Raw genomic sequence first — 72,089 nt, forward strand, 5'->3', positions numbered from 1 at the left:
GTCACTCAGTCGTGTCAAGACTCTTTGTGACCCCATGGACTGCAGCTCATCCAGCCTCCTATCCATTGCCAGCTCCTGGAGTTTACTCAGACTCATGTCCATTGAGTTGGTGATGCCATTCAGCCATCTCATCCTCTGTCGTCCCCTTCTCCTCCTGCCTTTAACCATTCCCAGCATCAGGGTCTTTTCAAATGAGTCAGTTCTTCGCATGAGGTGGCCAAAGTATTGGAGTTTCAGCTTCAGCATCAGTCCTTCCAATGAATATTCAGGACTGATTTCCTTTGGGATGGACTGGTTGGATCTCCTTGCAGTCTAAGGGACTCTCAAGAGTCTTCTCCAACACCACAGTTCAAAAGCATCAATTATTCAGTGCTCAGCTTTCTTTATAGTCCCACTCTCACATCCATACATGACCACTGGAGAAACCATAGCCTTGACTAGATGGACCTTTGTTTGCAAAGCAATGTCTCTGCTTTTTAATATGCTATCTATGTTGGTCATAACTTTCCTTCCAAGGAGTAAGCGTCTTTTAATTCCATGACTGCAATCACCATCTGCAGTGATTTTGAAGCCCCCAAAATAAAGTCTGCCACTATTTCCCCACATATTTGCCATGAAGTGATGGAACCAGATGCCATGATCTTAGTTTTCTGAATATTGAGTTTTAAGTCAACTTTTTCACTCTCCTCTTTGATTTTCATTAAGAGACTTTTTAGTTCTTCTTCGCTTTCTGCCATAACGGTGGTGTCATCTGTGTATCTGAGGTTATTGATATTTCTCCTGGTAATCCTGATTTCAGTTTGTGCTTCATCCAGCCCAGCGTTTCTCATGATATACTCTGCATATAAGTTAAATAAGCAGCATGACAATATACAGCCTTAACCAGTCTGTTGTTCCATGTCCAGAACTGGAACTAGACATTGAAACAATGACAGACTTTATTTTTGGGGGGCGCCAAAATCACTACAGATGGTGACTGAAGTCATGAAATTAAAAGACACTTGCTCCTTGGAAGAAAAGCTATGACCAACCTAGACAGCACATTAAAAAGCAGAGACATTACTTTCCCAGCAAAGGTCCATCTAGTCAAGGCTATGGTTTCTCCAATAGTCATGTGCGGATGTGAAACTTGGACTATAAAGAAGGCTGAGTGCCGAAGAATTGATGCTTTTGAACTGTGGTGTTGGAGAAGACTCTTGAGAATCCCTTGGATAGCAAGGAGATCCAACCAGTCCATCCCAAAGGAAATCAGTCCTGAATATTAATTGGAAGGACCGATGCTGAAGCTGAAACTCCAATACTTTGGCCACCTGATGTGAAGAACTGACTCATTTGAAATGACCCTCATGCTGGGAATGGTTGAAGGCAGGAAGAGAAGGGTACAATAGAAGATGAGATGGTTGGATGCCATCACTGACTCAATGGGCATGAGTCTGAGTAAGCACTGGGGTTGGTGATGGACAGGGACACCTGACGTGCTGCAGTCCATGGGGCTGCAAAGAGTCGGACACGACTGAGTGACTGAACTGAACTGAACTGAACTGGAGTATTCAGCCAGGATTCCGATTTCTTCTATTGTTCAGTTTTTCAAAAAAGCTTTGTAAGACATGAAAAGAATCAAGAAATGGGCCCGGGGCATATATGGCTCATCATTATTTTGATATTTGAAGCAAAGCAATCATAACAGCAAACTGGCTTTTAATAGTTTCAAAATTAATATCATTTATTTATCAAGCTTAACTCTTGGGCACATAGATAAATATTTTCCTATCATGCTGTTTGAAGGGCAAATCTCGGGGTGTTTAAACCCTTAGAGAGTTATTATGCAAAGTTTCCTTATATGAATGACTTAGAAATAAATATTAATAAAGCTAAGTTCTTTCATTCTAAGGTTTTTTTGTTTTTTTTTGGTGGTGGTGGGGGAAAGACAGTAATCTAATTCTGCCTCTTTCTGATTGTGAAAATTCAGTTATTTCTCAAGTAAGGTAGGTGGACTTGTTGAATGAAGGCCTTTTCTGTTTTATTTGGACAGGGTAGGACGCAGTGTTCACAAGGTCTGTTAGATCTGGAGAACATCCAGATCATGGAGAGAAGGCAGGGTCCAGGTAGCATGTACACCATATATTTGAGCAGGAGGTTCAGGGTGCTCATTTCCTCTCTTTACTTATATTTAATGGTTCGCTTATTCCTTATGATTTCTTGGGCAAGAGAAGAGTGTTTTATCAGTATGACACCTGAGGGGAAGATCTCTGTTTATAATCATTTACACTAGTGGTTATGTAGTACCCTTAGTCCTGGCTAAATTTGGGTCCTTTATCAGCACACCTCTTCCCCTCTAACACATACTTCCCCTCTAACACACTACTGGGTGTTCTGGTCCTCACCCTTTCACAAGGACACTTGTGAAAAAAGGACAATCCACATGATCCCTTATTAAAGATAGAGATCAAGATATTTGGGGCCTAGACTGGTATCTTCTTGCTGGAAGATCGCCAGTGGGTGATGTATTGACCGTAACAGAATGGAGATTCGTCTTGGTGAAGTAGGAAGGAAGCCATGCAGATCTCAGCTCCAGAATATTATATTCTGTCCTAATTAGAGACATGAATGCTGGTTCTAAGTATAAGGTGGGCAGAGATAGAGCTGGGCATATAGCACAGAAAGATTCAGGGACTTAGGTATCTCTAGAACTTTCTTGCTCTGTTAAGGTCACTCTCAGTAGAGACTAGATTTATCCAGAGTGGCAACATGGTTGCTATTAGATCCCAAACTTACATCACACAACTTCTCTCTCAGTAACTTTCAACACTGGTATTGGACCAACTCATCAGTGTCTGTTTAAAAAGTCCTTAGGGAGAAGGTTGTGAATAGTTCATTTCAAGCCTTGTTGATGAACTATGGCCTGGGGATAGAGTTAGGTAGGAAAATGGACATATTCTTTGGTGAGTTGGGAAATCCCCATGGTAAGAGGAGAGGGACATTGTACAGACAATTCCACAGTGTCCTCTATACACATCCATCAACAAGAGTGGCTGCCGTTATGGATGTGATATTTTAGCTGATTTAGTCACATTGTTAAATTTGGAGAGTCTGGCTCTCTGATCGTCATCTCCAATATCCCAGCTCTTCCATTTCCGTTTACATTCATTTTCAGTTTCATCAAAAACAACAGTGGATAATTCAGAGGACTTTTTCTTTCCCCAAATGCAGCCTGCAATATATAAATTTGTTGAATTTCCCCCATACCATTATCTGCTGTTTATCACTTGCTTCCCTTCCTGACATTTAGATTCTTTCTTCCTCTGGTTGGTCTGGATCCGGTGGATCCACCATGGTTCTAGGGACTTAAGCGTCTGTATGCACCTCTCCTGGAGGTTTGCACCTGACTTCTGAGGCAGTTTGTGGCTGCACCCAGGCCTCCGCCACTTCTCAATTTTTTCGTATCTCATCTGCTCTTGATTAATTTTCTTCACTGCTCTCAGGGAAATCATCCTTTACACCAGTGTTTAAAATCCCCTGGGACTCCATTTCTTCACTCATTTCACTTCCCTTTTGTGACCTGTTCGAATCTGTTTTCCCTTCTTTGGAAACTTTCCGTGGACTGGCAGTCAAGCTACGTCTCACTTGGCTTCCTTTCTTACTCCCATAACAGCTGGTTGAAATGTTTACTGTGCATTTTAAGCTGTATGTTACATAACTCTAGTCCCCTATAGACTAGGTAACCATACAAAATTTATTGAATCCATGAATTGATCAATTATTGGCTGAAAAAATGAATTTATCATCGGGGGAACTAGGATTGAAATGTAAATAGGAATATACAAATACATATATTGCACTTGAGTTCCATTAAGCACCTAGATCCTCATGGTGAATATTCCTTTCTTATTAATTTACAGAATATTCTAAGAAATAATGAATCCACCAAACCTCTAAATATGTTTATAAATAATAAACCATGGCACACCATCTTAAGATTTAGGTTAAGTAGTTTCAACTTCAATATTAAGTTGGTCTCACTGAAAAAGCAAGATTAATCATGAAGTTATCAATATCTATTTCACAAAATGGGGTGGGGAAAATCACTGTATAATTTGATGAAATAAAAGTGAAAACAAGACCTGAAACTTATTTACACCAGTTAATCAACACGTGAGATAGAGGGTATCTGAGTACAATTATTAATATGTACCAGAAATCTTATCAGCTACGACTTATAAAATGTTCTAGCAAGTTTGAAGTACTGGTAATCATTTGACTTAAATGACTATTGAATAAAAAATGAACTGTTACACAGCGGATGTGGAGGGAACTCAAATAGGGTAAGTTTATGCTATTATTCGGAGAAGGCAATGGCACCCCACTCCCGTACTCTTGCCTGGAAAATCCCATGGATGGAGGAGCCTGGTGGGCTGTAGTCCATGGGGTCGCGAAGAGTTGGACACAACTGAGCGACTTCACTTTCACTTTTCACTTTCATGCATTGGAGAAGGAACTGGCAACCCACTCCAGTGTTCTTGCCTGGAGAATCCCAGGGACGGGGGAGCCTGGTGGGCTGCCGTCTATGGGGTCGCACAGAGTCGGACACGACTGAAGCGACTTAGCAGCAGCATCAGCATGCTATAATTTGAGACCAGCTAGAATTTAGTTTTTAGAAGTGATTGTGAAAATAGTAGAGGATCTTTGGAGTTAGTGGCTGGTAATATGTATCAGTGATATTTAAAAAATCATATAAAAGGAAAATGAGGCACATGTAACCACATTTATTCACTAAATAACTGTATCCTTGGGAATGTGAACATAATATGATGCTTCATGAATTCTGCCCAACCCCAAGGCTTCTCTAAATGCTCCCCCCACCACACCTCCCATCAGCTCCTTTATTTATCACACTAGTCTTTGGCCACTGTTGATGGAGTCAGATGAGTACCTCCACCTGCTCTCTGCGGATTCTCCAGAACAATGGCCTCTAGGATGAGGCAGCTGCCAAGGGCAGGAGAAGCATTACCGCACTTTCTTCAATGCAGTTGCATCCCTGCTTTTGCACATGGCACTTGCATCCTTCCAGTAAATTTTCCTTTTCTGCTGAACTCTAATAAACATTCCTTGCTGCTGAAGCTATGGTGAGATATGGTAGCATTGAAAACAGTTACGTTTTCTGGAAAATATTTGGCAAAAGGTATGTTAAGAATATTAAAAATGTTTATATCTGTATAATCATTTATACCGCTTCTAGGAGTGTATCAGAAAGGATTTATCAGATTCATGTACGTTAATGTTTATGTACAATACAATTCATGACACTGAAAAATCAGAAAAAATTAAATGCTCAAAAATTTGAATACTAGCAAACTGATGTGTCTGTATTTGTAATGTTATGCAGTTACTTATTTATTTTTGCATTTATTTGTTTGGCAGTACCCAGTCTTAGTTGTGTACACAGAATCTTTAGTTACAGCTTGTGGGATCTAGTTCCCCGACCAGGGGTCAAACCTGGGTCCCCTTCGTTGGGAGCTTGGAGTCTTAGCCACTGGACCACCAGGGAAGTCCCCTACAAAAAGACCCAGCAACTGTTTTTCTGAAACAAGTATTAAATTGTTTTAGAAAAAAAAATTTAATGGTGTAGCAAACTACTATGCTATGTCATTAAATGGAAAATTTGCATACAAAATACATTATGATTTCAGTGTCATGATTTAAACATGTATGTGTGTATAATGAATACAAGAAAAGTAGAACAAGGTACCCAAATGTTAAAATGGTAATTTTTGAGCAGGAGAACTAAATACGACTTTTGTTTTCTTATATATTCTTATATGTTCTATATTTGTTACAATTATCATGCATGTGAATGGAAAAACCCTATTAAAATTTTGTGTAAAATAATGTATTATTTTAGTGTCATAAGGAACGAGTTTTTTCTTTATTGCATGACAAACTTTGGAAAACTCAAAATGGTATATTTATTCCATGTTGTGCAGTGGAAGAAAGTGTGCTCTTTGTATTTTCAATAGCAGGATATTAAATCTAAAACCAACAGTATTAAACTATCAGTTGTATCAAGATTTAATTAAATGGAAATACATTTATACTTATTCACAGTTGTCTTGTTTTTAAAAATAAACCAACATCTACTTTAAGTAATGAAGATTAAATACATTGCAATAACATTATTTTAATGTGACTATAACTTTGCCAAATTTTAATAAGATAATAGCAGTTTAGAGAGATACATGCACAGGTTGAATATATACTTTTTAAAACAGTAAGGCATATTTTATGATATATAATCTTTTCACCACAAAATATATATACTTCTCAGATCTGAAATAAAACTAAAACAACTACCTGGGACTGGAATAACATCTTTACAAGTAATTTAGTTTTTATACATGACTACAGTAACATTATACAAATTAGCCACTCAGCTGGCATATTTTGGCAGTGTGAATCTATAAGACACGGGTTGCATTTCACGAAAGCTTCTGAAACCTGACAACTACCACTTAGCGAGTCTCCGTATGAAATGTGCAGTAGCAGGTACAAGTGGGCGCAGTTGCTAATAGCTAAATAGGCACGAAAGCTTTGCTGCCCTTTGGAAATTGGGCATGGCAGTCTTAAGCTCTTCTCTCCTGTTGCTCCTCTTGAGGTTTAACATATTCTAAGCATTTTCATGTGGAAATAAAAAATAACAGAACAAGAACAGCCTAGGGAGAGGACACTTCTCCCAGTAAAATTTCCAAATCAACACTTTCATCCAGTTTCTGACATCCGTTCTTTGAGTGGGCATCACCTGTCTAATGCAAAACATGGCAGAATGTGGCTTCTCGTTGCTGAGTTGCAAAGGGACAGAACATTTGTTCAGAGCTGTAGACGTTTCAGTCCAGTCCACATGATCTATTTCTCCTTTAATTCTGAAGTGTAACCCATGCTCATTCGGCAGTGAGGTGTTGTACAAGAATGCTTTTCTTGCTCCTTCTTTAAGATGACTTCGCAGACAGGTTTCAAGGGTGTCACTCAACCTCAAGGCATGGGGCAGGCTTCTTGGTAGAAGAGTTTCCATTTTCCGAGGGGCGGTAGGAGAGTGTGCTCATTTTTGTTGATAGGTTTGAGTGGGATTTGGTCTTTGGGGGAATGTATTTCAGAAGCTGTAGAAAATATTTTTTAAATTTTTTCCCTAGAAAGCCATAAAAGAGAGGATTCAGGCAATTGTTAAAATAAGCCAAGCAAATAGTGATGGGCATGGCCGTGTCAACAATATCTTCAATTTTACAGTCACGGATGAGGCCCAACTGAATTAACACATCCATAAAAGTGAATATCTGGTGGGGAACCCAGGAAAAGAAAAAGAAAAGCACAATTGCCAAAATTATCTTGAAAATGTCATCTTTTCTTGGTTTGTTCTTCTGAATTTCATAAGCCTTCTTGAGGGTCTTCCAAATAAGAGTGTAGCTTGTAAGAATGATGAGAAAAGGAAACAAGAATCCCAGTATGTTCTTGGTGAGGCCAAGCCCTACCGGGAGGGTAGAATTTTGGGATTCGTAATGGAAAGCGCAAACTGTGATATTGGTATTCTCGATGAAAAACACGTTGCGGTGGATTATAGTCGGCAAGCTGGCCAAACCTGCCAGCAGCCAAATGACGATGCAGGTGACTTTGGCCACAAGCATTGTGCGCCGCAGGCGGGACTTCACTGGGTGAACGATAGCCAGGTAGCGGTCAGTGCTTAGACATGTGAGCAGGAACACGCTGGCGTAGAGGTTGAAACTGACGCCGGCTGAAGCGATCTTACACAGGTAATTGCCGAAGGGCCAGCGGTATTCCATAGCAGTGTAGACAGCCCACAGCGGCAAAGTCAGTAAAAAGCATAAGTCAGCCAGAGCTAAATTCAAAAGAAAAACACTGGCCACAGTCTTCAGTTTCATGTAAAAGTAAATGACAATCACCACCAAGCTGTTTCCAAATATCCCCACCACAAAGATAATACTATATAAAGTAGGGATCATGATGAATATGTAATTGTGCCTTCCAGCTTTGGGACAATCATCTTGGATTCTTTTAATACCATCTTCAATGGAAGAGTTGAGGATCATTTTGATCTCTTGGGTTAGTCAGTCTCAGACACTATGCCAAATGCACCTAGAAAAAATAAAAATGAAAAAGATGAAAAAAATGAAACTTCCAGTTGTAAACAAATAGTTTTATTTCTTATTCATAAATACAGTACCTTAATTTTAGTTTTAGGAAAAGAAATAAGATCATATTTTCTGGAGAAAAGCTGTGAGCAGATAAAAATCTAAGATTGCACATTTAAATTAAGTTTCAGAACACAATGCTTTTCTAGGGAATGATAAACATCCCCCAGATCAGTGGAAGTGGGTTCTTTAGGTGAATACTCACATAGGTCCTTTGCCTTTTTTTCTAAGAGTAAATCCTAGATTAAAGAACATAATATAAATCTCAGAAAATATTACTGAATTAAATTAGTTATTCAGAAAGACTTGAGATTTTCCTTAGGTAAGCAAAGCTAATTGTCTTAAACCTCAGAAATGTGACGTATCTGTACCTTATTCTTTGAACCCTTCCTTTCATCTCACAATCTTAGGTATAAAGATGGTTAGCATCCTCTCTTAAGTGGTTGGAATTGCTGCCTCTAGGTTACTGAGGAATTAAGAGGGGATAAAAAGGAAGGCTGAAGGCTTTGGGAAACAGCATTCTCTGTATGGTTTTCCAGGTCATTACATGCAGTCACCACTTACTCTTTAACTTCCAACTCAGTGTAGCAAAAGGGCCTAAATCTCCTAACTTTGTGCCCACAAGCCACTTCTGGAGTTTAATCTCAATTAACCATTTGTTTAATAAAGGGTGTGAAATGAATAGATTAGGTCAGGATTAACAATAAAGTGTGTTTTGTCAGGGTTCAAGGCAGCAGCAGCAGTTCTTTAGGATTTTAGGAAGAATCAGATGCTCTGAAATGAGCTCCATAAAGACCTCTGCAAATATTTGCTCCAATATTTTACATAATCAACAATCAAGCTTCTCATTGATGTGATTTAGAGAAGCCTCATATTCTGCCCTAGACAAGAGTCTATCTAAATAAAAACCCTCGGAGGGAAGCTGACGGTGCTGTGAGGGTCTCACGGCAGGGTGGGACACAGGCACGCTCTGAGCTGAAAGGCAGCCCTAGGCATCGGCAAGGCTGGCCAGGCAGGGGGGATGCTGGCTAGAGACCCCAGTGCTCCACCAGGAGTGTGTGCCTAGAAGAGCATGGGTCCCTGGATTTGCTTCCCCTTGTAGCACAGTGTCCAGGGCAAGGAGAGGAACGGGAATAAGACACTTCTAGGCTGCCCAGGTGTTCTTGCCTGGAGAATCCCAGGGGCGGGGGAGCCTGGTGGGCTGCCGTCTATGGGGTCGCACAGAGTCGGACACGACTGAAGCGACTCAGCAGCAGCAGCAGTCTCCCAGGAGAGCTGCATCTAGTGTCTGGGGGAGCTGGCTGCGCACACACACCTAAGGCAGTAGTGAAGCGGTGCTGTGAGAAGTTAGTCAGATTATAAAACGCAACACTGGGAAAAAGAGGGTCTTACGTGGTCTCTTTGCCTCCCCCGGGGGGGCAGTTATTCTCCCTACCTGAGGCTTTTGGCTCTATACCCTCCTTATCTTCTCCTTTTGGAGTCAGAACTGTGTGAACTAAATCCCTTTCTTATCTTTTCGTTCACAGGGGTCTCAGCATCCACCCACAAGCAAACGCCACGTGCTCCGTGGGCCTCCTACCTTGCCTGGGCAATTGGCTGTTCCCTGGCTTTGTGCTCTTTTGGCACTGTGGATGCAGGCTTTGCCCTGTGTGTGATAACGACATGTTGGCTTATCTGTCTTCTCCCCCAGTCTGTCAGCGATTTGAGGTAAGGGCTGTTTGGCATCATCTTCTTCACTAGTGTAAACCCTCATACCTGCCAGAAGGCAGACAGTAAACGTCTGATGAGGAAGAAAACAGGTGGACACACGAGTGGGTGAATATTATATCACTTAAAGCTGTAAGCAGAGAGGATTGAGAATAATTTCTAGGGGGCTAATGAAATCAATTCACATTCTGCTCCCAGAGAATCTGATAGAAAATGCTCGGTGTCAACCTGAGCCTCACCTTTGATAATAAGCTAAAACCTAAACTCAACCCAATTTAAATTGACAAAATAAACCCTTGGCACTTTTAGAAATCTGTAGTTTACAAAACAAAAGAAGATGAAAATAAGGAATAATTTAATAGAAACTAGGGCTAGGTTATCAGGGAGGTTTGACCTATTTCTTTTTCACCCAGAAGGACTTCTCTACACTTTCCTGATTTTTCAGTTTTAAAAAAGTCATAGTTACTAAAATTATGCCAATTTAGAAGTATATATTCATTTAGGTAAACAAATATTCTCTATTAAGAAGTAAATACTTCATAAATGGCTAGCAGTCATTTACACCTTAATGTGGATTAATTATTTGTTCTTCTAATATCTAGTTGAGATAAGTTGGAGTTCGCCTAGGAAAAATTGAAAATGTCAAGGTTATAGAATCTCAAAGATTAAAAGTGTCCTGGGTTGAACTCCATAACTCTGTAACTGAACACAGGGAGAGTTAAATATTTGTTTCACTTTGGGCATAAGGGCACCAAAAGGAAGGGGTAAATTTGGGTGCCCTGAGTTGGGTGCCCAAGAGCAGGGAGGAAATTCTCTTTCTTCTCTTCATCTTACTTCGAGGGCACACAACTCTGGTTGGTTCCATTAATTTTTGTCTAGAGGGGGTAAAATTTTATTGAGTAGGCCTGAACTGTAACCATCATTTATAAAAGAATCCCGGTGGAAAATTTTGTATTTGAAAGGACCAATTTATAAACATGGATTTGTAGTCCAGTTCTTTCACATTGTGAGGTCAGCCTTTTCATAAGTTTCCATCGATCCATATTGACTAATATAAAAGGTTGCTCTGAGCAGCTAGAGCAACATCCCTGGAAATTTAAGTGAGGAGTCTATTGTTTTAATGAGTATATTACTTGGGAAACTCTGAGCATAGCACTGAATATACTAATTGGAAGAACATTTTATATAAATGTTTATGTAAGTAATGACCAAGACTTCCTACCTAGTAAGGAGAGAGGGAGAGGAACTTCAGTGATGAAAACATCAGGGACAAGCACAAGGAAGCAGAAATGCAAACGGTGCATTCATCAGGCCGTTATCCTTTCATCCCATGTTCACTCAACACCTGTTATGTGTTGGGGTAAGGAGTGCAAGGTGAATAAAATCACAGTCCTTCTGCTCCTCCTCATAGTCTAGCTGGGGGATTAGGAGTCTTAAAGCCAGAATTGTCTCTAGTGTGTTGAATCCTTATACCATACTGTAGGCATGTGAAATGTTCTGTATTTATTACCAACCCTGCCTAGTGGTGAGGATTTCTGAGAATGATCAGGGACGCTTCCCAGAGATGGCGCGTAGGCTTTGGAGGATGAATGGAAATCAGAGTGGTTAGCACTTAAAGGCAAGCATCTGGCCAGCTAGGGTAGACTAGAGATGTTGTCATCGCTTGAACTTCTCCTTCTTTATGAATGCCTGCAGCTTCATCTATGGGAAACGGCTCTGGTAAATTTGTAGACACTGCAGAGCCTTCTGGGCATGGATGGTGTATGAATGTGTCCTGGAGGGAAGGGTGCCACAGGTCATGTGGGTGTGTAAAAAATATCGTTCTCTTAGTCTGCACTGTTACCGCTTGTAGCCTTCCCTGGAGAGGGCTGGTTCTGAGAAAGAGAGAAAAATGGAACTCCTATGATTGGAGTCGCCTTTGATTGATAATAAACAAATGGAGAAGACTAGGCTGCTTCTCTTTGAAGCTTGAGAGGATGCTACTTTGGTGAGCAGCTGAAGGAGGAAGAGATGTGGGCCCCAAACTTTTGAGTCTCGGAAAGCAGCTACTTTTTGTTTCATTCTGCTGCTTCTCCCAGGAGGGTCACAGGTGGGTAGGATGCTGAGTGAAAACGGGGGGGGGGGCCCTCTCTCTATTTCTGGGTCTCACTGTAGCTTTTACTCAGGCTCTGCGCTTTACATGAGCGCCACAACATCATCTCCTCTTGGGGGAGGAAGATGGAATTCAGAGTCAAAATGCTTGTCAATGAATCTTCCCTTACCACGCACAGGTATGTGGAGCTCTGAGTAAGTCATCCCATTTCTCTGGATGTAAGCCTCAGTTTCCTTATCTATAAGAAATGGGAGCAATGACTCTCATTGCACTGAATTGTTGTAATTAAATGAGATAACTTAAAAGTACTGGGTCTATCTCTCAAGCAGTAAGTATTTAATAAGTGTGTTTTCTGTGGATCTTTACTATTATTATTTTGAATGCAAAGCAAGGGCTGGTTCAGCCATGAGTCAAAAAAGCATGAGATAAAAAAAAAAAGTTTATCACTGGTAAGCTCTTTTTCTGGCCATTAAAAGACTAAAAACAGCAAGCGGTTGTTCTAACAAAGTATGAGTAAAAACTAATCTTAAGCAGCTGAATACATTTTCCATGAGTCAGGTGGGAACTCTCAGGCTGCTGCAAACACAAAGTTGGCTCATGGTGGCCACACCACGTTTATCTACGGGTTGTTTAGTAGGAATTACCTTGCAATCCTTGACAGCTTCCCTGGTTCTTAAAAACAAACCCAAGAAAGATTTTCTTTTTATCTTTTTTTTTTAAATTCTAAGAATATTTCCCCAAGACGTTCGATTAGAATATTTTTTGACTTTTCAAGAACAGCTTTGTATTTTTTCCTCAATCTTTATTGGAGTATAGTTCCTTCACAGTGTTTTGTTCGCTTCTAGTGTACAGCCCAGTGAGTCAGCTTCACACACTCATGTGCCCCCTCTTTCCCGGGTTCCCCCCATCTCGGTCAGCACAGGGCAGCGCTCAGACCTCCCTGGAGAGTGGGTCCTCGTGAGTTTCCCGTTTCTCCACAGTGTCAATGGCGTGTATGTGTCAACGCCAGCCTCCCCGTTCCCCCACCCCACCCTTCCCCTTTGGTATCCATCCATCCCTGCTTTATGTCCGTGTCTCTACATCTGCCTTGCAAATAATATCATCAGACCCTTTTTCTAGATCCCACATACATGAGTTAATATGTGATATTCACTTTTCTCTTTCTGACTTACTTCACTCTGTATGACAGTCTCTAGGTTCATCCACATTCCTAAAATTTGATTAGAATATTAATACCTCCTTAAGCTTTTATTCAAGCCCAAACCAATCTAATTAAATTGTCCATTAGAAGCTCCTTTTAAATTAATTATTTATTTATTTATTTATATTTTTATTTTATTTATTTATTTTCTTAGAAGCTCCTTTTTAAAATGAGTTTACAATCTTAAGGGAAAAAAAAACACCCTGAAGTTTCCTATGATAATAAAGAGAGAACTAAGAGACCAAGTAATTATATTTTAGTATAATCTATCAAAGTATCTTCTTCAATATCAGAAAGAGTAGGTCAGTTTTTGTAAGTTTCTTGTCGTGATGGAGAGCTCAATAAACCATCCTGTTCAAAAGGCATTCCCTTTATTGAGCCTATGTTATAATTCAGACATTAGAAAGCAACTGATTTTGCTCCTGTGTGTTTTTCCCCCAGTAATGAGTGAGGCATTCTACAGGGAACAACTCTTAAGTCAGTATCTGTTTGTGAATTCATTGAATCATAGAAGCAGGCACTAAAATTTTTAGAGTTTCTACTTGTTTCTTTTTCAAATCCACTTGTTCCTATATCTTAACCTTCTGTTCTTATTTTATGGGATCTATTTCAATCCTTACCTCCTTAAACATATTGAACATCTGTATGTTAAGAGCCCCTATGCAGTTGCTTTACTGTTTGTAGTTCTTCAGATGTAAATTCTATTTGTTTCATCTACAGACATTCTTTCTCGGCATTTGCCTTCATTTTAGGTTTTGTAGTCTTTGACTGTGAGTCCATCTCTAGTGAAGATTAGCTTTTTTAGGAGGTCTGAGCGTCTGGATGGTGGTGGTGGGTGAAACTTCCGCTTGGACATACAACACTCAGTTGATCTGGAAAAGCTCTTGGAGCCAGTCCTCAGCCTGGTTTGCGACCCCTTACTTTGCAGATGCTGCGTGTTAGGCCCTCTGTGCTCTGCTTAGCCACCAGCTGTGTCGTGTCCGACTCTTTGTGACCTCATGGACTGCAGCCCACTAGGCTCCTCTGTCCATGGGGATTCTCCAGGCAAGAATACTAGAGTGGGCTGCCATTCCCTTCTCCAGGGGACCTTCCCAACCCAGGGATCGAATCCAGGTCTCTTCGTTACCATCTGAGTCACCCCCAAATACTGGAGTGGGTAGCCTATCCCTTCTCCAGGGGATCTTTCTGACCCAGGAACCTGGGGTTTCCTGCATTGCACACAGATTCTTTATCAACTCAGCTGCCAGGGAAGCCATTAGGCAGAGGTAGAGGTAAAAATTCTCAAATTTTTACTGGTCTACAAAAGTTATTTTAGTCTTAGATCACAGTGGGCAGTAGTTTTCCAGTTCCTGGCTTTAACCAGGAAAGCCGGTTTCAGTTGCCTTCAGTATATGAATCTATTGGTCTTTACTTCCATTCTGGTAAAGTCATTAGAACTTTATCTCAACTGTCTATCTGGTGTTGGTTTGTCCCTGGCCCATGTGGTCTTAATTCTTATTTGGTGCCCTAATGTGATATTTAATGTAGAGAAAAAAGGTTAATATCCATGATTGCTTAATCCATTGTCCACATCTTGACTGGAAGTTGCTCTGCACATTATTTGGTGATAATAGTTAAGTTGCTTGGCTCCAATAAGCTTTAGACTATAGTCTCATCCTTCTTGCTCCACCCTCTCCATCGTGCCCTTTGATGAAGCATCCAGGTCTTTCTGGATGACACTCTCATTTATGCTGGGACTCCTTGCAGCCATGTAGAAGAAAGCATGGCAGAAAGTCTATATTATAAGGCATGTGACCTACTGTCAAGTCAGATACACAGGAGAATGCCATGCTTTTGGTTGATAATCCCAGCCTGACTCCTTCTCTGTTACTTTCCTTGGAGATGATTTTGTTTGCCCTCTGCAATTCCCTGTTGAATCTTTCTCTTAATACAAAAATATGTAGTAAAAGTATTAATGTCATTTTAATTAAATACTTAAGATTCAATCTTCTCAAACTTAATGAATACAAGTGTGGTATGTCTAAATGGTTAAATAATGGTTTCTGACCCCCTTACAAAATCAGTATCATCCACCGTGGCCTGCCCTCAGAAAAAATGAAAGCAGTGCAAACTACTTTCTTATTTCTATTCATACCAAGTGTAACCAACTCTGATGACAGTTGGTTAAATGTTGTGTCATCCTCAACCCGTCCTGCCCTTTGCTTTGTCCAAAATAGGCCAGGAAGCTGAAGAACTCAGTGTTATGAAAGGAAATTCAGAAGCTCTTTCCAAGTTAGGGTATAAACTTCAAGGAAAGTATAATGTTAATACTAAACTTTTCCTTCTTGGAAATTATTCAGTACTTTAATATCTAATAATGTAACACTGCCGGGAGAAATATCAATAACCTCAGATATGCAGATGACACCACCCTTATGGCAGAAAGTGAAGAGGAACTAAAGAACCTCTTGATGAAAGTGAAAGAGGAGAGTGAAAAGGTTGGCTTAAAGGTCAACATTCAGAAAACTTAGATCATGGCATCCGGTCCCATCACTCCATGACAAATAGATGGGGAAACAGTGGAAACAATGTCAGACTTTATTTTTGGGGGCTCCAAAATCAATGCAGATGGTGATTGCAGCCATGAAATTAAAAGACACTTACTCCTTGGAAGGAAAGTTGTGACCAACCTAGATAGCATGTTAAAAAGCAGAGACATTACTTTGCCAACAAAGGTCCATCTAGTCAAGGCTGTGGTTTTTCCAGTAGTCATGTATGGATGTGAGAGTTGGACTGTGAAGAAAGCTGAGTGCTGAAGAATTGATGCTTTTGAACTGTGGTGTTAGAGAAGACTCTTGAGAGTCCCTTGGACTGCAAGGAGATCCAACCAGTCCATCCTAAAGGAGATCAGTCCTGGGTGTTCATTGGAAGGACTGATGCTGAAGCTGAAATTCCAATACTTTGGCCACCTCATGCAAAGAGTTGACTCGTTGGAAAAGACCCTGATGCTGGGAGGGATTGGGGGCAGGAGGAGAAGGGGACGACAGAGGATGAGATAGTTGGATGGCATCACCGACTCGATGGACACGAGTTTGGGTGGACTCTGGGAGTTTGTGATGGACAGGGAGGCCTGGCGTGCTGCGATTCATGGGGTCACAAAGAGTAAGACACGACTGAGCAACTGAACTGACCTGAACTGAACACTAGTCTACAGTTAAATTTCTCTCCACCTGAGAAGCTCCTGTTTATCAGGAGCTTAAACAAGATGGTTGTGATGAATATCCAATCTCCCCAAACAACTCTCTTCATGCCTATGGTATTTTCTCCCACTCTTGTCTGTCCTAAACTCTTGGGTATTTCTGTTGTATGAGTTTTTTTTATTTTTTTAAGTTCAAAAAGAAAACATAGGGATGAAAGATATGTGATTAAGTCTAATCAGGTGCTTAATAATTTTCCTTTAATATGTTGGTGTTCATGAAAAATATTCTTATGTTAAATATAGAAGGTCATGGAAGGTTTTCTAGTGAGTATAAAAAGAGGAGTACTCCAGAGTCTAGGCTGCTGCTGCTAAGTCGCTTCAGTCGTGTTCGACTCTGTGTGACCCCACAGACGGCAGCCCACCAGGCTGCCCCGTCCCTGGGATTCTCCAGGCAAGAACACTGGAGTGGGTTGCCACTTCCTTCTCCAATGCATGAAAGAAAAAGTGAGAGCGTAGTCGCTCAGTCGTGTCCCACTCTTAGTGACTCCATGGACTGCAGCCAACAGGCTCTTCAAACCATGGGATTTTCCAGGCGAGAGTCCTGGAGTGGGTTGCCATTGCCTTCTCCCCAGAGACTAGGAGAAAAGGAAAACATCTAATTTGGAAGAAATCTTGTACATAAATGAACCCCTGTCCTTTAATACTCCCAAATTCCTCAAACTTATGGACTCACAGAATTTCCCCCCGGGAATCATCACATTTCAGAAGATCAGTATCTCAGCCATCAAGGAGGAGGCAACATCATTTAACGCCATGGCTTTTGGAGACTGTTTACAAGCCTCTTTTTCAACAGAGGAAAGAGGCAGTTCCTAGGAGGGCATCTCAGTCAGCAACAGCTGCTTTATCCAACTTTGTGAACAAAACCCCAGATTTCATATGTGAAGCCATTCCATATTTGCATCTTTGAGACTTTAAATCAGGAGCAGAAACTGTTTACTTCATCTCAAATTCCCCTTTACGAGGCATGAGGAAAGTTATTGGGAAGGAAAGGATGCACTAATTAATTTATACCCCTAAGAAATGATGATAATATTATAGAATTTCCATGTATTATGAATTTTATGCTAGAGATTATTGGCCACATGACAATTCATTGCAGATTAAAGTTTTTAATGTTATGCAAATCACATAGTCATAAATTTTAATGAAGCTAGGAGGATTAAATATTCAGTATATTATACATGTTCCCCCAAAGTGCCCAATTTCCTGATTGCAGCAGGAATATTCTTTGAATGATAGTCTACAAATTGGTCCTGCACAATGTGTAAGGAGTCCTGGATTCTAATTTTGGCTTTTCAGATCATTAGCTAGGTGACCTTGAATGAGTCACTTAACTTCTCCAGACTTCTCTATTGTCATACTTCAAAAAACCTCCTGAAACACTGAAATTTCATAATCTTTCTTCTGAATAGGTATGCATCTTTTGAAAACAAAGGCAAATATGGCTTGACAAGTAGAAATTACCTGATAAATCATAAAATCATCCAACTATTTATCTGTTGATATAGGTATTATTAGTGTCACAATGAGTTAATAACATTGTATAACTAAATCTAAGAACTTTTTTTATTAAAAATGAAATGAAAAGAATTTTACGTTTTACTGAAGATAAATAAGCTCTACTTAAGACCACTAAACAGAGTTAAGCTGACTCACTGGAAAAGACCCTGATGCTGGGAAAGATTGAAGGCAGGAGGAGAAGTGGGTGACAGAGGATGAGAAGGTTGGATGGCATCACTGACTCAATGGGCATGAGTTTGAGCAAACTCTAGGAGACAGTGAAGGATAAGGAAGCCTGGCGGGTTGCAGTCATGGGGTTGCAAAGAGACGGACATGACAGAGTAACTAAATAACATAAGTTCATTATGTTATAGTGATAGTGGGTTTTTCTTCCCATTTTTTTTTTTTTTTTAGATTAATTATCTACCCAAAGAAAGGTTTCCTCAGCAGAGCATTTGGATATCTGGTTGTGACTCTAGCCTGATCAAGTCAAGATTACAGGTTTGGACATGATCTAGACAGAGGATGAGATGGTTGGTAAGCATCTCTGATTAAATGGACATAAACTTGGGGAAACTCTGGGAGATGGTGAGGGGCAGGGAGGCCTGGCACACTCCAGTCCATGGGGTCTCAAAGAGTCAGACACGACTTAGCGACGGAACAACAAGAGCATGATCTAGATTAGCTATTTTTACTCCATTTATGATCAAAGACTGTGAGCCTCTCCTGTACCCCTGCGTTATTCACTGGCAGTTCCAGTTTCGAGGGCAAAGACAGACTGGTTCATGGTTGCAAGACAAAATTAAATGCATGCTTTGCTGTTAGGGAGTCAAGATAACATCAATATGAAAAAAGTGGCACAATGTGTTATTATTAAAATAACTAAAAAAAAAAAAAAGAAAAAAATAAATAAAATAACTCATTTGAAACAAACCTACTCTCAAATTATTTGTGAAGAAAACACAACTTTTTAAAGTTTAGCAAATGCTTACAGTAATTCGGGCCTTCCCTGGTGGCTCGGATGGTATAGAATCTGTCTGCAGTGCAGGAGACCTGAGTTTGATCCCTGGGTTGGTAAGATCCCCTGGAGAAGAGAATGGCAACCCACTCCAGTATTCTTGCCTGGAGAATCCCATGGACAGAGGACTCTGGCAGGCTACCACCCATGGGGCTGCAAAGAGGCGGACAGGACTAAGTAACTAACACTTGCACTTTCTTATAGTGGTTCAGTTGCCTAGGGAAAACACAGAGGTGAGGTCAGAGGATTACAAAGGAACCTCACAGTAATATACTATGTAGTATAGTACTCCAAAGTATTATACTAGTTAATACTTTGAAGAGTTAAATGGACTTCTGTGCTAAGAAAATGAGTCGAAGAATGCATGCTTTTGAACTGTGGTGTTTGAGGAGTTTTGAGAGTCCCTTGGACTGCAAGGAGATCCAACCAGTCCATCCTAAAGGAAATCAGTCCTGAGTGTTCATTGGAAGGACTGATGTTGAAGCTCCAATACTTTGGCCACCTGATGTGAAGAACTGACTCATTAGAAAAGACCCTGCTGCTAGGAGAGATTGAAGGCAGGAAGAGAACGGGATGACAGAAGACGAGATGGTTGGATGGATCACCGACTCAATGGACAATGAGCAAACTCTGGGAGAGGGACGCCTGACGTGCTGAAATCCACGGGGTTGCAAAGAGTCAGACATGACCGAGTGACTAAGCAACAAAGGGTGATGTTCATTACATTTTGATTTTATCACAGTTTTTTTTTCAAATACATTTCAGTTTGCTACTTTTATTTTTACATTAAAATGTTGTAGAGATGGAAAGTAAAGATGCAGAGTGGTTTGGCAGAGAAAGGCCTGGGCTAGAGAATAATCCAAGGGCTGGTTTTGTCCCGAAACTCAGTATTCTCAGCATGAGTCACTCAGTTGTGTCTGACTCTGCAACTCCATGGACTACAGTCCACCAGGACCCACTGTGCATATGGGATTTCTTTAGGCAGGAATACTGGAGCGTGTAGCCATTCCCTTCTCTAGCGGATTTCCTTGACCTAGGCATTGCACCCATGGCTCCTGCAGGCAGATTCTTTACTGTGTGAACCACTTCGTAAGTAATTTAGTTTCTTACTTTATTATCTCTTAAATATTACAAAATATTTTGTATAAGAATACCAACACCAGTTCTCACTGCTGTTTCATAGATTGTTAAAAAGTTATGTCTTTGGAAGAAATGAAGGTACTATGAAAATATAACCTTTCTATAACTCAAGGATAAGTGAAATGAATTTAATGAAAGAAAACTGAGAACTTCAAAAGACTGATGGGTTTTTTCATTCAGAAGTTCAACAGAAATATTTTTCATTATTATAATCTAATGCTTTTACTTCAGTGATTATAACATGGTGCTTGATAAATGCTGAGAGAAAGGTAAAATGATATTGCATAGCACCTGTATTGTAGCAGCAAATGTCTGGGTACAGAGTGAGGCTCTCAGGCTCAGTCTGACCAACAGATGTATTTTCTTTGGCCCCCCCAAGGGGTTTATAACTTTTGGGATTTGAATGTTCTGTAGTCCACTAATCCCCATCATTCTCTACTTTCTGATTCTTCCAGCCAGTGTTGTTCAAAAGAAAAATGTTAGCTACATATGCAATTAAAACTTTTCTAGTAGTCATATTAAAAATAATAAATCTTATTTAACCCAGTATATCAAAAATATTTTCATTTCAACGTGTAATCAATCTAAAAATTATTGAGATATTTTATTTTTCACCAAGTTTTTAAAATCCAGTATAGTTCCCCCCCGCTCCCAGCACAGTCTAGTTCAAATGAGGCTAGCCACACTTCAGGTCTCAGTGGCCACTTGGGCCTGGCCACCGAACTGAGCACAGCGTGGGTGCTTCTCTCACAGAAGTCACTCCCCTGACTCTTCTAGCAATGGTTCTGAAAATGTGGCCCCTGGAACAGCAGCAGCACCACCAGCTGGGAATTTCTTTGGAATGCAAATCTTAGGCTCCATCGCAGATCTACAGAATAAGAAGCTCTGTGGGTGGTGTCCAATTAGCTATTTTAATGAGCCCTCCAGGTGATTCTGGCACACACTTTTAAAAACCCTTAGAAAACTGGAAATAGAACTGCCATAAGACCCAACAATCCCACTGCTGGGCATACACACCGAGGAAGCCAGATCTGAAAGAGACACGTGCACCCCAATGTTCATCGCAGCACTGTTTATAATAGCCAGGACAGGGAAGCAACCCAGATGTCCATCGGCAGATGAATGGATGAGAAAGCTGTGGTAAACATATACACCACGGAATATTACTCAGCCATTAAAAAGAATGCATTTGAATCAGTTCTAATGAGGTGGATGAAACTGGAGCCTATTATACAGAGTGAAGTAAGCCAGAAAGAAAAACACCAATACAGTATAATAACACATATATATGGAATTTAGAAAGATGGTAATGATGACCCTATATGCGAGACAGTAAAAGAGACACAGATGCACAGAACAGACTTTTGGACTCTGTGGGAGAAGGTGAGGGTGGGAAGATTGAGAGAATAGCATTGAAACATGTATATTACCATATGTGAAATAGATCGCTGGTCCAGGTTTGATGCATGAGACAGGGTGCTCGGGCTGGTGCACTGGGATGACCCAGAAGGATGGGATGGGGAGGGAGGTGGGAGGGGAGTTCAGGATGTACATCCATGGCTGATTCATGTCAATGTATGGCAAAAAACACTACAATATTGTAAAGTAATTAGCCTCCAATTAAAATAAATAAATTAATTTACCAAAAAACCCACTGCCGTATTGGCGTCTTTGGCAGCCATTGCTGACAGGCTCTGTGCCTTTCATGACTCAGTGCTGCTGTCTGATCTCACTATGTCGTGCCTCTTTGCGACTCTGAGTCTGTAATCCGCAGCACTCCAGGCTCCTCTGTCCATGGAATTTCCCAGGCAAGAATACTGGATTGGGTTTCCATTTCCTTCTCCAGGGGATCTTCCTGACCCGGGGATTGAACCCGTGTCTTCTGCATCTCCTGCATCCACAGGTGGATTCTTTACCACTGAGCCACCTGGGAAGCCCTTCGTGGTTCACAGGCAAAATCAAATCCAATGCACAACGAAAGCACCGTCAGCTAAAGTATTTTCGTTTGACCCTTTCAAGGTGTTAAAACCTGAAGAAATAGAGCAACTTCCTAAATGCAGCTTGAGAATTACTCTTTAAGCTGAGTATTTCTTTTAAACATTTAGGACTAGCGGAGCTTAAGTGCAGCCCAACAGGAGGTCATCTAGTCAAGTAACTCTCGGACCTACTCCGAGGAATTTCTTTAACTGGATTGGGTGATACCATTTCTGTACTCTCATTAGAACCGAGAGCTTCCTGGGGGAGGAGACACGCTGACTCAGGTGGGAGTCAGAGCTGAGGCTGTAGAGGATCGTGGGGCTGGGAGTCAAAAGTCAGAATCAAGTCCACAATTTTCCTCTTGTGAGCTATGGAGCTTTAGTTTTGTACTTACCCTGTGACTCATCTTATTCATCTGGAAAATGACGATAATGAAGTTCATGATGATAATGATAATAATACATGATAATAATGTTATAATAAATGATAAATAACCATGGTGATAATGAAGCAAAAGATACCTGTCCATTCTGGCTCATAATACCATTGTGAGAATCAGATGAGGTCATATGTGGAGATGCTATGAGATCCTGTAGCTTTAAGACTTTCATTAGCGTTGTTAAAATCACACTGTGGTGTAAGTGGCTAATTTTTCCCCTACAAGCAAATATGGTAAGAAGGACTAGAAAACTGCATGTGATTCTGAAAATAGAAGAAGCTTAAAGGACCGGAAAGAGGTGGAAAGACCCAGAGAGGGGGTCTAAAAAGGCACTGCTGGTAAGCTTCTTGAACAGTTGTTCCAGCTCTCATCATTCTCTTGAATATCTATAAAATTATTTTAATTTTAATTAAATTTATTTATTTTTAATTGAAGGATAATTGCTTTACAGTTTTGTGTTGGTTTCTACCAAACATCAACATGGATCAGCCATAGGTGAATACCTATATAATTTTAAAATATAAATTACAATGATACTACACCACTGATTTTAATCGAAAAGTTTAGACCATTCTATCTCCCATTATTTACCTCTCCATTCATTTCTATGTGGGGCTACTTGTGTTTTCTCATTAATCAGCCTGTGATAAGAGGCATAGATGCTGGGCCAATAAAAGGTAAACACTTTGCCAACTGAAAAATACGATGAGATACCGGTGGCTGCTGCTTCCTGTGAAAACTTCATTAGCCATAAATGAGTTACCAGATGTCACACTTCAGATTTGAAATTAAAATATATTCCCAGTATTTGTGTGCAGTCTGAGCAGGAGGGAAAAATGAACTCTTTCCGAGAGTTGCATAAGATAAAGTACTTCTTCGTTTTGGGTTGTTTGTTTCTCCTATAAATGTAGAATAAATGCATCCCTTGGCTTGTAAAGGGGAATAATAGCATTTTTCCACACAAAAGCTATGCAGTGAGGCTGCACATAACTCATCCAGCAGCAACCCTTTAAGGATACGGTGAATGTTCTCAAACATTCTATGCCACACCATCTTGTTTTTAACTTTGCCATAGCAATTCCTATCTTTTCTTGCCTTCACCTTCAGCAAGCAATTTCTGCTTTTATTACCAACAATAAAACTGTTCAGCTCAGCAAATGTCAACATCAACTCTATTCTTCTTGAACTCGCTATAACAACAACCCTGTTAGTGCTTCCCTTTTTTCATAAGATATAAAACCTCTCCTCTTGTTCTTCTAGCTAGCTAAGCTGACTCGGTTCTTTCTTGAAGCTACAAGCCTCCAACTGGAAAGCACTCGTGGTTAAGGAGAAAACCCCACAGTAGGATACGGGGCGGCATGGGTGCAGTTGAGCCAGCAGAAATTTCATATGATAGGCCAGTGTGGTGGAAATACCTAACCTCTAGTTTTTATAAATAAACATTTTTGGCAGAAGAAAGCCCATGTTCCTTTGCAGTTTCAAAATCTCTATAGTTATTTGGTTCCAACTGAAGACCATGACTGTTTGAAACTGTTTATTTCCTTCCTTTCCTAATTTATTTTTGTTCTTATCTCTTGTAAGACTGGTGAAGCCTATAAATCAAATTAAGGGGGTGAATGTGAATTATCACTCTCAAGCCTCCTCTTGGAGAAATATTTACATAGAATTTCTTTATACACAGAAATTTCCCAAAGCACTTAAACATTTATTTCTGGATCATTTATTACTCATCATATGCTAGAGATGCTGAATCTACTGCCCTTTGACCTTTGCATAAGGGAAGCCAGCACATCTTTGAGATAATTATCTGTCAGTGGGGAAAATATCTGTTTAAACCTTTCAACTGTGTAACTTCAGCACAAAGTGACACCCAAGTGTTCAGATAAACTCATTCAATGTATAACCATTTTATACCCTTCTCCGTTTCCCTGGTATCGGATTCACATAGAGGACTTATGATAATAGTGGCTTAATATTAACAATAGTAATGTTTATGATATTGAATGCTTACTGCATTCCAAGTATTGCGCTACTTGCCTTCATCTCTGTAAGAGTCCTGTTAGGAATGAACTGTGTCTCTCCCGCCCCGCAACAAATTCATGGGTGGTAAAGAATCTGCCTGCCATGCAGGAGACACAAGAGGCGCAGGGTTCAGTCCCTGGGTTGGGAAGGTCTCCTGGAGGAGGGAATGGCAACCCCTCCAGTATCCTTGCCTGCAGAACCCCATGGACAGAGGAGCCTGGCGGGCTACAGCCCATGGGGTCGCCAAGAGTCAGACACAACTCAGCAGCTGAGCAATGCTCACAGCGAATTCACGGGTTGACGTCTGAATCTCCAAAGCGACTGCATTTGGAGACAGGGCCTTTGGAGAGGTCATTGAGGTTAAGGAGGCCATGAGGTCGGAGCCCTAGTCCACTATGCCTGGTGTCCTTGTAAGGGGGGGACACACAGACAGGAACGCGCCTGCACAGGGGAGAAGCCACGTGAACACGGGGAGAAGATGACTGTCTTCAAGTGACGAAGAAAGGTGTCACCAGAAACCAGCCCTGCTGGCATCCTGACTTTGACCTTCCAAACTGTGAGAAGATACATTTCTGGTGTCATTTTGTTGTGGCAGAGCTGGCAAGCTAAGGCAAGGCCTATGAGGGAAGGCACCATTATTCCCACTCTTCAGATGAGGAAACGGAGGCAGATCCTTATATTTTTGACATTTTAAAGTTTCAAAGCTCAGTTCTTCCTGTTTGGCAAAGTCACCTCTTCATACTCTGGTTTGGCGCTTGTTAATCAGGGGTAATTTTGCCCTCCGGAGACAGTTCTCAATGTCTGGAGAATTTTTGGTTCCCATAACCGGGGGACGAGAGCAGGGGGTGTTACTAGCACCCAGAGAGTAGAGACCAAAGATGTTGCTAAGACCCTTACAAGGCCCAGGACAGACCCCACAGCAAAGAGTTATCTGGTCTAAGAGGTCAGTGTGCTGTTGCTGAGAAGCTTTTCTAGTTGGGACTTACTTTTTCCCTTGTCAATTCCTGATAACCTGCAGTTCGCATCTTTCATGGAAGGAGTTAATCATACAGTATATTTTATTGGTGGTTTTTGTTTCATGTATTATATTCATATCTTCCCAGGGAAACTATAGATTCCTCAAAAGATAAAATTCTGTCAGGTGGCCTTCAAAGGTTCAAGGTCATGTTGAATACTTAGTAGAGGGTCCAAAATTGTGAGCTGACTAAATATCTGTTATGTCAGATCTTTCTAGAAATTATCCTCTTTGAGCGTTTTCCAGAATTCTAGGATTCTGTACAAGAACAATGGAAGAGAGAATTTGAACTTAGATTCATCATAAGGTCTTCAAGGGATTTGCTGGTTCCTATCATGACTTCCCTGGTGGCTCAGAGGTTAAAGCGTCTGCCTGCAATGTGGGAGAGCCGGGTTCAATCCCGGGGTCAGGAAGATCTCCTGGAGAAGGAAACGGCACCCCACTCCAGTACTGTTGCCTGGAAAATCCCATGGATGGAGAAGCGTGGTGGGCTACAGTCCATGGGGTCGCAAAGAGTCGGCCAGGACCGCGCAGCTTCACTTTACTTTCAGACAGTGGCCCCAGTTGCCTCTGGAGGGGAGCGATTCCGGAGTCAGGCCCTGCCCCCTGGTGGCATCAGCGCCCTAGGCAACTGCTGTGGCAATCTGAGTCACTGGCGTCCCAGCTGATTTTATAATGTCATCTTCGGATTGGACCTTAGGCTTTCTTGTGATTTTATAATATTTGAATGTCATTTCATCTTCGGATTGGACCTTAGGCTTTTCTATTTCTCTGTGGAGCAATACACTGAATATAGCCTGTCATTAAGGCTCTCAGAATTAAATCAAGTAATAAATTGAAAAAAAAAAAGAATTAAGTAAAGTAAGAGAGGATAAACATCCCTAGTTACAACGATAATCTCACCAAGTCTGTGAACCAGAGTTTCAGTTACTTAGTTTGAGTCTCTGTCACGTGTCTCCTCTGCCCAACTGCTTTTTATGATCCGTAAGGGCAATGCGTAGTTGTTTTTGTAGCTGAAGAACATTTCTGGGAAAAAGAGTTTCTAGAGGAAAGTCCATTAGCCATATTAGTAGAATTCCATGACCAAAATTTTAATTGGCGCATTGGTGCCTGTGGTACTTTCCCTACAGATTTCTTACAGACTAGTTCTGCAAGAAAAGCACCGTTGTGTTTGAAATATCAGCTAAACCTGAGGAAACCATACTTCTCCTTTCCCCATCAAGAAGTCTGTTCTCTCACTACGGAAACACCACTGCACTTCTTATCACAGAATGCAGCCTCTTCTGTATACTGGTGCCAAACGGGTAACATTTTAGTGGGGTGTTTGAAGTTGTGATACGCATCTCCATGGGACACAAGCAAGGTCATTCAGAAGGTCTTTTCATTGAGAACATCAGAGCTTTCAAAAGACGCAGGCAGCCTTTCCTGGATAATTGGGGTAAACTGAAATAAAGCAAAAACCCCATAAAGTACAAAAATAGGCGATCAGATGGAAACACTCAGAATTAGGAGGTAAAGTATACAGTAAGTGCTAATGCTGAATCTTATAAATATATAAATATATAAAACCAATAGCTTCGAGTAAAAAGTGACATAATTCAAGAAGTTGAAGAGCAGAAATCAGTTGATGCAGGGTTTAGCAGAGGGAGAAAAAGGAGAGAGAACTAACACCAGTCTGGAACTGAGAGATGGAGGACTGCGTGGCTTTTTCTTTGCTGTTCTAGAAAGCGAGAGCTTAGGCAAATCATTAAACCATCACTGGACTTTGCTCTGATAAATGGGAACGAGATTTATCTCGTTAAAACTCCTACCTTCCCTTGTAAGAACGTTGTGAGATTCTATATTTAAAGTAGTTTCCTCAAAAGACAGCTTGTTACAACCCATACACATGAATAGACTATATAACATAAAGACAAGTTTAATATGTGGCTGAAGAGGAAAGCTAATCTATTGCAAGAGGTATATAACTCAGCACTGAGAGTCTTGAAGGGAACATTAATGCTAGCGGTGTCTGCCGGCTGGCAGGCCTCATCGCAAGCAAGCCGTAGGCTCTGCACTCACAAAGGTCAGTTACGGTCCTGGCTCAGCCCCTGAGTATACTTGTAACTGGTTAAGTTACTCATCCTCTTTGAGCCTTAGTCTCCTCATCTTTTAAAACAGGATAAAAATTTGCCGTTAACGTGAGGGTTAAATGAAACTTGGAGAGGGGGGAGATTGCTGTATACTAAACATTCAGTAAATGTTATCTGTTATTACTGTCATTTTATATGTTTTCAATATATATTCATATGTCCCCATCAAATACTAGGTGAATTACCCCATAAAATTATACTTCATGTGTATAATTATGCACGTGTATATAATTTGTCACATTATTACACATGGCCAAGAAACAGATTGGAATCGTGTTAGAGCTCTGCCAGTCCAGTCCAGTCTGGTGATACAACTTGTTATTAATCAGTAAAGCAAAGGAAAAGATCCAGGAAGGATCCATTTCTAAAGTAAGTGCAAGTATAAACATCTAAAGTTCGGATAATGTTAAGTTTACTTTAAGCTGGGAGGGGGAAAATATCACACTATAGACCTTTGGTTGGTGAATCATACCTAATTAAATGGCAAAAATTTCCTTCCAAGTGCAGGATTCAGAGAAAAAACTTTCTTTGCCAATAGCTCCCCTAGTATTCATATAAGTCTCTTCCTTGAATTATCTGATTTAACATGTGGTAGTTGTTTTTTTTTAATATGACTTCACAAGATTCACTGTCTAATAATTATGAAACATTATATTCTTTCTGGTAATAACATTTCTGATATTACTTTATTACTGTATAAAATAATGGAAAAACAAATTAGGCTAAATATTTTTGTACTCAGAATAGAGCAGGCAGATTTGTGAAGTTCATTAGAAGTTTGTGAGCATAACATAATATGATAATAATTTTGGATATGAAGAGGTTCTAATCCAGAGAAAATATGTTTAGAAATCAGTCTATTTCAGTAGGCATTGTAATATGCATGCCAACCATCAGCTTAAAGCCATTTTCTAGATAAATTACATGGTTCATGTTATACCAGCAAATTAAGATGTTCTGTGCATAAAAAGTCATTCTGTAACTCTGGACTTTTGATTTAGGTTTGGAGTGTAGCTTTATCTTAGTGTGGATCAGGAAGTCACAGAAATTTGTGCTATAGGAGTAAATATAGGGGTCAAATTTATTGCTTTTCTTCTTGAGAGAAATATAGGGATATATATCTATGCCCTTAGAAACACCAGGGGAGGCAGAGACACAATGGTGGAGGAGAAGGACTGGAGCTTATCTCCTCTTATGAAAACATCAAAATCACAACGAATTGCTAAAGAACCATCAATAAAAATAATAAAAATAATACCAAAAAAGATATTCTACATCCAAAGACAAAGAAGCAGCCATGAGAGAGTAGGAGGGGAGCATTCGTGATACAGTCAAATCCCATACCTGCCAGGTGGGCCACCCATAAACTGTATGTCTGCCCTTTATCCCTGTAAACATACACAACTGCTATATTCTCAATGGGGTCTCCGTTGTCAGACTTCCTAAGGAAGTCTATTTCAACCTATAAAGTAGTTGAACCTGTAACCTATAATGCTCCACCGTCTTGTGCTTCCATTGAAACAACTTGAATTAGAGATTTATAACATTTTATTACTGGAATGGGCCCTGGAAGTTACATGCTCTGGGTTCAAGTTTAAATACTTATAGGGTCTGGGAGTAACAGAGATGGGTAAAGCAGGCCTGGTGGTGGACCTTTCCCCTTTCTCAGAGGATGTGGGGATGGGGAATCTTGATTGTGTCAGTTGTGGTGGGGGAGACACAGGCTGAGTTTTTTTTAAGGCAAGCTGGAAATTTCAAACTTTAAGTGGAATATCCTATTTTGAAATGTTTTCAACTAAAATAAATGGGGGGAAAAAAGCAACACTGTGTGGAACTAAACAGAACTCCTTAGCAGATCAAATTTAGTTCTAGGCGAGCCAGTTTACAACTTAGGATCCAAATTTACAAATAAGAAAACAGATTTCAAGCCCCAGCAACGTGCTGCAGACCCCCATTCCAGTGTTTTTATAATAAACTAAACACTTCAAGTATACCGTCATTAGACAGCTCCCTCCCCAAATTCCATTTTCACATGCGACAAAATCCATGGCTGAGGGTTTTCAGGTAGCAGGAAGACACGGAGACGTGAGGGGGCTGCCTGGGGGCTCAGTGGTAAAGGATCTGCCTGCCCATGCAGCAGGCCCAGGTTTGATCCCTGGGTTGGGAAGGTCCCCTAGAGAAGCGAATGGCAACCCACCCCAGATTTCGTGCCTGGAGAACCTATGGACCAAGAAGCACGAAAAAGCAACTCTCACGGGACTGGTCTGGTGCAGAGGCTGAGAGCTAGTGCAGAGTGACGGCCAGGACTGCATCTCCCTGATTCTTTGATCTTGCTAGCAATTTATCTTTCCTTTTTCCTTTTTATATTTTGGAGAATATACTGCTTTGTTTTCTAGGGCTGTTGTTGCCTTTCACTACAGTGATGTCTCCATGTAGGTGAATACAGCACACAATCTGTGACATTTGGTTACAGCATGCTATTTTAACGTTTATTCAAATATACCATCTAGTGCCCAAAAGATGGTCAGTAGTGAAAGCGCCCGATGCCATTTCATTGAGCCAGAAGGACCGAATGGTCCTCGCTATATAACTGGTGATGAGGTGAAATTTTAAAATATTTTTAGTAAGTACTGAAAGATATTTATTTTGCAAACTTCCTTGACAAATGTTTTTAAAGTGAAATGTGATATTCCAAGCATGAAATTATCTACACATTTGTGTTTCAAGGCTGCATTTGTGTTTCCGATACTATTTTCTAAATTCATTCACCGTGCTTTAGGAACACACACACACAGAAGTACACAGAGAGACTATATGTGCTATTGATTAGGTGGGTACGTTGAGGGTTACACATGATTAATACTGGAGGAATATGGAGTATTTCTGATGAATAGTAACATTTGGCTAGCACATGCATTTCCTGGGATCTTTAAAGTGAAATGTTAGTCACTCAGTCATCTTTGCAGCCCCAAAGACTGTAGCCTTCCAGGCTCCTCTGTCCATGGGATTCTTCAGACAAGAATACTGGCATGGGTTGCCATTCCCTTCTTCAAGAGATCGTCCCAACCCAGGGATTGAACCCGGGTCTCCTGCATCACAGCAGATTCTGAGCCACCAGGGAAGTCCTCGCCCTAATAAAACTTTTCAGACAAGTAAGTTTATTTTTTAGCTTGGTTGGAAAAATAGTTGAATTCTCATGAGCATATTCCAAATTTTGCAAAAAGGCAACAGGTACATTTTGGTTAACTGTTTCGTGATCTGGAAGAACACACTTCATGCTTTTATACGTAGTGCCTTGGGTGGGAAGAGTGGGAGCTACGAAAGTACTAACCTCCATTTTAATTTCATTTTGGGTGAAGAGAACAAATTTCATGCTTTTTCAAGCTGTAGAGTTTTCTCGTGAGAAGGAAAATCAAGACAGGAAATAGTGGACCGATAATGTAAACTCCTATAATTCAGAAAACGCCATGTCAAGGACTTCTAGCTGCTACTTTACTGAGGAATCTGTGCTCGAGTGGAGTGTCAGTCCATCCGACAACGGGGCCCTGTGCCTCAGGAGCCAGAGGCAGGCTGCATGGAGCCACAGTGCGATGGGAAGGGGCCAGCGAGGAGCCCTTCAGGAGGTCTGTTGTCTTCAGACGGTGAGCCCCTCTTAAAGGGAGTGCTCCCCTGGGAATTTCAGCATTAAGCAAGTATGAAGCATGAGGCTGCTCGGATCACACTCGCGATACAGGGAAGAATATGGTGCGGGCAGTGGAAGGAACATGGTCAAACCAAGTTTGAGTTTTCAGCTCCAGAAATTCTATTTCAGACTTTTTAATATTGTCTATGTTGCTTCAATATGTTCAAACATTCCTCTGGCTTCTTGAACATATGAAATGTAGTTATATAGTCATTCGATGTCCTTGTAAATGAATTTTATCATCTGTGTCATTATTAGGTCTGTTTCTATTAACTGACTTTTTATTTTTCTTTTTATGGATTTTTGTTTTCATGCTTCTTTGCATGCCTGGTAACTTTTGAATGGATGCTAAACACTGTGAACTTTGTTTTTACTTTGTTGGATATTGGATGTTCTTGTATTCCTACATAAACTCTCCAACCATGTTCTGGGAAGCAGTTAAATTGTAGTTTGATTCCTTCAGATCTGGCTTTTAAGCTTGTTAGATGGGACCAGAGCAACATCTGTGTGTGTTACTTGCTTTTCAGTCATGTCCGACTCTTTGCGACCCCATGGACTGTAGTTTGCCAGGCTCCTCGGTACATGGGATTCTCCAGGCAAGAATGCTGGAGTGGATTGCCAAGCCCTTCTCCAGGGGATCTCCCCAACCCAGGAATTGGGAAGTCTCCTGCATTGCAGGCAGACTCTTTGCCATCTGAGCCACAAGGGAACCCCAGAGCAGCATTTAGTCTAATTTTTCCCCTATTCCTGAAGCAAAACCCTTCCACGTATGCCCCCTGATGCCCCATGAGTTTTGAGTTCTGCCCCTCTGGCTGGTGGGAATTGCTGGTTCTGGATCATCTCTGGGGTTGTCGCCTCTGATCCTTTTGGGAGATGACTCATTCACAAGCACTGCAGGGCAGGCCTTTCAGATCTCCACGCTCTTTCTCTGTCAGGCTCTCCAGCGTCTGGTTCTTGGCACTGTGAGCTCCAGCTCCTGGCCTCTCTGGACACCAGCTCCATCCCCTCAGCTCAGGGGGACCTGGGAGCTCCTTCTGGACTATCCTTTCCTGAGTTAAGGCCTGGCACTTTCTCCAGGCAGTGATCTAGGCTTACTCCCCGTCTCCCCCCACTCAGAGAACACTGCCCTTTGAAGGCTGATGTCCACTGTCTTGAAAATCATTGTTTCATATATATAGGTAAATAAAGTGCATATCTATGTGACTATATAATATTTCAGTAGCTGTTTAAGGTGATAAAGTAAACCCCTCTCACTCCATCTCGGCTTGAGTTTGACCTACTTTTTATATGTTTTATTTTGGAAGAACTATGCAGCCCCCTCCTTGTCTCTGTCTATTTATGAAATATGGGTAAAAACATAATGACTAATCAGTGTAGTCACATAGGGTAGAACATGTTACAGTCTATAAGATTAGGCAAAGGGGCAGCCATACATTGAGGGTGGACTCTGAAAAAAGGACCCATGTGGGATGACCCTCACAGGATCTCCTGAGCTCTCCTCTCTTGCCTGAACACAGATATGAGCCTTTTTTTTGACCACATGTCAACTAATAACCCCGTCCTTCACCTTGTGGACCTGCTGATGAAGGGTCTCTAGGCCAAAGGCAACTTGTCTGCTCTCAGAACCAATGGGGCAAAAGCAAATTTATCTGAAACACTTTGCAAAAACTATACTGCCACACACCTGTATTACCTCAACAGAGTATATGTGATTTACAGTTTAAAAAAGTAGATTTAAAAAGTAGTTTAAAAAAGTAGTTTTCTTATTTACACCTTCATTTGAAATAGATGACCATATTCACCAAACTCCTGTGAAGCAGAATGCATAATACTATTAGTTGAAAATATTTGCCCCAAATTATTAGCATATAGAATTCATTTAGCTTATAGTTAGCGGACCAACATTTGAAAAGAAACATTTTTTTAAAAGGAAAGGTATCTTTCTTCTGAAATATTACAATTCCAACTTACTAAAGTAGTAATGTGAGTGGCTACTCAAAATTCTCCAAGCCAGGCTTCAACAGTATATGAATTGTGAATTTCCAGATGTTCAAGCTGGATTTAGAAAAGGCAGATAACCAGAGATCAAATTGCCAACATCTGTTGGATCATTGAAAAAGCTAGAGAGTTCCAGAAAAACATCTACTTCTGCTTTATTGACTACCCCGAAGCCTTTGACTCTGTGAATCACAACAAACTGGAAAATTCTTCAAGAGATGGGAATTCCAAACCACCTTACCTGACTCCTGAGAAATCTGTATGCAGTTCAAGAAGCAACAGTTAGAACCGGACATGAAACAGTAGACTGGTTCCAAATCAGGAAAGGAGTATGTCAAGGCTGTATATTGTCACCCTGCTTATTTAACTTATATGCAGAGTACATCATGTGAAATGCCAGGCTAGATGAAGCACAAGCTGGAATCAAGACTGCTGGGAGAAATATCAATAACCTCATATATGCAGATGACACTACTCTTATGGCAGAAAGTGAAGAAGAACTAAAGAACCTCTTGATGAAAGTGAAAGAGGAGAGTGAAAAAGTTGGCTTAAAACTCAACATTCAGAAAACTGAGATCATGACATCCGGTTCCATCACTTCATGGCAAACAGATGGGGAAACAATAGAAACAGTGACAAAAAAAAAAAAAAGAAACAGTGACAGACTTTATTATTTTGGGCTCCAAAATCCCTGCAGATGGTGACTGAAGCCATGAAATTAAAAGATGCTTGCTTCTTAGAGGAAAAACTATGACCAACCTAGAGAGCATATTAAAAAGCAGAGACATTGCTTTGTAAACAAAGGCCCATCTAGTCAAAGCTATGGTTTTTCCAGTGGTCATGTATGGATGTGAGAGTTGGACTACAAAGAAAGCTGAGCACCGAATTGATTCTTTTGAACTGTGGTGTTGGAGAAGGCTCTTGAGAGGCCCTTGGACTGAAAGGAGATCAAACCAGTACACCCTAGAGGAGATCAGTCCTGAATATTCATTGGAAGGATTGATGCTGAAGCTGAAACTCCAATACTTTGGCCACCTCATGGGAAGAACTGACTTATTGGAAAAGACCCTGATGCTGGGAAAGATTGAAGGCAGGAGGAGAAGGGGACGACAGAGGATGAGATGGATGGATGGCATCACTGTCTCAATGGACTTGAGTTTAAGCAAGCTCCAGGAATTGGTGATGGACAGGGAGGCCTGGCATGCTGCAGTCCATGGGGCCCCAAAGAGTCGGACACGACTGAACAACTGAACTGAACTGAACGTGAGTGAAAATATAATAAAATCATATGGCTGTTTTATTGTATGTTTATTTAGGCCAAACCAGTATGAGGCAGCTAGATTAATTACTTTTATACTGTTAAGTACTGTACATAGTTAATTATTTCATCTAAGTCATGTCTGAGCCAAACCTGTGAATTACTGTTCATGCAGGGCAATGATAATTTATGTACTCCCTCCATACTACAGCCTGTTAATATATTATTTTTGATTTGAAATTAGATGTTAAAAGTTTGTAAGAGGCCTTTCAAGATTATTGCATGACTTAAGTTCTAAAATTAAGGATTTCAAAATTAAGGTTGACAACATGCTATGATAGGAACTTACTTAGACGATGGATTTTGTCTGAAAAATATTTTTCCCACATTTTACTCTGGTCTGTTGACTCTTATCGTTTCAGCTTGTGCTTTTTATTCTGCCTGATTTTACGATGTGGATGTTGCTTTGGGCGCTTAGTAGTTTTTCGGCATGCACAAAACGTGATCTCACGCGCCCTCCAAGTGTGGCTAATCAGATTTTTAATGGTAGTTACAAATGCCTAATGACTTGAAGTGCTAGCGAGGTGCTCACAACCACCATGACCTCATCAAACTAAACAGATGACACTGAATCCATTCTTAAAATGTAAGATCAACTTTACATTACTCGAGTAGCAAGTTCCCAGAGATATTTGTACATAGTTGGATGAAAGAGAACTTTAAAAGTCTTATAAAGTAAAAAATTAAATTTTGAGAGTCCAATAAAGTACAAAGAAGAAAAAGATGCAAAAAATCAGTAAAACACAAAGTTTAATACAAAAAAAAAAAAAAAAAGAGATGTTATAGAGTACCCTTGCTGCTCCCCACGTGGGCCCGCAATGCCAGCATTAGCATCGCCTGGGAGCTCTCTAGGAAAGCAGTCTCAGGCCCCACTCCACCTACTGAATTTGGCCAAGATTTTCCAGGTGATTTGTGTACTCATTCATGTTTGAGATGGACTGGTCTAGAGAGACGTTTAGTAATCACCAAAGCTCGTGCAGGGATCCAACAGTTAGCCCCTCATATAGACAAACCACCCCAATCACCGAGCCGCCGCCCAGGGGAGAGAACCTAGGAAGGGACAGCCAGCAGTGGCTGCGTCGGTCTGCTGCATTTTCAGAGGGAGCCCTTGGAGTTTAGAGGAAGAAGAGGCTCATGGAGGCAAAACTGTGTGCCAAGGTAAATAAAATCTATTTTACATAAACCTACTATCTGCTAGCTCCATACCTGTAACAAGCGAATTGGATATTAACCTTTCAGAAGAAAAACAAGATAGATTCAGACTTCTTGCTGGGACTTTGATGGGAGGGTCGTTGCTCGTTTGGGGAGAACTGAGAGCCTCTAAAAGGATGGGAAGCGCTCCGTCTTTCCTGGCTGCACATTATTATCTTTTTTCAATATGTAGGAAATATGTGAATTTTGCAACGTGAGTAGTTTTAACTAGCAACTGTCTTTCCTCTTTAAAATGCAAGCGCTTGATGTACCATTTCCTTTCCCTGCAGAGGTTTTCAAGCTGTTCAACCACTAGAGGTCTGTATTACCTATTTTAAAAAAATCATCCTCAACTGGTTGCCCTTCAGGTGACAATTTCAACACCTATTTCTGTGTTTTAAGATTTAAAATCTTCTAAAAGCATAACAGCAGAGAATAAAAATCACAACACGTTAGGAAATGAAGGAGAAAAGCTAAGAGGAACCCTTCCATTCGGAAGGGTGCCAGGCCTTTCCCCCTCTGACTAGGAGACAGCCGGGTATGCCTTCATACTCACAATCACAGAGTCAACAGCCAGTCACAAATCCGGGGGACAAATTTGTTTTCTGGAAAGCAGTTTTTCCCCCAATATATTTTAAGATCTCTGTCTTCATTTTAAATATAAAGCATTTGTTTTCTTACCAAAAGCAATTCAATTCTCAGTGTAGTTCAAGATGCGCCCCCCCCCCCATAGTTCTTAGAACACCAATTTTACTCCTTTTATGAGGGTTTTTAAACAAGAACTTCTTTTCTTGGTGACCCAGTGTTAGACTAAAATTAATGCTCTTTCACGCTTAATTTATAAGACTTTGCTGCAATTTTATAAACAAATGCATGAGTCTTGGGCTAGCCTGGTTGAAGCTATATTAATGGGATAGCTAGTGGTCTTGACTGCAAGTTGAGTCTCCTGTTTTCGCTGGGTTCCACGTCTGCCAGGGAGTTTTCCCAAGCAAGCCCACTTTGGGTCTGCCTTCTGCCCCAGCAGCGCTGACTGAGCCTTCTGGGAATGTTTACAGGACCCCCGATTAACAGCGGTCAAACCTTTCCGTAGCCTTATGGGGTGGGCCTCCTAAAACACTACACACGCGTATATTCACACACTTAAATGGAACGGTTGAACACTGCAGCGGTAAGGAGCTATACTTTACTGAGGATGTGTTGCACCAAGGGTTTGGGATTTCGGGCTGGATTTTCGTAGATTCTAATTACGCCTGCATTTGGAGTAAGTGGATACATTTGTTGCCAGGCAAGGTGCAACGCTATAAGCCTTGCCATCTTAAAAGGCCTTATTGCATGATGTGCCTGGCCTGGAAAGCCTCCAGAAGCATAAGCCGGTCTTGTGTGGCTTCTCTCTCAGTCTGTCACTTTACTAAAACACCACAATTTGCAAGTGCTACTTAGCAGATCAGCTGGGTTCATTTCAAAGGCTAATATCTAACAGAGGGGACAATAACTTATCCTAATCCTTTTAAAAACTGTTCTCTGTCTTCTCAGGCAGCTTGCCTAGTGTTTTCTACAGATCTCAAAGCTAGGATTTAAGGACAGTTTTGTAATGTCTTCTACTGCGTATCTATGTAATCCAAATGATCAGTTCTACAGCAGAAGGAAACTAATTCACAGTGCAATATGTTATACTAGAGACCACATTATTTAAAGTGGCTAGGCTTTTCATTTCCTGTTGCATTTCTGCGTATGACTGGTGGCATATGAATTAACAATTTTCTCACTGAAATGTGACAGAAAAATATCTGCTTTACCCAATCTTGAACATTACTTTCAGACCTCCTGACTCTTCTATTATGATTCAAAATTATGCTAGCTTGTACTTGCATCTAATGATGTATAAACATATTAATCAAATATTCGCACAGTGTTTACTTGTGCTAATGCTAATTTGCTTCAGTCATGCCTGACTCTTTGCGACCCCATGGGCTGTAGCCCGCCAGGCTCCTCTGTCCATGGGACTCTCCAGGCAGAATACTGGAGTGGGTTGCCGTGCCCTCCTCCAGAGGATCTTCCCCACCCAGGGATCCACCCTGCGTCTCCTGTGTCTCCTGCGTTGGCAGGTGGGTTTTTTTTTAACCTCTGAGCCACTTGGGAAGTTCTCACTTGTATACACACACACATATAAATGCTGAGAGTGTAGCAGTTAATTAAAAACAGAGGAAGGAAGATCTCAGGCTTTGGAGAATTTGATGAGTTACATCTGGGGGAGAAATGAAAACTAGGATGTTGGAGTTGGTCCCAGACTCCAGTTCTTGTCTTGGTATCGGCTAGCAACATGATGGACGCCTTAGAGTCACTGTGAAAAATTGAAACCGGTGAGAAAAACCTAACTTGCAGCTTTGTTTTTGTGAATTAAGTAAGAAAATGGAGACGAAGTGAATGACCCAGTGCCTGACCAAGTAAGCATCCAATTTAATAGATGTTAACTAATGCATTCTCTTTGTGTCTGCATGAAAAACCCAGCAATATAATACAACAGCAATTATCCTAGTTATTTTTAAGTGTTGTAAGAAGGCAATAAGACCCAGTATATGAAACAGTAATCAGGCTCTTCCCAAACTGATCTCCCAAAAGGTTTCACCCATGAAACTAGACTGTAGGTTGGGAGAGTTTTAAAGATGACTCATTCTTGAATTTTTATTTTTTTTGAGTAAGAATATTGTACCATTTTGATTATTTTATAAATCTCACTTATTTTTTTTCTGCTCAGGATGATGACTTAAGTTTGCAACTCTACTAGACTGAGAAGATATAAAGTTACCCTGAAATAAGAGTTAACTACAAACTATTTGAAGGGCAATTAAAAAGATGAAGTTAAGGATAGGTTCTACCTCAGGGAATTGAAAGAAAAAAAATGTGATGCTTAAAATACTATTTTCAACCCTTATATTACCTTACCCCCCAGGACTGAGATAAGTTTGTTTTGCCTAAAATGCTGAGTAGTGTCTCCTTTCAGGAGAAAAATCTGAGGGAGAGGAATTTGAAGGAAGCTGTGACCAGCTAGCTTTTTATTAGGGACAGAATGCTGATTAAGTTTCAGGCATTATTTTAACTCAACTTGTCTTCCCAGTACTATTTGGGTTTAGTGTGAACATTGAGGCATTTTGCAACAACCGCTGGTGAGCGCCAAGACCAACTCCTAACATAGAACTGAAAAGTTTTACTCAGAGGAGAAGGACTAGACTTTGGCAGTTTGGCCTTTATGCAGCAATTTCCAAGGACACACTTGAGTTTCAAAAGAGATACGTGCTTCCTGAAATCGCAGGCCCTCGCCTGGACAAGTCCGTGTCAATTCAAGCCAACTTTCATGTTTCTGTGTGAAAAAAGGAAAGCTCCTCATTTGAAGTTGCATGTTTAAAAAAAAAAAGTTGCATGTTGTATGTTCCCAGAATGTTCTAGTTCTTTGGCAAGGGCTGATTTTGTGAGATGTCAATGATATGAGGGGTCCTGGGAAATAAATTCCTACATCATTGTAAATAATTGTTTATCCCATCAGCAGCCCTGGGACTTGGAATTGTATCAGAAGCTCTTCTGGGGTTATATTTCAGTTTAGAGAGCCGGTCACATATTAACACTTAAGGACCGAGTCCCTTATCTCCTGTCAACTCAGCACAGCCTTGTTTCCTGAAGCCTCCTTCCATCACCACCACTTTGGAAATCAGATCTGCATTGCCACTTCAAACTGCATGCCCTATAACTCTCCTCATGCACAGGAGAAAGGTACAAAAATATTTGACCATAGCATTGTGAACTATAGCTCTTGGGTATTGTTTTTCTAGAATAAAGGAAATCACATTTTGCCCCCTCATTCTGTCCACACTCACTTCTCATTTCTCACTTGGGGGACGTCTCTAATGGACGCCTGTGAGGCACAGGCCTATTTGGGGGAAGCATGACATCACAGATGATTCTGTCCTTGACCCTATCAGCTGGAAATAGTAACTAAGTCCTTTGTCTAAGCTGGTAGGAGAGGAGCTGCAGAAAATCAAATTAGCAGGAGAGAAACTATTCGTCTTCATTTTCTTGTTTCCAGCCTGCAAATACAGATTGTTAAATATGCCTGTTCTCTAATCCTCATTAGGAAATCTTGAAGAATAGCAGGACAGGAAAAAAGGCATGGGGGTTATGAGAAAACACCACCACTAAAAAATAATACAAAGTCAGAATCGTTCCTTCTCATTCAGAGTATCTTACGTGTTTAGAGGTGGTAGAATTTAAAGTTTTCCATTAAATTATTTTATTTCAGTTATATGTGAATGGATGCCATGTATACAATCCCAAACATATCATTTTATTTAGAATTTTCTTTTTCTTGGACTTGAAGAGAAAATAATTTAAATGGAATACCCAGTGTATGAAATCATTTTGCATTCAGTGGTAGCCCCAGGAATTGTTAAGTTCACCGGTATATTAGTGTCAGAAGGCAAAACCTTCACTAACAATAATCTAATGGTGATGCCATGTGCCACTAAATCTTTGTTATGGGGGGTTTTATTTTCAGGCCCACAGACATGGGATTACAGGTCAGTGATAGCGAAGTATTCTTGAGGTATACCAAAGGCACCAAACATATCAGTGGGTGGTCCAGGAGGAACTGACATCAATTGTAGGTTTTTAATGATTCGAGTTCTAGTCGTAGACACTGATGATGATGGCTACTGAACCAGTCATTGGGGATTGAATCATGTACCCGACTTCTCGTCAAAAATCTCTCCTGTGAAAATATTTCACTACATTTCAAAGCAGCTTCAATCATGAAACCATTTCAGTTTAAAAATTTCATTTGTTCCCTTCTCTAGCATCCATCCTGAATTATGTCTCTAGTCTACCTGTCAGTTTAATACCCTTCAATTTTTGCTTTCTGGATACTGGCCTGTTTGCTGTGTCTTACGTCTGCCGATGCACTGCTGCCTCAGGGCCTTTGCACTTGCGCTGCTCTCTGCATAGGTCCATCTTCCTCCACACAGTTCCTTTGTTCTTACTAAGGAGGCTCTCCCTAAACTCCTTTTAGAACTGCACCCTTCTCCCTCACTGCTTCTACACTCTATTTCCATTCTTCATGTCATCCAACATATTTTAGCTTTTTTTCCTGTCCAAATGTGCTGGAATGTTCTATGAGGGTCAGTATTTCTGTCTGCTTCGCTCACACTTTGTCATCCATGTTGGGAATAGTAACTGGCATGCAGGTATCCAAAGAAAATACTTACTGAGTAAATAACAGCAGAATCTGTTGTAAACTGCAGCCCTAAATAGGAATACCTTGTGTTTAATATAATTTTCATTTAGAAGACTGTACTCTCATGACATTTCTTTGATTTTCGTATTTTTGGAGTCAGAAGAAAGAAACTTTAGGGTTACGCCGCACCAGCTCAGTAATAAACTGCTGGGTCACAGCAGTTGCAAGCTGAAACGCCATCAGGATTTAGACAGTTAAACATAGGTGTGAAGCATCACTAAGGAGTGCTGGGGCTGTGACAAATAGTTGAGTTCATGTACTGTTCTCCCTAAAGGCATTTAGATTTGAAAAAAAAAAAGCATAGCCCTGTCAGAAGAGAACCTGTCTACCTGTGGTTTTAGCGGTCAATAGGGCCATGAAGACATTTCTAAGTCATGCTGTTTTTTCTACCTCTTTCCAGCTATTCACTCAGGCTTGGGCATGTGCCTGATTCCACTTTAGGACAGGAATACTCAACTGATCAAATCTAATTACATTTGCTTCTCAACTAAATTGCATGTCACCTTCCCCTCTTGTGACGGAAATGGCCCCTCTTGGGTCCTCAGCGTCTGATTATTGCAAACGTAATTGATTTGCGACATTTCATTAATAAAGTTAACTAAAACTAATTATACATATTGAAAAGAAGTTTCCTGTGAAATGAATTATTCTATTTAGCTTAAGGGTTCTTAATTGTTAGAATGAATTGTTGAGGAGGATTGAAGCATTATTTTCTCTTGTGATCTTTATATATATATATAAAATACATACACATGTACATATAATATAAATATGGATTGATGGATCTTTATACCATAGTAACGGAAAAAAAGAAGAAAATGGTTAAAAATGAAGGCTAAAGATAACAAACATCCTCCTCAGAAGATAAAAATTACAAAATAGGTTGTGCATAGATCTCTTCATTTTAAGATGTCAAATTAGGCTCTGTTACATTTACCATACAAAAGAAGCTAAAATCAGTTTTTAAATTGTTTGACATGTATTATTTTATTCACAGCATAAATTTCTCTTCACTGAACTGGTTCATGTTGTATTTCTCATTCTTTAGTTCAGATGCTGTGTGTCTAATTCACCAATCTAATTAAATCAGAATTCTAGCATAAATCCAGAGGGAGCCTATACTAACTATTTCAATTGCCCCAAACCAAGCAGATGCATTGTGGGTCAGTACTTTTCACAGGGTCATTTTCAACATTCCCTATTTGTCCAGTTACATGTAGATAAATGTGTTCTACATAAAATGAAGATGAGCATCATTAATGGTTTAGAGTTGAATAAACGATGGCTGGGCCATTACTGCTACAGAATAACCTTCTGTATCACATAAGAAGCTGTTCTCATCAATGACTTGAATCTGCATTGCTTTCACATTGCCAAAGCAGGTGCCAGGGAATTTCCTTCTTTGCACTGAGTAAGACACAGTTGTTCTATCCTTTCTCTGCATCCTGACTGCACTGGACAGACCATGAGGCAGCAAAATGCCCAACCTGTTCCCCCCTTGGCCTGGAGCATCACCGAGGGGTCAAGGTCCAGACACTAGGTCAAAAGACAGCCTTTACCCACCGCCTGCTTTTATCCACAGTGGCTTTGTTTGCTTTCTATGGCGGCCAGCGCTGTGTGCAGAAGTATTTTGGCCTTGCCTGGGTAAAAGGAGAAGGAAGGCTGCTTCCGATGGGGCTTTGGGCTTGCGATGTGACATTGCTCTTCTTGTCCCTGGGACGCCCTGGGAGAGTCCAATATTTTGTTTCAAATCTGGAAAAGTGCCAAAGACCTAATTCTAGATAACTGGTTATCATCTGCCAAGTTTGTACTGTACTATTACATTTCTGAGATATTTTAGATATTCCCTGAATTTTAAAAAAAATGACTCATATATCTAAATCGTTTTAAGAGCCTTAAAAGGAATGACTAGCTAGTTGAAGGGAGAGGATGACAGCACTTCTAGTACTGGTGAAAAGTGCTTCCTGCCAGCAAAACCAAACCATGAAGTTTAGAGGCTAACTCTCTGAGCTTTTTTAATTATTAAAAATATTAATGGTAATCCAGTTTAAATTAGAATCTCCTATATAGTTGTATGCTGTGCATATCTAGCTATATTATCTAAACCTAGGATGAATGTTACTGTGAATAAACTATATGGATAATAGGCTATTTACAGTAAACCTGTTATTCTATAAAGAAAAGCTATTTTTTGGTTTATTAAAAAAAACCAAAAACTCCACAGTCGGCTAACCGTTACTCTGCCTTTTTTTCATTGGTAAGATTTGGATTCATATTTAACAATTCAAAACTGGACCTACCCTCTATTACTTATGCTTTCACTGAAAAATGATGCTATTAAATGTGTAGAGGAATATTGGCTGAGTAGTTATGTCTTTTTCATAGTTTTTTGTATAGCTATTTCAAATCCTTGATGCTTCAATGACTCAAAGATAAATTTGTTTTTAATTTCTTACCTTATGTAACATATAACCATTAGTCCAGGAGCCAAATTTAATTGAACTACTAGATATAAGTGACTGGAAAATAATTGAAACTGATTTTAAATGATGGGATCACAGTAGAGGAACAATGGTGAATAAGAAGTTTAAGTCTACGCTGTAGAGGGGGTGATTATATTAACTAAAATTATAAACAAGCTATTATTCTTTGTTATACAATTAGCTGGAAATCCAGAGACTGTTAATATATTACACATTTCCATAAATGATATGGAAATAAATGATCTAATAGTTATTTTGTTTGATTCTTCAGTTGCTTAAAAAAATGAAGCTTTAGTAAAGTCGGTATGATTGAGACCCATCTATCATTGTAGGAAAAATAAAATCTTACAGAATATAAAGAACAAAGAAAAAATACTGGCCTTTAAAAATGATCCGACATCTTTTCTAGTTTTGCTTACTTGGAGATGTCAGTGATTCAGTAAAAAAGCTAACAGCCATATATTAGGTCAACATAACTACGTGTACAACTTTTCACAATTTTTAAGGAAACAAAGCCCTCTAATTTTGTAAGAATACATAAAATATTTAAATAAACATTTAAGCAAAACATTTAATTCCACATATCTTAATATGCAAATAAATAGGAAAGAGAAAAGGGGCTTGTGAGAGCCATACACCAGATAACCTACATCTAAGAAAATTAGCATTTAAAAAATATTTTAAAATTTCCAAAGACATATAAAAGAGCCCAAAACTTTCTTACCAAGTAGCAATGAAAGTCTGCTGCATTATTAATAATTTTGTTATAATAGCACTGTCTAGTAGAACTTTCCATAATGATAGAAAGGTTCTATATCTGTGCTATTCAGCGCAGTAGCCACTACCTACATGGGTCTATTGAGAACTTGAAATGTGGCTAGGATCACTGAGGATCTCAGTTTTTAAACGCATTTATAATTAATGTAAACAGCTACATGGGGCAGATGATTACCATCGATTTTAAGCCCCTGAATATTTTTATTCTTTTATATGTATTACCCACGTTTTCCCATTTATCATAAGTAGGTTTCAGTATTTTTGTTTCTACAATATAAAGCAAGCTCTGAAATGCTGTTTACACATTACTGGTTGAAATCAATAAAAGATCAAAGTTCTGTAGTTGTAAGTTGATGAAAGTTTTAAAGTGACAATACAAAGTTCAGAAGGCCCTCGGAAAACACTTTTTGTATTTCAGTATAATGACCATGGTTGGGACCGGGCTTGGAGATTCTTCCAAAGGCAAAGTTGCTACTTAGTGAAAGAATTGTATGATGTTAGTTCTTCAGTGGAAAGTAACTTATTAGAATTAAGCATGTTTTTGCTCATTCATCTGAAACTTAAAGGTCTAAAACCGTTTAACATTGTACAGGATGTTTTTGTTCAGTGTTTTCTTATTTGTAAGCAAAATGTCATAGTTATTTGGAAAGTTTTACTACAGACGTGTGAATGTTAATCAGAAACTTAGGGGCTTCCAAAGTACAGGAGGAGAGGCTGATCTAAGGACCATTTCCAGGAGGAACCCCCCTGCGTTATTATCCTGATTCTTCTGCTTTAAGGCTGAGGGGGTGAATATGTAAAGAGCTACTTCTCTCCAGTACTCTTAGGATGTAAAAGAAAGCTTCTAGTTTTTGTATCTTCCTAACTGGAACATATATTTTAATATATTTTCCCAGAGCTGGATTTTTGCTAAAAATGTGCATAGCCCAGCTTCTGAAATTTCAACTACACCTAATAAAAAAAACCCCGAAAGATTTCCAGCGGCAGAACTCTGCAGAACGTTTCTATTTTTGTCTTCCAAGATTAAAGCAGTCCTAAATAGTTTTCTAACACCACTGCGACTGCCTTCCAGCAAGTGTTTCCTACTTGTCAATCAAAAAGACTAGTTACCTCTAACATATGTCTGCCTACCCACCACCCATCTTATCTACCTTCTACTTTGATAAAATCCAGCCATGACACATTCAGAAAGGGACAAACTACTCTTTTCATTTTCCTTGGAGGAACTAGGGAACGTCTCTCCTGTTAATTTGGGAAGCTGAGGATTTGTTCTTTGAGCTGAGTTTATGTCAGGAGGAAAAAATCCTGCCAGCTGGGTAAATCAAGGAGCCTTTCTATGAAAACCATCGTACGGCCTGTTGATAGGAGCCGACAGAGCACCCCCAGCTGCTCTCTGAGGTTCTGGGGGGAATGCCCGCGGTGTGACTCCACGGGGCAGACGTCTACCAGGGCTTAAACTGCTCGGGAGTTAAAGGGTGCCGCTGCGCCCAGTTTCAGAGACCCTTCCCCTATTCCTTATAGGAGTAAGGGAGACTTTTGTAAGAAGGAAGCTCTGAGACATTCGGGTTTTCCGAACGTGAACGGGTGGTTTCAGGGTTTATAGTCTTTAGACATATGCCTCGGGAAGTGAGATCTTGGGATCACAGAGCCCCGGGGGCCCATGTGGTGGCTGATGAGAGAGCACGGTCATTTCCCTCCTAAAGCCCGACATCGCACAGAAAGCGCTGCTCAGAACAGCCACCTAGACCGCGAGGAGACCCCTGCCAAGGGGCTGCGAATCTGTCACATGGCTTACCATCAGTACAGGAACATCTTGGTGATTCCGACACTGCTGCTGCTGCTGCTAGGTCACCTCAGTCCTGTCTGACTCTGTGACCCCTTAGACGGCAGCCCACCAGGCTCCCCCGTCCCTGGGATTCTCCAGGCAAGAGCACTGGAGTGGGGTGCCGTTGCCTTCTCCGATTCTGACACTGTTTATACTTAAAATCATGTTGGGGGGACTTCCCTGGTGGTCCAGTGGTTAAGACCTCCCCTTCCGTTGCAGAGGATACAGGCTCAATCCCTGGTCGGGGAGAGGAGATCCCACATCCCTTGGAAAAGCCAAAACATGAAATGGAAGCAATCTTGTAACAAATTCAATGAAGACTTTAAAAATGGTCCACATGAAAAAGATCTTAAAAAAATAAATTTATATTATTAACAATATGTATGCTCTTTATATATTGGAAGGCATGGGCTAAGAATGCCATTCTTGTCTACGGCCTCTGTTTCCACCACCTGACAGTAGTCTGTGTGGCTTTCTGGGCTACCTTCACTGCTGCCACATTAGAGAAAATTACTGAGATCCAATGTTACAGGTGCAAGACGTTTACCTGGATGCGGACCTTCTGGGATGACTTCAGTGCCTTAGTCAGATAAAACCTCAGTCATTGTAGATCAGCTTATCATGTGTCAAATCTGGAAAGAAAGAAAAAAAGAAAGATTAAGTGATTCACTATCAAAGGTCAGATTTTTATTTTCTAATTTATAAAATGAACATTAACACTACATCTTAAGAATGTTTTTGAATGGAATGAAGCCATCTGTCAACATCAAGAACATATTTTTCCTTATACAGACTTAGCTCTGCTGGGTGACTATCTGTCAAGGGACCTCGTCCTTGTCCTGATTATAGTCAGCATCTTCCCTCACACCCTGGTAGATGAAGGCTAGAGAAGGAGAAAAAGAGTTTTGGGGTCAACAATAATGCAATTTCTTAGGCATTTCTGTAGGTATAACTACTAAATATAAGAAACATCCTTATAGATTAGATTTTTACTTGTGAGTTAGCAAACTTTGATATATGATTATTAGAGTATAATTACTATACAATGTCCTGTTAGTTTCTGCTGTACAATGGAGTGAGTAATTTATTTGTACACATATATCCCCCTCACTCTTGGACCTCCTCCTCACCACCCCCGGCTCCATCCGACCCATCCAGGTCACCACAGAACAATGAGCTGAGTGCCCCATGCTTTATAGCATGGTGGTGTGATTCTGTTTTACACATGGTAGGTAGTGTGATGTATAATTCTTTGCATATAAAGCTTATACAAGTGTTGTTGTGTCATAATTTTGAAAAGAAATCTCTTTAAAAGTTTTTTTTTCTGTTTTAATTTTTCATAGAAGTAATATATATACAGGGTACAAGTGCCTAGTTATGGAAATGTATAAAGTAAAGGTACACATCTCTTAATTCTCTAATTGTCTCTCCAGATCTACTTCCCAGAGATACATACTGCTAATAGTTTTTTATGTACCTTTTAGAACTTTTAAAAAAGTGCACCCATGCATATAAATGTGTATATCCATAGTTTCTCATTTTATGCATTATATGTTCTGTACTTTGCTTTCCTTTAAAAAAAAGAACAGTCATATCGCTCGCAGAACTTTCTACATCAGATACACAAATCTATCTCACTCATTTTGATAGCTACATAGTATTCTATTCACTGCACTTAAATATGATAATTGATATAATCAGCCCCTATCGTGGGCTTTGGGGGCTTTCCAGGTGGCTCAGAGGTAAAGAATTTGCTTGCCAATGCAGAAGACGCAGGAAACACAGGTTCAGTCTCTGGGTCAGGAAGATCCCCTGGAGGAGGAAATGGCAACCCACTCCAGTATTCTTGCCTGGGAAATCCCATGGACAGAGGAGCCTGGTTGGCTACAGTCCATGAGGTTGCCGAGTCAGACATGACTAAGTGACTCAGCACACATCATGGGCCTTAAGGTTTTTTTTTTTTTCTATTTCCCTTTTCTGGATGTAAAAAAAGTCTCAATGATCATATTTATACATATGCATTTTTATACTTATATGATTATACTGGTAGAATAAATTCCAAACATAATTGTTGATACAGATTGTTTATACACTCTAGGTTTTTGGAAGATACTTACAAAATGTCCTCTATAATGGCTATATGTATTTAAGATACCAAAAATCTGACTTGTATAAGATTTTACATTTTTTTCTCAGTCTGATAAGTGAAAAATAAATATTTGTTTTGGCTTACAATTTTTTGGTTATGAATGAGGTTGAGCTTCTTTTTGTTTTTTATCTTTTGCAGTTATTTTTCTACTAGTTTGCCTATTTATGGCCTTCACTCATTTTTTCACTGGGTTCATTGTTTCTCATTTTAAAAAGTTCATGTTGAAAATTGGCATTTTACATGTAATGTGTGGCAAATACCTTTCCTAAGTTCCTGTTTATCTTTTGTGTTTGTTTCTGCTGCTTTTTACTACACAACCATTTAATTTTTTTTATGTAGCCAAATTCATCAACATTTTTCATTATGGTTTGGGGATTTTTTTAAGTAAGTTAATGAATTATTCAAAAAGACTGTGTAGAGGTTTCTTTTTTTTTTTCCCTAGCAAGAACGTACACAAGTTTTACTATCACATTGTGGTACAGGAGAATTTTGGCATTAGAAGAATATATTTTTAACTTATTTTTTGGTGGTTTTGTTGTCATAGCAAAAATTTTCCCATGAGATGTTTTTTCCTATAAAATGCCACTCTTGTGTAAAATCTGTGAACTCTTATAGGGCTCTAGTGTACCTTAGGGGGAAAAATGGAGACAGGGTTGACTTGCCAGGATCATTCTCCAGAGGGTTAATAGTGGTCATCTATGATCTGAAATCTAGAGTGAGTTGGAAGGAAAGGAAAAGAAAGTCCAAGATAAACAGAAGTATGAGCAGAGGCTCATGATAGGAAAGTCCGAAAGTACATGCCGAAAAAGGGGAAGAAAAGTCACCTTTGATCTTAGCCTTGATCTTAATAATCCTCAAAGCTTTAACGATTTGTTATATATTTTGCCTAGTGTTTCTTATCTGTTCTGCAAATATGTAGGCATTTAAAAAACCTCTAAGTGAGTCTGCTCTCAAATCAGTGCTAGTGTAACTAAACTATTTTCATTAGAACACCAATGACCCAAATAAGAAATTAATGGCACCTTGACAAGAATCTATCAAAGACACACACACACACACACACACACACACTCTCTCATTGGATTTATGTTTTACACACTAATGTATTCACTTGTGATTATCTTCCCTTGTCACTAGGTATTTTAAAATATATACATATAAAATACACAATGACTGTATAATATTTCATCATATGGCTTAATGTAATGGGAATTTAAAAGAATAGATTTGTATTTCTTGCAAAAATCCACTCTGTTAACCCAGTAGATCAAATGCTAGAACACAGTCAGGAAATTATTACATAGGAATCACATCAGATTATTTTCCATTCCTGATAAAGTGGCAGCAATTAACTGTGTGAAGGTTAAGTGCTGGAAGACATCATGGTACAATGTATTTTATGTGACATGACATCATGTGAATGAATGGAAGGAGAAATAGATGATGAAAGCTGGGTTAATGGAACGTTCTTGTTCTAGCAGCATACCACATAATTTACAAGTATGTAAGATGCATCTGAACTGTATAGCAAGAAGAGTTTGGGTCCAAAAGTGAAGAAAAGCACATATGATGATAAAATTATAAATGGATGAAGTTTAGAAGAAATGCTGTGAGTTTTTATTTTTTTCCCCCAGTTTATTTAGGAAAAAAACCCTAGTGTTGATTAAATTCAGCCACACTCACAACTATTTGGGGCTAGTGAGGCGAGCAGGACGGCAGAGAGTCACGGGAGGATCCCCGGCGCTTTGTCACTGATGAGCACCGAGAGGCTGCCTGCTAGTACGCAGGATGGCTCCTGGGCACAAGTTCCCTTCTGAGCCCGCGCCGCGAGGTTTCATGGCATCCCTGCGTTGATTTTTGCCCCCATCTGTAACTTACAAGTTAGACACTGTACTGTTAGTGCTGCCGAAAGTTCTAGATCTAAGCAGCTGGTGACATCCTGTCTCCCAAGGATGTCCCTTTATCACGGGGAAAATCGTGGCTGCTCAGTTCTGTTGACACACCCCTCCTCTGAAAAAGCACGATCACAGGGAGCCCAGACTCACCTCGGTCTTTTGACCCCCATCAATGAGCCCCTGTCAAAACAACAGACGTTTGACCCAATCCAACTGACAGCTCTCAGAGAGTCTATGTGCACTGGGAAAAATGTTTCAGAGACTCATCATTTGAGGAGTCACTGCCTTAAAATCAGGCACCCTTGTTTGCAGACTGACTGATTAGTATTGTATTCAACTAAAGTTTTAGAAATTCTGCTTATAGATAAATGTGTTTATATTAAAACTATGCTTATAGATAAATATGTGTTTATATTAAAAGCTGAAAAGTGATATATAATTTGAGTTGGAAAGATAAACAGCTTATATATGTAGGATATGGGTTGCTCAACTCAAGAACTTTTTTAAAAAGTTCATCAGAACACAAAGATAAAAAAGATAAATTTCAGGTAAGTTTTGGGAAAAGAGAGGTATCAAATCTTAAGTTTTAAATTATGAACTATCATGGTTTTCTTACTTGTTTCCCAACTAAAGAAGGAATTCCTAGAATTCCTCATTGTTAAAGTTAAAGGTAAGATGACAGGAAAATGTTATAGATCTTGCTTTTTTCTATGAGGAAAACAGAACTTGATTTCCAATTATAACTTTCCAATAATTATCCAATAATTAATAGATAATTAATTGGTCCAACAATTAATTGGTCTTAAAAAGCAGACAGCCTGATGCAGAGCAGACAGTGGGGGTGGCCACAAAGAGCACAGAATGAAAACTGTTCAAGTCCTGACTCTAGCAGTCGGCAAATCTGGGTAAGCTACTTACTGCATTATTACCCAGCATCCCGATCTATAAAATGCGGATGAGGCAGTGACTATTATATAGCGATGTTGTGAGGATTAAATAAAACACAGTATTGAAAGGCTGAATGTTGTTTGGCATGTTATATATGCTCAATAAATGTTAGTTTTGTTAAAAATGTTATTTTATTAAAAAGCCAAGAAAATAGCCTCTGGGTAATCATTTGAGCAAGCCAGAGGTATGGTCACTTGTGGTTTTCTAGCTTTAAAGTCTTTTGAATCATGTGAAGATCTTGCTAAAATGCAGATTCTGATTCAGTCGGTCCAGGTGAGGTCTGAGAGTCTGAATTTCTACTAAGCCGCCAAGTGATACTCATGATGCTAGTCTGGGGACCTTGACACCTGAGGTAATGTGGCGGTTCTCAGCAGGGAAGAAATGGGGAAAGGAGTAAAAGGGGAAGTGCAGACAAAAGGTACAGATTTAAAACACTTCCCAGGTGATTTTCATATGCTTGCCTTGCCTGCTCTTTGAAGCCTGAAGAACCACTGCTTTGATATTTCAACCTTTTATTCTTTTCATAGCTCTTTTTCTTATTCTTTACCTTTCCCTTGTCTTATTTTTTTTAATTTATTTATTTTAATTGGAGGTTCCTTGCTTTAGACTTAAAGCTTTAGATGTAAAGCAACTGTATTAATGCTTAGTTATTCCATTAGTAAGACTAAAGCAACATTTTTAAGTCATTTATTGTAATAGGAAAGGTTTCTAACATTTCTACAATATAAGGATCTGAAAATGTATTTAACGTTTTCCACCAATTAAGCCAAAATCAGACAAACAGGCAAGAAAGTGACTTTAATAACAGAATACAAGGTGGCAGTTGGGTGTGGTGCATACTATAGAAGGAGTTAAAACCCCACGGGGAAAGGCAAGTTGTGGTGGTTATTACGGAAGGGGCCAGAATCAAACATGTAACCGCATTAGACATTCCACTCGGTCTGAAAGGTAGAAAGAAGAGACGGTTGTTTTTAAATGACTTCCTACCCCAGAGGCACTGAGATGACAGGCGAGACCTATATCTAAATAGCTTGACCAACATCTCTCTAGGACAAAGACCATTTTAATACTCTGGTGTGTCCTCAGGGCCCAAGATCTGTCAGATCCATTGCATTCCCTCAGTAAATATCTTCTACTATTGTTGATATATTTTATACATATAATTCTTCCTTTTCCAAGTCAGATAAGAGGAGCTTTGATTAAAATAAGAAATAACTAAAGAAAACTTACAGAGGAAATGAGCAATCATTAACTTTCTTTAAAAGTACGGAATCATATCCATATAACTTTCATCATAGTATATTGTTACAATTATTCTATTAAAAAAGTACAGAACCAAATGTGTATTCTTCAGTATTCTTACTCTGAAGTTAATTTAACTATGTAGCCAAAGTACTTTAATTCATTGATCTAAATGAGATTTTAACATCATCTGATGAAGAACAAAGCAGCTTTGATTATATGAAGAGAACAAGAAATCCCATAAAACTTGACCCAAACTGAATGGCTATTAATGCTATGATTTTAAATATTAAGGACATGTAGAATTGGGACTTAGACTATGAAAAATAAAGCATACCTATTTCTTACCCATTTTTCCAATTTGTGTTAGAAAAGTAAATGGGCAACACAATTTAAAATATTCTTGACTATAGGAAGGAAAATCAAATGATAACTGGCAGATTCTAGACACTTACTTCATATATATATATATATGTGTGTGTATATATATATATATGTATATATATATATATACACACATACATTCTTTGTTAGTTAAATATTTTGAAAGAAATTTTGGTTTTCATCGTCAAGAAAATTTTTTCCCACAGTGATCATCTGCTATGAAGAGAAAGGATCAAAATCAGATAGGAAACTTTTAATGTTAATACAACCACAGCTAAGATTCACTTGTCACATTATGATTGTTCTAAACATATATTTTGTTTTCTAATTGTCAAGTTTGTCATTAAAGTAACCACCAAAAAAGCATCTGGCAAATGTATAACTCTTTAGAATTTTTTTTTTTTTTTGCTGTGATGTATTTTAGATATATTTTAGAGCTTTAATAGGATAATAGTAGTAATTTGCCAAATCATTTGCCTATTACCTTAAATCCGTACAGATACTTTTAGATAAGATGGCTTTGTATATTAAGCCGTTGAAAAGTTGATTTTTCGTAGCTGAAATTCATATTGTGATTAAAAATAAAAAATGTAAAGTGACAGCTAAATTTAGGTGGGAAATGGAACAAAATTTACTTTTGCTGGGGAAGCTTTAGTGTACTGTTTTAATAGACACTAAACTGTGTTATCCAGTGACTTCAGACAATTTTTTGAAAGAGAAAATTTATAATCATTTTGAAGAAAATGATAGTACTTCCCAGTAGTGATGGGTTAAGAAGCTGACTTTTCCAATCTGCTGGATAACACGGGTGGAAAGTGTTTGGTTACTTTTTTACATTTGGACACTTCATTATATTTTGTTGCTCTGCCTCTGTATTTGTTTATTGCCACAGTCTGTCTTCAAAACAGCTTTTTAATTTTTATAACACTTGGATGCACTTCAAACTTCTAAATAAAATTTTTAGCTTTTCAGCCTGCTCTTGAGAGACGCTGGCACTGCTCAGTCATGACTGAGCAGGAAAAGGAAGAAGTAAACTAGTGAGCTTGGGGCAGAAGCCCAGGAGCCCGCGTCAGGCAGCCAAAGCATCTAAGCGTGATGGGTCTGGATCTTGGTCCCTGTATCAAATTTGAAAACTTGAAAACAAAACACAGCAACTGTCAGTGGCATAAGAAGGACACTGTGACAGACAGATAAAACCACAGGAGGCGTGAATCGTGCATTTGAACTGTGAGTTTCAAACTCCTGTTTGAACGTGTGGATGTGTAACTCACTCGGTCGTGTCCAACTCTTTGAGACCCCTGGACTGTATGTAGCCCGCCAGGCTCCTCTGTCCACGGACTTCTCTATGCAAGAATACTGGAGTGAGTTGCCATGCCCTTCTCCAGGGGATCTACCCGACCCAGGGATCGAACCTAGGTCCCCTGCATAGCAGGCCGATTTTTTACTATTTCAGCTACCCGAGAAGCTCTCAACTATTTTACCTGGGCTTTGGGTAAGCAGCAAATTTTCTTTCATTATTTTTCATCTAGCACAGGACAAGAATTAGTCATAGTAACCACAGCAACAGTAATAAGCAGCAGCAGCCCCCAAATAACCCCAAATTATATACCAGCACACACACACAACTCTCACTCAAAGTAGGAAAAGAAAGAACAGAGACGAAACCTGAACAATTCACAAAGTCAGAGTCTGAGCACTACAGCAGGTAAAGGGGGGATAGCAGAGATTTCAGCTCCGAGCTTTTGGGATGCAGACCACTTCCAAAGCAAGAGCGACTGGAAGACACTTTATAAAACTTGTCTCCCTTTGGCTTCAGAGGAAGAAAACCAGCTTTCTTTCGGGTTGGATGATGGGACAGTTGATTCAGTTTAAGATCAAAGAAGAACTGAGCCAGAAATCGAGGCCTCATGATGGACACAAAAAACAAGGAAATTAGGAAGAAAAAAGGAGGGGGTGCAATAGAGTAGATAATGGACTAGATACTACTAATCATGAAAACTTTAGCAAAGTGTTGAGATCCAGCAACTTGGGGCCACTCCCTGGGCCTTAAGCCAGGGTGTAGAAACTGCCAACTGTGATCTAGGGGTGGACACTTGGACCTAATGATTTTCCAGAGCAGATAATCTACCAGGAGAGCTCTTTAGACAGTTTTGAGGAGCAGAAACAGGAGCTAAAAGGGTAATTATTTTAGACTTTATTTTTCAAAGCAATAGCTAGGAAACAAAAGGAATCAGGAGTTTTGTCACTAGAGGGACCTGAGGTACGAGCTGTGAGAAAACTCTAACAGCACATGGTCAGTTATGTGGAAGTCTCCATTCCCAGCTCTCTGCTTCCTCGGCCCTGCACTATCTTCCAGATGGGTGTTGGAACCCATCACAGTCTCCAGAGAGCTTATCCCTGTGGTGGGGCCTTGAGAGCTAGGAAGACCCGAGCCGGCAACAAGGGAAACAGGCAGTTTCCTCTTTAAAGAAAACGTATAAAGGTGTTACAGCTTATGCCAAGGAGACTAAACCTTGGAGACCCAAGGTGGTGTAACTACCAAGAGAATCATATTGGGGATGACAGCAACTTGAAGAGGAGACAGAGGTTGCTCAAAAAAGTCATAAAACAGAGCAGCAGGGGGCCAGATTTCCTCCCTGCCTCATTGTTACTCTCTTCCAGGAAAGAAACTAGAAGTACCCAGGTGGGAAATGTGATCCCAAGGGAAAGTGAACACCCAAACTTTCACCGAGAAGAGAGGGCTCCAGAGGGCCACTCTTGGGTGTGTGATTATTAATCAAACCATCAGCAAAGAAAGATCAGGTTAAGAGGCCCGCGATGTGCTCAGTAACTCAGGGCAGGAGACTCTTCTGCAAGGAGACAAAGCGAATGGCACTGTGGATAGATCGGGCTGGACATTTAGGAGAACTGGAGAATGGGGTGCTAGGTAGAGGGGTGTATGAAGGGAAGGCGTCAGCAAGAGGCTCTGCTCGGTCTTGGAAGCAGAAGAATTTCTCCTAAAATCCCCCTCAGTGACAAACGTGCTCTGGCCAGGGTTGTGGGGATTGGCGTGTGTGAGAAGCCCCGTTTTCCTGCTCCCCAGTTAATTCGAGGAGGACTCAGCATCCCAGGCCGAGGACCCAGCGTTATCATTTGTAAAGACGGGTGGTGGGGAGGTGCGCCTTGCTGGTGCCTGGCCGGCCTGGTTAGCAGAACGTGGGGACAATCAAGTGCGCCTTTAAACTTTTAAAGGGACCCCCGCCTCGGAGTCACACGCTCAGATCACAGTCTAAAGACGTGAGTTAGCCAAAAGCCTCGGGAAGAAAGTTTGCTTGGTTGCATCCCATCTCTGCAGATTGCTCACTTGAGCTCGGCAGAGTGGTCAGATCAGAAGGAAACGCCTGGGGCATGCGGGAAACAAGATCAGCTGGCGTCTTCCCACGCCTGATTTGGGGCAGGTCCCCCACCGCCCAGGGGCGCCGGCGGGAGCTTAGCTCGCCCTCGGCACCGTCCCGGAGCCTCCCGGCCCCGCGCCCGCAGCTGACACCGCGCCCCGGCCCCCAGGCTGCGGGCGGCCCGCGCACTCACCGCGCTCACTGGGGCGCTGGGCCGGCGTCGGGCGGGCCGGCGGCGCCGCTCCAGGGTGTGCGCGCCCGCCGGGGTCCGCTTGGGGGCCTCCGCCTGGATCGCCGCCGCGGTGGGCAGAGCTGCTGGGCGCGCAGTCGCCTCGGGCCCTGGGCTGCCCGGCGCTGGAACCGTCCTCGCGGAGGCAGCTCCACATTTATAGCGAGGGGCGTTGCTGCTTCCAGGGCTCCAGGGGCGAGGCTGTGTTTGCACGCTCGCCTCCTCCGCCCCGCCCGGGAGACCCTCGCGGCCCAACCCCCTTTCCGCTCCAGATGCTGCCGGAAGCGGGATGATGCCACAGTCATCCCCGATGTCACTTAACTAGATCTGCGAGTACCTGGCGCTGGACCCGCATCGGCGAGGGAGCGGAGGACGGGGAGAGAGCCGAGGGTGCGGGACCAGCCATTTACACCGAGATCCGGCTACTCCACCTTCTTCTTTTTGAACTTGCCCGGTGTTCATCGCAGCAATAGCCAGGGCATGCAAGCAGCCTAGATGCCCATCAGCAGACAATGGATAAACTTGGGAAACTTTTAAGGATGAGTTAGGGAACTTCTTTCTCTTCCCTGGATGTAGCTCGAACTTTGATAATACCACTGTTGATCAAAGATCGCTGCCACAGACTGTAATCTCAGAGTTGCTGCAAAGTGCAAGGGTGGACATTCGTTTCCTTCTATTGGGGTATGCTGTTGGAGTTACATTTTTTAAAATGTAAAAACTTAAAAGAACAAAATATGACTAAATATTTAAGGAATAATTAATATAAATTCTTTCTCAATTCTTCCGAAGAAGATGGTCACTTTGCAACTCACACTGAGGTCAGTATCACCCTTATACCAAAACAAGACGAGACATGAGGAGAAAATCGCCCTGATGAATGTGGATAAAAATCCTCAGTGAAATATTAGCAAATAGATCTAGTAACATATTAAAAGGATTATACACCATGACCAAGTGAGATTTATCCCAGAAATGCAAGGTTAATTTATCAAAAATCAATTATTGTAATATGCCATGCCAACAGAATAAAGGACAAAAACCACAAGATAATCTTAGTAAGTTAGAAAGCATTTGACAAAATAACACTTTTTATGATAAAATCATTCAGCAAACTACAATAGAAAGGAATTTCTTCAAACTATGGAATCTATCTGTGGAAACTCACTAACATCATACTCGATGTTGAAAAATAATGTTTTTGCATCCAAGATCAGGAAAAAGACAAAGTTCTTTGCTTTCCAGATATCTATCAAACATTGTTCTAGAGGTTCTAGCTAGGGCAATTAGGCAAGATAAACAAATGGAAGGCATCCAGATTAGAAAGGAAATGAAACAATTTTTATGTGAAGATAGCATGGTCTTGTATTTAGAAAATCCTAAGGAATCAATTAAAAAACTGTTAGTGCTAATAAACAAGTTCAGAAAGGCTTCATGATACAAGAGCAGTATACAAGATCAGTTGTATTTCTGTATGTCAGCAATAAGCAATCAAAAAATACAGTTAAGGAAAAACTGCATTCACCATAGATCAAAAATACTAAACTTTTTAGGAATAAATTTAATAAAAGGATGCAAAAGTTGTACTCTTAAAACAGAAAATGTTGTTGAAAGAAATTAAATTAGACCTAAATAAATGAAATGACATTCCAGGTTCATGGGTTGGAAGACTTAGTATTGTTAAAATAGCAATAACCTCCAAGTGATGTACAGAGTAAACACTACTGTATCAAAATCTGAACAAGTTGTCTTTGAAGAGATTAACAGGGTGATCCTAAAATTTTGGAAAGCATAAGGGACTCAGAATAGTCAAAATAATCTTGAGAATGCACAAAGTTGGAGGACTATAACTTGTCTCATAATATCAGACATTTGGAATCATTTATCCTAAGACTTTTTGTAGAAAAGTCAATAGTATGTGACAAATTCCAGAGTTTGTGAGTGATATCAGGAAATGTTCCTGTGATTATTATTTTAAGAATCAGGGGAGCTTTATGTTTTTCAAATGTATTTAGTGTTATAAATCATTAACCATAGTCACACCTATACTAAATTCCACCTTGATTTTAGAAATGATCATAGTTTTGAGAACTGGAAGTTTGTTACAGAGTCAGTTGTTTTGGGTGAAACTTCTCAAAAGGGTGGGGTTGACTCGCTGGAATGTTATATCATCAGACACAAGCAGATGAAAAGGAGAAGATGCCAAGAAATTAATGGGATCATTATTACTGTGCTGAATCAGCTGGGAAATAGCACGGGTTAAACACCCAACACTCGAGCCGAACCCAGCTTTGCTGCTTGTTAACCTCGTACACAAGTTTACGCTCTGATGTGGATTTTTAAACTATATAGAGTAAGAATGTTCTTGAAACTCTGGTTAGGATTAAGAGAAAGTGTGCATATAAAAGCTTCAGATTCTGTGCCTGGTGCCCAGTAAAGTGCTTAATAAGCTGGCGTCATTTTCAGTGAGTAACCGGCTGTTGTCCATGCCCGTCAGGACTGTACTGATGCATTTTTGATGCTCTGAAAAAGAGAGAAACCTCTTGATATCCTTCTGATGATTAAATTTGTTTCTGGTATTTAAAATTTGAAATTTTGCATAAATGAAATCTTCTCATACAGTGGACGAAGGAGTAGGCTTTTTCCCTCTTTCTTCTCTGTCTATGCCATGTGAGGCAGAATCAGTGAATCAGCGTGAGGCTGGAAGTGGGAACACAGAAGGAAAGGGCGGTGGGCTGTTGAAATGCGAGGTGAGAAGAAGCAGAATGCAGAGCCTCACTGCTGCTGAGGCCAGAGCTGGCTCATGGCAGATGACAGGTCTTTCAAGGAAGGCTCCGTTTGGAGTAAAAACGCAACAGGACATGGAAAAAGTGCTGTGCCCAATAAACATGAAAAGGGTTTGCTCTTCAAAGTAATAAAAGTGAAATTTAAAGCAAGACGCTGCAGTTTTTCACCTATAAAAACATGAGAGATTAAAGAAAAAAGATAACACCAGAATTCAATTTTTACAAGGTAGTAGCTTAGTTGGTACTCTCAGAAGTATAATGTATATTACATATATATATTATATATATACACACACACACACATATATACATCTGTGTACATATGTGTATATATATATATACACACATATACATGTGTGTATGTATGTATATATATGTACACACATATACATGTGTGTATGTACGTGTATATACACACACATATATACATGTGTGTACGTATGTGCATATACACACACACACACACACATATATATACAATGCTGTAGGATTGTTGCATGGGCTTCCCTAGTGGCTCAGACAGTAAAGAATCTGCCTGCAATGCAAGAGACTGGGTTCTATCCCCCGGTTTGATCCCTGGTTTGGGAAGATCCCCTGGAGAAGGAAATGGCAACCCACTCCAGTATTGTTGCCTGGAGAATCCCATGGATAGAGGAGCCTGGCGGGCTACAGCCCATGGGTTTGCAAAGAGTTGGGCATGAATGAAGTGACTTTGCATGCTTGCATGCATCCAAATTAAGTAAAACACACACCCACACATATACACACATATACATATACACATGCATATGCATGGGAAAAAAATCAACGTATAGTCACTAAAATATGTACAGTGGTTTATTCTGAATGAAGAATGCAGTAATTATGGATGCTTTAAAATTGTATTTTCTTTGTATGTTTGTCTATATTGCTCAAATTTTATATTACAATTAAATTACCATAAAAAAGTTAGTAGAATGAACAATAAGGCAGGGAGCTTAGCACAGGGACTGTTTGGAGATTGAGAATCATTGAGGGGCACCTCTCTTGGGGACAGTTCTTGCTGACACTAAACTTGAAGGCCCCATGGCTTCAATCTGTGAGTATGCTGTACCTGTACTGTTTATGAATATATAAAGTTGCATGACTTTATGGGATGGTATGTTAACTTGGAATTCAGAGACCTGGAGCCCACCCTCCATCATCTCTAGAGACATCAGTGGAGCTAGGCTAAGCGAGTTGACATCTACAGCTCTCCTTAAAAAAAAGGTTTTCCAATATCCTATTTACTAGCTGTGTGGACTTGGGCAAGTTATTTAAGTTCCTATCTTTTAACTTACTTACCAGTAAAATGTATTAATAGCATCTAATTCAGTTAGATGATGATTAAATTAATTAATGTAAAACAAATAGAACAGTACCTGCTCTGTTGTTAGTACTCAATACATATTAGCTCAAAAAAAAGTTAGCAGTAATAATTCTACATATGCATTTTGTCCAAATATTCAAATACAGTCACTAGTCTAAGAAATCCTTTTAATAAGACAGGGATTTATCTTACTCAATATACTTTACCAAAATTGATATCCCTGATTTAGTTTTACAGGAATATAAGAAGATGACTATGACAACCAAATAGCATTTTTAGCATTCTTGACTGGGGGATGTCAATAGCCTCATTAAAAATAACAAAATTTTACATACCATGTATTTTAATGAGGGTCTGTGTCTCAGGAGGTTTATTTCAGTTGTCCATATAGTATACTGCAGAAACTGATGTGTGGAGTGAATAAACAACTGCTTTACCCCTCTTACTTTCTAAGTTTTATAAATCTCAGTGCTTTAAAAACGTAGTTCCAAACTTCATAGATCATGTCTATGGATTCCATAGATCATAGACAGGCTTTCTGTTTTCTTACCACCCCATTTATAAACATGGATAATGAATATTTTCAAGGTTCTGTAACTCACCAGAACTTAAGGATATTATTCAGTGAATATTATCTGATAATACTGGAAAATGTGATACCATTTGTAGAGGCTTGGAAGACTCTAAAAGAAAAAAATATGTTTAGTAAAGTTAATTTTGCTCTAAGTATGAATTAAATTTTAAAAATTATTTAAATGCTTATGAGGAAAGAGGAGAAAGGTAGTAGGCACAAAGCTATTCTTAATGCTAGAAATGAAGTAAGAGGTAGTAAATGAAGATGGATCAATTTTGCATAGAATTAATTTCTAAAAAAGCAAGGTTGCTATATTCACCAATTAAGTGTTGCTAGATAATAGGAAAGAATGAAACATTTTATTTGCTACACAAATATAATTCCCAACTGGATAGTTGTAATATATGACTTTCTTGTATATGAACATCATTGTTAATAAACATTGAATAAATCCATCATACTCTGTATAGAGGGACTGACATACTAAGAGTTGAATCAACTTCCTAGAATTTAACTTTAAGAGAAGGAAGTTTTATATAGTAAATGCTAAAAAATGGAGATACTTAAAAATGAAGTATCTGGGAAAAGCAAGGTTGGTATTTAGGATGGCAAGCAGGATATATTAATGTTTTGACCCACATAAAAGCTCAACAGACTTTCAGATATAAAAATTCTAGAAAAATGTATGACATTTGCAAAACTGTGTGTGAATTTAACTTTCTGAGGAAAGATACAGAGAGGAAGCTGTCCCAATTTAATTTAAATTCCCATTGTCTTCAGAATACAGCCCAAATGTTTTCCACTGTATTTTTTATTTTGTTCAATTCTGGTGAGTGGTTCCTTCTTTCCTGTCACATAGTTTGTTCACACAATCGTGTTGTCAGTTCTGTACTCACAGCAGAGGTCACGATCACAGACTGTCCGCTGTGGCTGGCGCTTCTCTGGCACACGGCCGCCTTGAGGACACCCTGCTGGCTCACGGCACACTTCTGCCCCGCTGTTGGGCTGCGTAATGCCTGGTCCAAGCAGAAGTTTCCGCCCTAGTCAGTGAAAGGCTTGTGTTTGACAGAGGGAGATCCTTATAGCTGATCTGAGCTCCACTGATCAGAGAGAACTCCTAATGAATAAAGCTCTTCCTGGCCCAGTTAGAGTTTTCAGTTTGACCCTGCAGTCCGAATACTTCCTAACACATAGGCAAATTATGTTCAAGAAATAAAACTTGATGCACTCACCTGGATTGCTAGCTGCTCTCATCTTGTCAGGATTCCGTCTCCACTAGTTTTCATGCTGGAGTCCTTCTCAAAGAAGCCCATATTTAGCTGACTTGAAAGCCACTTATTACCAGGGTTTGGACGAATTGTTTTTTGGGAGATGAAGTGTGAATATTGAAGTAATGCCATTGGCACTCATATGCATTACTTGGAGTTTGGTGGTGGAGGCGTGGTTGGGTTGAAGATATCTTCTGATAGCAAGTTTTTAAAATAAGTACTGTCTTTTCCAGGATAGCAGTCAAATGTTAATTTATACTTTTCCTTATAGGTTTATTTTAATTGAAAACACTTTTCCACCTGACTGTTGGTATAATTTTATAGACAAATTCCGGTTTTTCTTGGCTGACTCTGCTTACACTAACACTTTTTGTTTGCTTTGTATGACACCATCTTTCTGCCTGGACTCATGCTGGTAGTTGCTCATTAAATTGTTCTTGCCTAAGTACTTCCTGATCAATTCCATTATTATTTGTTCTTTTCTTTCCTCCTATTGATGTTAACTGCTTGGTAATTTCCTGGATCTCCCCTTTGGCACATCTTAAAGATGAGAGTAGTTTTAATTATTTTCTTGACTCTTTCTGCAGCCCATCCATCCTTCTCTATTTTCTGTATTGTTTATGACTTAAAGGTCTAGAGAATATAGATGTATTATTCATATAAAGCAAATATCTTATTGTAAGAATAATATTCTCAAATATTTCTTAGCAAAGATATTTGTATTTCACTAAAATATGCTTTGAAGATAATAAAAGAAGGAACAATTTAATGAAGATAATAAAAGAAGGAACAATTTAGAGATTAAGCATTAACAGCTACATATGTCTGTATTGGCAGGTCATTTAGCTTTTCCTGAATGAACAAAGTATAAAAGTAAAATTTTAAAAGTTTATAATTTAAATATGCAAATAACATATGATTTTGTTCATATTATTTATACATGAGCAATATATGTTGTCTCTAAGTATATTTTACTGTGTAATTTTTCCCGATATTGCTTGTTACAGTTAACTGTAAAACCAGTTAAACCAGCTTTCGGCCTTTAGTCACAGAAGAGATGTAACTAATTAATCAAAGCACCAGTAATGCCGCTGAATTAGGCGTGGGGACCTCAGAAAGACACAGCCCCTGAATATAAGATGTCCACACCCGGTGAAGTAAGAGCAGCAGAGGTGTGTAAATTACAGAGATAAGCTCAGAGAGCAGAGAGAAGGCCAGCGTTAATTCTGATATCCGCAGCAGAGGAGGTATTTTAGCCATCCCGAGAAAGTTAAGGTATTCTCAAGAGAGATTGCAGCACGTGCAGATGGCACTACGGCAGTGTGCTTTTCCTAAAATGGGTCGGGGGAGAGGCGATGGGACTTAGCTTAACCTTGATCTCGTCTGCTGGATTGGAATGCCTCAACAAGCTGAGACTGTTCTGGTCTTATTCACTGCTATGCCCATGGTCTGGCATAACACTTGGCACATAGTATATGCTCGATAAATATTTGTTGACGGAATGAATGGAGGATTGTGAAAGTTCAGGTGCAAGTGTTCGGATTCATCCTGTGGGTAGTAAGAGTTGAAGGGGTCATTGAGCAGGCAGTCCCTATAATTGAGTTAGTTGTGTAAGAAGATGAAAAGTGATTCTGGTGGAAATATAGAGGATAAATCCAAATGGGGCCAGCCTACACACTCACTGATTTTGAAATTCCAGAAAAGAAATAAAGAAGACTTAGCATGATGACTTTGTGGATGGTGGGATAAGCTTCTGAGATGCAGCGGAAAGGATTCGTTGGCTAGTTGAAAATGAAGGGTGACATCTTTGTCTGGTTTTGGAATTAGGGTGATGGTGGCCTCATAGAATGAGTTTGGAAGTTTACCTTCTTCTGCAATTTTCTGGAAGAGTTTGAGTAATATAGGTGTTAGCTCTTCTCTAAATTTTTGGTAGAATTCAGCTGTGAAGCCATCTGGTCCTGGGCTTTTGTTTCCTGGAAGATTTTTGATTACAGTTTCGATTTCCTTGCTTGTGATGGTTCTGTTAAGATCTTCTAGTTCTTCCTGGTTCAGTTTTGGAAAGTTATACTTTTCTAAGAATTTGTCCATTTCATCCAAGTTGTCCAATTTATTGGCATAGAGCTGCTGGTAGTAGTCTCTTATGATCCTTTGTATTTCAGTGTTGTCTGTTGTGATCTCACCCTTTTCATTTCTGATTTTGTTAATTTGGTTCTTCTCTCTTTGTTTCTTAATGAGTCTTGCTAGTGGTTTGTCAATTTTGTTTATTTTTTCAAAAAACCAGCTTTTAGCTTTGTTGATTTTTGCTATGGGATGAACATAGATGCAAAAATCCTTAACAAAATTCTAGCAAACAGAATCCAGCAACATATTAAAAAAATCATACACCATGACCAAGTAGGCTTTATCCCAGGAATGCAAGGATTCTTTAATATCCGCAAGTCAATCAATGTAATACACCACATTAACAAATTGAAAGATAAAAACCATATGATTATCTCAATAGATGCAGAGAAAGCCTTTGACAAAATTCAGCACTCATTTATGATTAAAACTCTCCAGAAAGCAGGAATAGAGGGAACATACCTCAAGATAATAAAAGCTATATATGACAAACCCACAGCAAGCATCACCCTCAATGGTGAAAAATTGAAAGCATTTCCCCTGAAATCAGGAACAAGACAAGGGTGCCCACTCTCACCACTACTATTCAACATAGTCTTGGAAGTTTTGGCCACAGCAATCAGAGAAGAAAAAGAAGTAAAAGGAATCCAGATAGGAAAAGAAGAAGTGAAACTCTCACTGTTTGCAGATGACATGATCCTCTACATAGAAAACCCTAAAGACTCTTCCAGAAAATTACTAGAGCTAATCAATGAATATAGTAAAGTTGCAGGATATAAAATTAACACACAGAAATCCCTTGTATTCCTATATACTAACAATGAAAAAACAGAAAGAGAAATTAAGGAAACAATACCATTCACCATTGCAACAAAAAGAATAAAATACTTAGGAGTATATCTACCTAAAGAAACAAAAGACCTATACATAGAAAACTATAAAACACTGATGAAAGAAATCAAAGAGGACACAAACAGATGGAGAAACATACCGTGTTCATGGGTTGGAAGAATCAATATTGTCAAAATGGCTATTCTACCCAAAGCAATCTATAGATTCAATGCAATCCCTATCAAGCTACCAACGGTATTTTTCACAGAACTAGAACAAATAATTTCACAATTTGTATGGAAAAACAAGAAACCTCGAATAGCCAAAGTAATCTTGAGAAAGAAGAATGGAACTGGAGGAATCAACCTGCCTGACTTCAGACTCTACTACAAAGTCACAGTCATCAAGACAGTATGGTACTGGCACAAAGACAGAAATATAGATCAATGGAACAGAATAGAAAGCCCAGAGATAAATCCATGAACCTATGGACAACTTATCTTTGACAAAGGAGGCAAGGATATACAATGGAAAAAAGACAACCTCTTTAACAAGTGGTGCTGGGAAAACTGGTCAACCACTTGTAAAAGAATGAAACTAGATCACTTTCTAACACCATACACAAAAATAAACTCAAAATGGATTAAAGATCTAAATGTAAGACCAGAAACTATAAAACTCCTAGAGGAGAACATAGGCAAAACACTCTCCGACATAAATCACAGCAAGATCTTCTATGACCCACCTCCCAGAATATTGGAAATAAAAGCAAAACTAAACAAATGGGACCTAATGAAACTTAAAAGCTTCTGCACTACAAAGGAAACTATAAGTAAGGTGAAAAGACAGCCCTCAGATTGGGAGAAAATAATAGCAAATGAAGAAACAGACAAAGGATTAATCTCAAAAATATACAAGCAACTCCTGAAGCTCAATTCCAGAAAAATAAATGACCCAATCAAAAAATGGGCCAAAGAGCTAAACAGACATTTCTCCAAAGAAGACATACAGATGGCTAACAAACACATGAAAAGATGCTCAACATCACTCATTATCAGAGAAATGCAAATCAAAACCACAATGAGGTACCATTACACGCCAGTCAGGATGGCTGCTATCCAAAAGTCTACAAGCAATAAATGCTGGAGAGGGTGTGGAGAAAAGGGAACCCTCTTACACTGTTGGTGGGAATGCAAACTAGTACAGCCACTATGGAAAACAGTGTGGAGATTTCTTAAAAAACTGGAAATAGAACTGCCATATGACCCAGCAATACCACTTCTGGGCATACACACCGAGGAAACCAGATCTGAAAGAGACACATGCACCCCAATGTTCATCGCAGCACTGTTTTAATAGCCAGGACATGGAAGCAACCTAGATGCCCATCAGCAGACGAATGGATAAGGAAGCTGTGGTACATATACACCATGGAATATTACTCAGCCGTTAAAAAGAATGCATTTGAATCAGTTCTAATGAGATGGACGAAACTGGAACCCATTATACAGAGTGAAGTAAGCCAGAAAGATAAAGAACATTACAGCATACTAACACATATATATGGAATTTAGAAAGATGGTAATGATAACCCTATATGCAAAACAAAAAGAGACACAGAAGTACAGAACAGACTTTTGAACTCTGTGGGAGAAGGTGAGGGTGGGATGTTTCAAAAGAACAGCATGTATATTATCTATGGTGAAACAGATCACTAGCCCAGGTGAGATGCAGGAGACGAGTGCTCAGGCCTGGTGCACTGGGAGGACTCAGAGGAGTCAGGTGGAGAGGGAGGTGGGAGGGGGGATCGGGATGGGGAATACGTGTAACTCTATGGCTGATTCATGTCAATATATGACAAAACCCACTGAAATGTTGTGAAGTAATTGGCCTCCAACTAATAAAATAAAATTAAAAAAAAAAGAAAGAAAATGAAGGGTGAGAGACAGGTGGAAAGGAAAGGATGAGATGTCTGGTTGGGAGAGTGAGTGGCTGGCTGCGCTATTAACTGAGATCAGGGGTATGAAAAGGCAACATGTTTTCAGAGGAGGAATGAGTTCAGTTTTGGGTGTCCTCAGCTTGCTGTCTTGAAGGGCATCCAAGTAAAGCAAGACGTGGCCTGGGATTTGTAGTTTTGGTAGTCATGAGTATGGAGAAGATGCCCAAGGCCGTGGGAGGAAATGAGGTTTATGAGAACGGAGGTGAAGAGAAAAGAGGCGCAGAATGAAGATGAACCTTGAGGAACACACATCTAGGGGATAGATGGAGGGGGAGGAGTTAGCAGACAAGAGTGTTCACATTGACTGAGACCCAAATTGTGGGACAGGTGCTGTATTAGGCGCCCTGAGTACGTTGTTGTGTGATCTTCACAACAGCTCTGGGGGCCCTTATTGGAGAAGGAGTTTTACCAGGAAAGGCATCCTGACATATTGTCTGGAGGGAGTTTAAGTAATGTATATGCAAACTTTTTCTCTAAAGGGCCAGATGGTAAATATTTTAGGTTTTTTGAACTGTACTGCCTCAGCAATAACTACCCAACTCTGCCTGTGAGGCTGAAAGAAGCCACTGTTGTTTCCTTGCCAAGGAGTGTCTGACTTTTTGTGACTTCATGGACTGCAGCACGCCAGGCTTCCCTGTCCTTCACTATCTCCTGAAATTTCCTCAGATTCACGTCCATGGAGTTGGTGATGCCATCCAACCATCTCATCCTCTGTTGCCGCCTTCTGCTGAGATCCTCAGTCTTTTTCCAGTGACCCGGCTCTTTGCATCAGGTGGCCAAAATATTGGAGCTTCAGCTACAGCATCAGTCCTTTCAATGAAAATTCAAGGTTGATTTCCTTTAGGATTGACTGGTTTGATCTCCTTGCCGTCCAGGGCACTCTTAAGAGTCTTCTTCAGCACCACAGTTTGAAAGCATCAGTTCTTCAGTATTTAGCCTTCTTCATGGTCCAGCTCTCACATCTATACTTGACTACTGGAGAAACTATAGCTTTGACTGTACCTTTGTTGGCAAAGTGATGTCTCTGCTTTTTTAATATGCTGTCTAGGTTTGTCATAGCTTTCCTTCTAAGGAGCAAGCATCTTTAAATTTCATGACTGCATTAAAAAAAGTAGCTAAAGATAAGCAAATAGAGATGAGTATGTGCTAATAAAACGTTACGGACACCACCATTCAAATTTCATGTAACTTTTCTGTGTCAGAAATATTCTTTTTTGACTTTTTAAACTGTTTGAAAATGTGAAAACTAATTCTAAGCTCATGGGCTTTATTAGAAACAAGAGCAGGCTGAGGTTTGCCATGGCTGGTTTTAAAGAAGAAGAGAGTGTTAAGTGTCAGATGCAGACATATGAGCCCTAAAAATATCACTGAGTGTAGCAAACAGGAGGTAGTTAATGACCCAGTAGGGATGGTGTTAATTGGGTGAAGGGGAAAAAATCCTATTGTAATAGGATGGGGAATAATTAAGAGGTCAATAGAGTAAGTATAGGAACTTTTAAAAAACAAATTTGGCAAGGATGAAAAGATAGAGTTAAGGTGATTCTTTAAGGGAAAGGCAATGCCTAGAGAGGTTTTTTGTTCTTTTTCCGTATTTTAGAATTTAGGCAATTTGATCATCTTTTGAGTGTAAAGGAGCCAGATTAAAAAAAAAGAGAGAGATTATTGATTTGGTAGAGACAAAATTATTGGCAGAACAACATCATGTGGAAGACAGGAAGAGATAAAGTTCTGTGCACGGGGGAAGATTACGTTTGGTTGAGATTTGGACTTAGCCATCATAGCCTTTTCTGTGATCCCTGTTCTGAATGGTGTTTTTAAAACAGCTTCTATGATGGCGAAGAGGAATTCCATTTGATCCTTAAGGTAATCCTCCATGACAGACAAATCTGGTGTTACCCTTCACGTTTTACAAGTGAAGAACCAAAGGATCAAGAGTTAAATGTATCCAGAGACATCTAGCTAACAGATGGCAGATTAGAACCTGGTCAGGCTAATTCCTGTTGCGCTTCTCTTTCCATTGTATTCTGTTTCCTTTCCTACTTCTAAATAAATCTGCAACTCTTAAGAGAGTTTAGTGGGCTTTCCAGATGGTGCTGGTGGTAAAGAACCCGCCTGCCAATGCAGGAGACCAAGAGATGCAGGTTTAATCCTTGAATCAAGAAGATCCCCTGCAGGAGAGCCTGGCAACCCACCCCAGTATTCTTGCCTGGAGAATCCCGTGGACAGAGGGGCCTGGTGGGCCATAGTCCATGGGGTCACCAAGAGTAGGACAGGACTGAAGTGGCTTAGCATGCATGAAAGAGAGTTTAGTGGTGATATTTTATGTAAGATTTGAGTGAAACATTCATTTATTTACTGGTATTTAGAGATCTTTGACTAAGGGCTTATGTTAAAATGGAGTCATATCCCTGTAGTTTTCTATTCTGGAACTCTGAAGTGAATAAATATTGGTTTCTTTTATAGTTAGAGTTTTATTTTTGGATTCTAGTTGTTCAGACCTTTTAGGAACTGTGAGTTATAACTCTGAGCTATTTAACTGTGTCTAGGTAATTCCTATATACACACAGGGGCCTGATCTGTTGATATCCAGAGTACGGTTGACTCAGCATGGCCACCTCTCAGTTCTTTCTAGCCGTGAGGCAGAGAGTAGGCATAATTACTGAGTGTTAAAAAATGTGCCAAAAACATAGGGATGTTTGTAAGCATTTGAAAAATAATGGAGGGAGTTTATTTAACGTATCCTGAAATAATTTTTGTATTTACTATATCAAAAGTGCAATTTTCTTTTTACTTTCAAAATAATTGAGGAATGTTGTTGAGACCTCATCTAAAAATAGCGAGGGAGAAGCAGCAGTGGTGTTAAAAACTAAGTCCTACCTGCAGTTTGAATTTCGCCAGGGCCGCCATGGGTCCAAAGCAGCCTGGAGACTAGGCTGTCTCGCCTGACAGGTATTGGCTGGCCCCTTCCCCTCCTCCTCACCGGCGGGACAGCCTTACTTCAGTTCTGTCACTCCTTAATGTGTGCTCACCAGAAAGGGCAAGAAGGCTCCAGGGAAAGTCATTTAAAAGGAAAGATGAACAAACTTAACAGCAGTTCATGCGTTTGGAAACCTTTTCGGTCATGGGGAGAATATGCCGGGAAAAGGAGTTTGACAGAGAAGGGTGCCTTTGTATAGCTTCAATTCACATTTTCATTTCAGAGGAAAAATGGCAGGAAAGGCTAATACTCAAACCCACTGAGTTACTATTTAAGTATTTTATGTAAGTGACATCTCTGACATGCTTGTATATGAAAGAAAAATAATGCCAAGGTATAATGGAACTTTTCTAAATTTCAAGAAGTAGAAATCAAATATATTATATTAAGACTGGATTATCCTTTGACTAAATTGTTTCCCAGTTCTAATTAGGATTCTGCGTTAAGTTACATTTACTTTCATCAGGCCCTTTCCCCCCCGTCCTAGACTTGCTCTCTTTTCACTTCTCTGGCTGCATCCCTGAGAATATCACTTTCTCGTCACTAACCTCGACCCTTACCTTAATAAACCCCTGAGCCAAAAGTCACCCAGAATCCAACTCTATGTATATTTTTGCACACTAACATTATTTTAATTATTATTTAATGGTGTTTCCATACCCTAATTCTTTTCTTCTGAGATCACATCATGCAGTTATATTTTCTATGCTCTATTTCCTTCCAAAGGCAGATGCTTGGCACATGTGTTCTGGGACAAATTGTCTTCATCAAGAGAGAAACACCTAACATGTCTTTTCCAAAGAGGTTTCATAGACAAAATGTTTTGGATTTTTCCTTCCAATTTATTATATTTAGTGAGTGCTATAATTAAAGATTAGGAACCAAAGGAAATTATTTCAGAGCTCAGAGTTCCTGGAAAGGAATGATTTAATTACCAAGAAGCTACTCATTGTAAAATTCAAAGTTTTCAGGTTAAAGAAACTCAGGTAATAATTTTAAAAACATTTTTATTGTGAGATATCATGCACATATAGAAAAATACACAGAATAAATGTACACTGTGGTAAATAATTCTAAAGCAAACATCCGTGTAAGCACCACCTATTATAGAAGGGATTGCATCCTCCCAAAATTCATGTGTTGAAAGTCTAAACCCAACTGTATTTGGAGACAGGGCCTGTAAGGAGGTGATAAATGTTAAGAGAGATCATGAGAGTGAATCTTAATCTTCGTTGGACTTGCATCCTTATGAGAAAGGGACACAAGAGAACTCTCTCCTACTCCACAAGTGTGCAGAGGAAAGGTCATATGAGGACACATTGAGAAGCCAGCCATCTGAAAGCCAGGAAGCAAGGCCTCAATTTCTTCCTAAATAGCTCGGTGGTAAAGAATCTGCCTGCCAATGCAGGAGATGCCGGAGATGCAGTTTTGATCCCTGGGTTGGGAAGGTCCCCTAAAGTAGAAATGGCAGCCCACTCTGGTATTCTTGCCTAGAGAGCCCCAGGGACAGAAGAGCCTGGCGAAGAGCTGGACACAGCTGAGCGCGTGCACACTGCACTTTGCAATGTTAAAGGCTTACTCTTGGTGCGTGTGCACGGCCTCAGTTAATAATGGCATCTTGATCTCGTACTTCCAGCCTCCAGAACGTGAGAAAATAAATGCTGGTTAAGCCACTGAGGCTGTGGTATTTAGTTATGGCGGCCCTAGCAGACTAATACACCTTCCAAAGCAAAAAT

General features: G+C 39.9%; 1 protein-coding gene across 1 annotated transcript; it reads right to left on the reverse strand.

The window, feature by feature from the left end:
* Positions 1-5,723: 5,723 nt before the first annotated feature.
* AGTR1 (angiotensin II receptor type 1) lies at positions 5,724-56,686 on the reverse strand. Its single transcript, XM_065942456.1, has 3 exons — positions 56,417-56,686; positions 46,779-46,863; positions 5,724-8,139 (listed from the first exon to the last, which is right to left on the reverse strand). Exon 3 carries the CDS (start codon positions 8,091-8,093, stop codon positions 7,014-7,016), a length of 1,080 nt encoding a protein of 359 aa, XP_065798528.1. The 5' UTR covers positions 8,094-8,139; positions 46,779-46,863; positions 56,417-56,686; the 3' UTR covers positions 5,724-7,013.
* Between the last annotated feature and the right edge of the window lie 15,403 nt (positions 56,687-72,089).

This window comes from Muntiacus reevesi, chromosome 8 (assembly GCF_963930625.1).
Source record: "Muntiacus reevesi chromosome 8, mMunRee1.1, whole genome shotgun sequence".
Classification (NCBI taxonomy): Eukaryota; Metazoa; Chordata; class Mammalia; order Artiodactyla; family Cervidae; genus Muntiacus; species Muntiacus reevesi.

What these genes read in the sequence shown, in the direction of transcription:
- AGTR1 (XM_065942456.1), bottom strand. Translation starts at nt 8,093, where the DNA reads ATGATCCTCAACTCTTCCATTGAAGATGGTATTAAAAGAATCCAAGAT.